The sequence below is a fragment of the Ursus arctos genome, unplaced genomic scaffold, assembly GCF_023065955.2.
Source record: "Ursus arctos isolate Adak ecotype North America unplaced genomic scaffold, UrsArc2.0 scaffold_34, whole genome shotgun sequence".
Taxonomy (NCBI): Eukaryota; Metazoa; Chordata; class Mammalia; order Carnivora; family Ursidae; genus Ursus; species Ursus arctos.
In genome coordinates this window covers 770828-842916 of record NW_026623030.1, presented here as the reverse complement: position 1 = coordinate 842916, position 72089 = coordinate 770828, and the positions used below count along the sequence as shown (strand labels likewise).

Genomic DNA, 72089 nt, shown 5'->3' with positions numbered 1-72089 from the left:
AAATCCCATTGGGTGCATGCCTTCATTGATTAGGACTCAAGGCCTGGAAATCCTCTTGGCTTTGATCTCAGGACTCTTGATTCTGCCCTACGACATACTTCCTTTTTTATGAAAGGCAGTACATGGTTATAGCTGAGTTGTTTGCTCAGCCTGCTTCCTGCTCATAGCAGGTAGAAGTCCAAAGTTCTCTTTTCATTTTTTAGTCTGTGGCCCTTTCGGTGCAAGCTAGAGACATTTCTTCAAGTTTATTCTCTTAAAAGCTTCAAGTATATTCTCTTAAAAGCTCTGTCATGCTAAAATGACACAGAGCTTTTTAATCTAACTGGTGTTCATGCCAAAGAAGTCCACTCCAAAGCCACAACCACACATCTCAGGATATGACCTAGTCCATCTTGGTTTTGTGCCGAGACAGCTGAGCGACGACACCCCTAAGCTTAGTAGAAGCCCTATTGTGTGATTGAGGTGACCTTTAGAGGACCTTGACCTGACTGGATGGTGCTCTGGCTCATCACCTTTCATCTTTCTGAGCCTCAGAGAATTTTATAGTCAAACTCCCATCTCTAGACCACAATTTCTTTAGTGCCCTGGGTATGCTCTTTGCTTGGTAGCCATTAATTTCAGCATCTTTTGCCATCTGAAGAGACCGGAAATTTTCAAAACCTGCAAGTTCTGGCTCTTGTTTTATTTAACAGTCCTACCCTTAACCTCCCCCCCCCTTCATATCGTACTATAAGCAACAATAAGAGGCAGCCAGGTGGTACTTCCAGCTCTCTGGCTGGAAATCTCCTCAGCTAGATGATTCAATTCGTTCGGTACGTTTTCTACTTTTCATACAACTGAAGGTGTTAGTGTTACCAAACTTTCTGCCACTACGTAACCCCTTTCTCAATTTTCCACTGGCATGTTCCTCACTTTTAAGCCCTACTGCAGTGTTCTCAAAGTTCAATTTTTGTGTTTGTTTTAATACTCAGTCTTGCACTAGCACTCTCCTCAGAGTCCTTCCAGCTTTTGCCCACCGCCCAGTTCCAAAGCCGTAGTTTAGATAGTTGTTATAGCAGCATTCCCCTTCCAGGTGCTAAAATCTGTATTAGTTATCTACGAGTGTGTAAAATATCAGGGCAAAGTTGCCAGTTTAAAACAATTTTCAGGAGTCCAAAATTTGGAAACTGCTTAGCTGAGTAGCTCTGTCTGGCTCAGCTTCTTTTCTGAGGTTGCAGTTAAGGTGTTGGCTGGAGCTCTGGCATCTGAAGGCTTAACTGGGGCTGGAGGATCAGTGCTACGGTCTGAATGTTTTTGTTCCCCCAAGTTCGTATTGAAATCCCAAGCCCCAAAAGTGATGGTATTAGTAGATGAGGCCTTTGGGAAGTGATTAGGTCATGAGGGTACAGCCCTCCTGAGTGGGATTACTGTTTTTATAAAAGATCCCACGGAGTTCTCTAGCCCTTTCCACCATGCGAAGATATAAGAAGCCTCACCTCACCTGACCATGTTGACGCCTTGCTCTTGGACTTCCAGCCTCTAGAACTGTGAGCAGCAAACTTCTCCTGTTTATCACCTACCCAGTCTGTGTATTTTGTTACAGCAACTTGAATGGACTAAGGCAATCAACCTCTAAACTTACCCGGCTATTAGCAGGAGGCCTCAGTTCCTTGTCATATGTTCTTGTGTCATGTCAGCTGGCTTCTAGAGAGTGAGTGCAAGAAGAGCAAGGAGAGCAAGGAGGAAGCTGCAACCCAGCTGGGAGATGAATAACATCACTTCTGTTGTGTACTATTGGTCACATAGACCAATCTTGATATAATATGGAAGTTGACCACATGTGGGCAGGAATACCTGGGGGTGGGGACTCCCTGGGGGCAATCTCGGGGCTACGTCAGGGAGAAGGGAACGTTAGAAATTTTTGTGACATTTCACGGGGAATGCAGCTAAAACCAAGGTAATTGTCATGGTGTTACCTTCCCACTCTGCAGTTTGCTGTTGTGGCTGACCCTGGCCAGCCCTGAGATGAGATTCTTTTAGGAGTAAGTACATTAGTTTAAATACTTTGAATATGTAATACATTCACATTCTTCAAACATCAAAAAATTTAACAATTCTCAGATTCTTTTTTAGCTCTCTAATTTATTTTTTCTCCTACTTTTTTAAGGTAACTGATTTATATTATACAGTTTTCCTCACCTTGCTTTTTTGCTTTTGAAAATATAACAACTTCACAATGTCTTATGGCATATAAATTGGCAAAATCATTACCTAAAATTATGAAAGGACTAATTAGAAACTTTTTTCTGAAGTCTTTTTCTTTCTTTCTTTCTTTCTTTCTTTCTTTCTTTCTTTCTTTCTTTCTTTCTTTCTTTTTCTTTCTTCCTTTCTTTCTTCCTTCCTTCCTTCCTTCCTTCCTTCCTTCCTTCCTTCCTTCCTTCCTTCCTTCCTTCCTTTCTTCCTTTCTTTCTTTCTTTCTTTCTTTCTTTCTTTCTTTCTTTCTTTCTTTCTTTCTTTCTTTCTTTCTTTCTTTCTGAGAGAGCGCACAAGCAAGGGGGAGAGGCAGGCAGAGGGAGAAGCAGGCTCCCTGCTGAGCAAGGAGACCGATGTGGGACTTGATCCCAGATCTGAGCGGAAGTTAGATGCTTAACTGACTGAGCCACACAAGCATCCCATGAAGTGTTTCTTTTTTTTTTTTTTTTAAGATTTTATTTATTTATTAGAAAGCGAGAGAGAACGTATGTGAGTAGGGGAGGAGCAGATGGAGAGGGACAAGCAGACTCCACACTGAGTACAGAGCCTGATGCAAGGCTTGATGAGGGTCTTGATGCGGGGCTTGATCTCAGGACGCTGAGATCATGACCTGAGCCAAAATCAAGAGTTGGATGCTCAACCCACTGAGCCACCCAGGTGCCCCTTTTTTTGAAGTGTTTCTAAATATTACTAAGAGCAATCTCTAAGGCACTAATGTGAAATTATTGTAAAGAAAAAAAAACTGGCTATTTCACAAAGAAGAAATAAAGCTACTTAATAAATAAATGTAAAATAATGGTAAACATAGAAATGGAAATTAAACAATGGTATCTTATTGATTAATGGTCTAGAAAGTATAATGTCTATTGCCAATGAGAATATGGTTATAGTGCCAATTGTTATAAATCATTCTGGAAGTTATTTTAAAATGTGAATAAAAAAGCACTAATGTCGTACTCTTTCATAGACAGCTTTTACAAATTCAGTAAAAATTCATGGAATAATGTGTATATATCAAAAATGTAGCATACAAGAAACTCCAAGATTTTAGTTTATACTTACAGGAAGTAGAAATAATTGCTCAAAAATTGAATGCTTTGGTACTTCTGTTTAATAGTTATATACACACACATATATACACATATTTATTAAAGACAGATTGCAGTAGTATGAAGTAAAACTGGCAGGATACAAAGTTTCGTATACATTGTGATTTTGACTATGGAGAAAATACTTGAAGGATAAAAGGCTAAAAGAGTAACTTTGATAGTAATCCAACTTCTGAACTATTTGGTCTTTATGGGGTAGGAACAAGTACTCCTTAAAAATATTTCCAGATTTTATGCAGTGAGCTTGCATTGTTTTGAAAATTTTACTCTTATAAAATGAGGGGCTTATTTTCTTTGCTCCAACTAGTTGTTGGAAATATATCTTACATTCTTGAGGGGGGGGCAGGGTGAGAGGGCAGGAATTGATCATAAACTCTTCAACTAGTACCGCTTCTATTGTGCCCTATGAGTTGACAAAATATTTGGGTTTTGTTTTTCCTATATCCACTTTCTCCCAAAACATTCACTGAATCATTTTAGTCCCCTTCCCTTGACTTTTGTCCCATATAAGTAACCAACATTTAGGTTTCCTGGTGAGCTAAAATATCTATTCATTTGATAGTTAAGTCAGATCGATACTATGTTGACTCAGGCTCAGCCAGGTGGCAGGTTCATGGCACTATTCTTCATCTGGGTCTTTTATTGTGCCAAGCACCAGGATACACCAGCATACAATAGTACTCAGCTTCTTCCTCGGGCTGGGACCCCAAGAAGCTGAGAGCAGCTTTGACCCCAGGAGGGAGCATGAGAACTGGGTGGGAGTCCATTAGTGTTTGTTGTGTTTGTCATAAATCGGTGTTGCGGGAGTTTGTCCAGACTTATGCTGGAATCAATGTGGATATTTACCATTAGTGACTATTCCAGTGCTGGGGTCACAGGTAAGAGTGACTGTGCCTCCTGGGGATGGCCAGAAGGGCTCTTAAGTCACCATAGCCTGAGGACTGGTCTCTGAAACTGAAAACAGACACAGGAATGAAGAACAGGAGCAGAGGGATCTGGACAATGAATGAGTAGAGGGAAGACAAGGAGAGTGACCCAGGCCATGATGCAGTCATCCCAAGGATCTACTGGCTTCTTAGATGATGCTGAGCTTTCTATTGGCTCTTTTATTCCCTTCTGAATACCCTGGGTGAAGGATATGTGTGTGGTACTTGTGCCTATCTTTCCCTTTGCTAGTCCCTCAACTGTGTCCTCAGCTCAAAAAGCAGTTCCCTTGCCAGGGAACAAGTTTACCTGATGAAGCAATCTTTTACGTGGGCCATTGAGTCCAGAACCCTTTCAATTTGGAGCTCTGAGTTTGTTTCAGACTGTGCTTGCTTCTGAGGGAATGCATAGTGCCATATGAAGGCTTCATGGGGGCTTCTTCAAGAGAATGTGAACAGTGAGGTGATGGGAAATAGGGAGAATGAAGGATCATCTGTTTATTCATTCAACTAACAAATATTGTTTTAATTCCTTTGATTTTTTTCCCCCCTACAACTTGTAGCTTGCCTTTCACCTTCTTCCTGTTATCTTTGGATGAGAGGAAGCTTTTACTTTTTTTTTTTTTTAAAGTAAGCTTTATATCCAACATGGGGCTTGAACTCATGACCCTGAGATCAAGAGTCGCATCTACCAACTGAGCCAGCCAGGTGCCCCACAAGGTTTACTTTTTATGAAGTCCAATTTATCATTTTTTCCCCTCATATCCTTGGTATCTTTGTGCCTTGCCCATGGCAAGCTTATAAAAATATTCTCTCTCTCTCTCTCTCTCTTTTTTTTCCCTCTAAATCTTTATTGTTTTTTCTTTCACATTTGGGTCCATAATCCGTATTGAATTAATTTTGTGTTTGATATGAGGTAGGGGGTCAAAGTTCCTTTTTTCCTTTTCTAATGCAAATATCCAGTTATTCTAGTAACATTTATTAAAAGCACTTTTTCCTTTGGCTTTCATTGGTAGCTTTGTTGAAAAATCAAGTAGTCACGCTTGTAACTTGTAACACTTCTAAATATGTTGGTTTATTTGTTTATTTCTCCAACTTTATTGAGGTATAATTGACAAATAAAATTATATGTATTTAAAGTGTACAGTGTGATGATTTGGTAATATGTATACATTGTGAAAAGATGTCCATGATTAAGTTCATTAATGCATCTATCACCTCACATAATTACCTTTTTTTGTGTACGTGGTAAGAACACTTTAAAAAAAATTTTTTTTTTTAGATTTTATTTATTTATTTGACAGAGAGACAGGGAACACAAGCAGGGGGGAGTGGAAGAGGAAGAAGCAGGTTCTGAATGGAGGAGCCTGACATGGGGCTCGATCCCAGGACTCTGGGATCACGCCCTGAGCCGAAGGCAGATGCTTAAGGACTGAGCCACCCAGGTGCCCCATGTGGTGAGAACACTTAAGATACATTGTCTTAGCAAATTTAAAGTATACAATACAGTATAAAGTGTTGGTTTATTTTTAAAACACCCATACCACACAGTCTTGATTACTATAACTTTGTAGAAAGTTTCAAGATTACTAGGGCTATTCTAGGTCCTTTAGATTTCCACGTAAGTTAAAAATCATTTAATCATTTCTGCCAACCCATTGCAATTTTGAGATTGGTTTGCATGTCTATTCCAACTTGGAGATATTTAATATCTTAAAAATATTGAGACAGTTTTTACTTCTTCCTTTCCAATTTTTATGTCTTTCTCACTTTTTTTTTTAACAAAATGAAATATCAGATTTAACTCAGGATTCACCTCAGTGAGGAACATTAGATGAGATTGGTCCCTTCCATAAAAATGTTTCACAGACTTTCGTTGGTAACATCTTAATGGCTTTTTAAGAACGAAGTTTCTAATAACATATATTTTACTTTTTATGTAATAAGTCATTAAAATATGACAGCACAAGTTGGCACTTTCTGGGAGAAGTTGCAAGTATTTCTGTTTGAACAGTAGACGTGTTAGGTCATCAGGCTTTGGCATGTACAAGCTCTGAAAATGAATACTATTTTCTACGTATCAATTAAAACTTCATGAACCATGAAGTTCAGGGAAACATAAAGGATCTAGAAAGCATGCTTGTCATGTTGTTCTTTGACATAGGGACTATCCCAGGGATTTTTCATGAGGTAAACACATTTCAGTGGTACTTTCATGTACTGTGAAAGCATAATTTTCATATTACTGAAAACATAGTTATTATATAAACAGTGAGCACATGCCTAATTTATGTATTCCGTTAATGAAGGAACAACCAGAATGCAAAGCTGATTCAATAAGGACATACAGAGTAACATACATACATACATACATTTATTTATTATTTTATTTTATTTATTTTCAGAGTTGTGTTTATATAGTCAGTGGGAAAATGTTGAAATAAGATAGCTAAAGTAGATCTGCTAAATTAAATACAAAGCTGGTTAGAAATCCTAAAACTATAACCCTTGGGATTATCTTTTGTATTTTACTTCTAATGTGTTTTCTATATGCTAATGTAAATGTACCAGTTATAAAATATCTGGGCCCTAATCAATCCTTAGACAAATAAAATTAAACAATTTTTTAAGGTCAGATGGGACCATTTAAAAAAATCTCTAGTGTGACATTCCAGAGTCATACAATTACCTTTTTGTTGCATTTCCAAATTTTGGATTATATTTTCTTGAAAAACAGAAATTAAAAAAACTTTCCATAAAAATTATTTTAAAATAATCATATAGTCACAGGAAGTTGCAAAAATAGTACATGGAGTCCCGAGTACCCTTCGTTCAGCTTCCCAAATTGGTGACATCTAACATACATGAAACAATATCAAAACCGGAACTTGAAGTTGGTATAGTACTGTTAACTAGACTACAGACCTTGTCTACTTTTCACCATATTTTACATGCATACATTTTTGTGTGTGTGGTATGTGTTTGTAAGTAGTTCTATACAATTTTATCTTAAGTTTACATTTGTGTAACCTTCACCACAGTCAAGATACAGAATTGTTCCAGCATGACAAAGGGATCACCTCATGCTACCCCTTTATATTTGCACACCTCTCCCATCTTTGTTCCCTGGCAACCCTAATGTGGTCTCTCCATCTCTGAAGTTTTGTCAAAAATCTTTTATCACGGAAGAAACACATGTTAATTGCTGACAGTGATGGAAATACACAAAGATTAGAAGAATGAAATAAACACTTGGAACCACTCATAGGCCCTGACTACTGTCATTTTTGATGAGGCCTTTTTAAGACTTGTATGTTAAGATATTTTGAGGATGGCACAAAAGAAATGTTTTTTTCCCAGGCCCAGGATTCACACACCTAGTCCTGGATTCTTTCTTCACCCTTATAGGCAGAGTTTCCTGCTAAAATAATTGATGGGCGTATCTTGAGGGGGAACCTTCCACTCAAGAATATATTCATGCCTGAGTTCAGTCATTGGATGAAAAGTCATCGGCTCCTGTACTGGAGACATTCTTCTAGGTACCAGGAAGAACATATCAGGGAGCAGAATGGTAACAGATCCTGTCATGAAAGGGTTTATAGTCTTGCAGCACAACCACTTCTGGACCATCTCTGAAATTAGAGGCTATGATTGTTTAGATTTTCCTGGGGTACGTCAGGATGATTACAGTCATGGAGGTGCTGATGTGATAGAGCCTTTGGAAACTAAAGGATTTAAGTATTCATTCCTCCATTCATTCAACTTCGTAAAATTTTTATTACAAACAGAAGATGACTTGAAAACAAATTCCACCCTCTTGAATTTAGAGTCTATTTGAGAAGAGACTGGGAAAAATACGTAGCTCAGAAAATACGTTATCATAACACATGAATAAGTGGGGTAAATCTGTCTGGAGAAGTCAAGGGACACTTTCCAGAGGAGGTAAAAATCTGAATGAAATTGGACCTTCAGAAAGACTAGCATGGAGACAGACATAATGGGGGTGCTGGACAGAGGAGTGGGGGTTGGTCAGATGGTGCATTCTGGATGAGAGATCATCCTACATAAAGTATTAGGGATAAGAAAGAAATGTGTTATCCAAATAATTCAAAGTAAGTTGACTTGGCTGGACTGAAGTGCGGGGCTGAGAATTTGGGTCACAGATGCTGGAAAGGTCTGAGAATATCTCAGTTAGGCTTTTGGACTTCATGTCTTAGATTGTGTATGTGACTTTTGAAGGGAGAGGTGTCAGGATCATACTTGTAGTTTAGGAAAACACTACATGAAATACAGGGGGTGGGTTTGGAAAGAAGGAAAGGAAAAGGAGAGTGAGGGAAGTTGAAAGAGACAAGTAGAAGAGAGCCCTCTCATGGGACTTAAAGTAAAAGATATTTTCAAGAAGGAAGATGTCAGTACATTTAACGGATAGTAAGGGGGAAAGTTAGATGAAAAGTAAAATGTACCATGAAGTTGTCGATTAGAAGCTCCTTCCTGGCATCATTAACCAGAGCACTTGAGGAGGTAACAGACAGGGAAGACCTTCTGCAGAGGTCTGAAAAGTGAATAGGTGTGTGTGTGTGTGTGTGTGTGTGTGTGTGTGTGTGTGTGTGTGTAGAATAGCAAAGCACAACCCCCACTCCTCCATGGAAAGACCTCAGAAGAGAGGAGCAAGCACCAATCCGTGGAAATGTTTCTTTTTTGTTTTGTTTTGTTTTAAAGGGAAGAGGGACTGGGTGGGGAATCGGGGCATAGAGACCTTGTTTACATCTAGAAAGCATCATCTTGGGGCAAAGGACTTAGAGGACCAGGCTTCTTTGCGAGAGCAAGAATTGGAAAATAGCTTTTGAGTTAAGCTCTTTTCTCTCCCCCCCCTCCTCCGCCTTGCTATCCTGGCTGGATTGCTGCTTGTACTTCACCACTGAGAGATAAGAAACAAAAAACCCAAAAACCCAGCTCAGGCCAAACGGATTTGCAGCCTAACAATGGGGCACCAGGGATCAGCAGCACAGCAGGCAGTGTTTCTGTATTTCTTCCTTCACTCATCCTCCTCTACGCCCTAAATTTACAAGGAAAAAAGACGAACAGATCGTAAAAAGCAATCTCAGGAGAGAAAGGGAGACAGGGCATGGGGTCTACAGTCACCCAAATGGGGCAAAACCAACAGAATAAGCCCTGGGCTCTGTTCCTGAGCAGATCACTCCTCCTTACTTAAATTGACAGAAGTAACACTTCAGTGCCTTCTCCTTACACCTTTCTAACCTAAATAGCTGATACCCCTGTAGAATGGTCACAAAAATGAAAAGACATATAGAAACATATACACTATAGAAAAAGAGGCATCAACTCAACATTTTAACGTGAGTTAGAACTAATGAGATAAAACATCAAGATTTTTTTTCAATTTTTTTTTTAAATTTTAAGTAGGCTCCACGCCCCACATGGGGCTTGAACTGAAGGCCCTGAGATAAGAGTTGCATCCTTTACGGACTGAGCCAGCTAGGTGCCCCTAGAACATCAAGATTTAGAATAAGTGTAATGTTCTTGAAGATAAAATAAGGAAAAATAATGGAAACAAAGGATTTGAGAGGATTTTCTGCACCAAAAGACTTAGAAGGGTCCTCCATGCCCTGCATAGCTTCCTCCCAACCTCTTCAAATTTTTGTACAATTATCATCTTAGTGTGGCCTATTGATCAGATTATTTAAAATTGTATCTTCATGTCATTCTTTATTCCCATTCTCTGCTTTATTTTTATCCACAGCACTTACCACTTTCTAACGTACTACACAATTTATCTTTCTGCCCTCTCTGAAAACATATTCTCCATGAGGTCATTGATCTGTGCCTAGAACGTGGCCTGACTCACAGCGGGTATTCATAAATACTTGTTGAACTAGATCAGCACGTGAAGAAGTGCAAGAGATGTAGGAATAAGGTATAAGGAATTAACTCATGGATTTATTGTCTAATAAAGTGAGGGCAGAAGGTAAAAAAGAAGGAAGATAGGCAGAGAGAGGAAGGGAAGAAGGAAGGGAGGGAAGAAAGGAAGAATAAAAGAACATATTCATACCAACCCGGACCTAAAATAATCAACAGTACCTGTGATGTGAGGATGCTGTGGGTTGGGCACTGGGAGTGGAACCAAAAAGAATTGAGAGTTTGCTAAAGCACTTAGTGTTTAGTTGTGGGTGAGCTGTCACTAGTGAGCCACAGACAACGGAAGGCTTTTTTGGAGTACTAGTATCTTCTTTCTCTTGTGGCTATTGGCAGACCTTGGTAGCTTCCCATATGGGCTTCTCCATGAGGTTGTGTTGGGCAGGGTGTCTTGCTTCCCACAGGACAAGTGACCCAAGAGAAAGCAAGAGAGAGCAGCCAAGACAGGCCACTAGCTTTTTATCAGTGTGAGCATCCCATCACTTCTGCATTCTACTTGTTAGAATCCAGTTTTATACAAATAGATTAAAGACAGGCTCAATGTATTGGCCCCTACGCTTTTTTCTTCTTCTTCAGTGCAGACTGTGGCCATTTCCCTGCCTGCACAAAATCAATTTTTTACACAACCAATTGCTTTAAATATAGACCAAATGAGCATGTATCTTGCCATGTGGAGCCTGTCTGCTTTGCATGCCCCATGAAACTGCACTCGACATCTGATAACCTTGATAAGAAAAATCCTTGCTCTATAAAAGACCCCAAACTGCTTTACAGCTGTCTGACCTGGAGGCTGTGCTGCTGAATGGCCTCCCCTAGACACATGAGCCTTTCTCTGATTCTCTTCCTACCTGGGAACCCTTTGCCTTCTTTTTCTGGGTGTTGGCCCTGTGCCACACTTTCTGGAAGGTTTATAGCTGTGAGGGATTTCCCTGTTCACCCGACCTTGCTAAGTGCCACCCAAACAAACCTCTCTGTGTGTTACTGTCCTCTTGTCACAGCACTTTTTTAAAAAATATTTTATTTATTTATTTGACAGAGAGAGAGACAGCGAGAGAGGGAACACAAGCAGGGGGAGTGGGAGAGGGAGAGGCAGGTTCCCTGCTGAGCAGGGAGACCGATGCAGGGCTCCATCCCAGGACCCTGGTATCACGACCTGAGCTGAAGGCAGACGCTTAACAGCTGACCACCCAGGCGCCCCTCTTGTCACAGCACTTTTTGCACTTTTCCTCCACCAACTTAAGATCCTTAGACTCACTAACCATGTTTCTTTGATGCTGAATAATTTGAGATTGTATTCAGAACTTTATGAATGTTATATTGCATTGATGTCAGATCCATTATAGTCCTCTAAGAAATTTTGATTTTTTAAAAGATTTTGTTTATTTATTTGTCCTATATATATAGAGAGAGAGCACAAGCAGGGGGAGAGGCAGTGTGAGGGAGAAGCAGGCTCCCCACTGAGCAGAGAGCCCAATGCGGGACTCCATCCCAGGACCCTGGGATCATGACCTGAGCCAAAGGCAGACACTTAACTGACTGAGCCACCCAGGTGTCCCAGTAATTCTGATTTTTTAGAACAGGCAAAATTTTGGTTGGGTTCACACTGAAGACCCTGTCTCTTGGATGGTAGGTAACTCAAATCTCAGTCAATCCTTTTGTCCTTATTTAGGCTTCTTGGGAAATACCTAACCACATGCCTTGTTCAGAAATGAGCTGGAGATTTAGGCAGAAATTATGCACAAATATCAGTTTCCCCCTCTGTGGCTCTCTTCTTTACAGCACTCCTCCCTTCCTTTCCAGTGGCTGTGGTTCCCCGAAGTCTGTCAATTGATTGCTTCTTCAACACAGACTGTGGGTTTACTTTAGGAGTTTTATCCATGCCAATTCATGCTAACTCCAGTCTAAAAGCCATAAAAATTGGGAACTCTGTTTTACCATACCCATTAAAAAATGTTAATTTCCATCCAGGACCTTCCTGCATTTTCTTCACTGTCTGGTATTCAGATACTTAGATTTGTTTGGTTGGTTGGTTTTGGTTTTTTTGAGATTTATTTATTCGAGAGAGGAGGGGGAAGGACAGAGGGAGAGGGAGTCTTAAGCAGACTCCGCAGCAAGTTCAGAGCCCGATGCTGGGCTCGATCTCGCAACGCCGAGATCATGACCTGAGCCGAAACCAAGAGTTGGATGCCTAACAGAATGCACCACCCAGGCGTCCCAAGATAATTGCTTTTTAACATTTTTTCCAGAAGGCGTAGTTGATATCTGCCTAAGGCTCTGTCCAGTAGGAGCTTATATAGATACAACAAAAGCAAAGCTAATGTATCTTTATTTTTTTAAAAAGATTTTATTTATTTATTTGACAGAGATAGAGACAGCCAGCGAGAGAGGGAACACAAGCAGAGGGAGTGGGAGAGGAAGAAGCAGGCTCCCAGCAGAGGAGCCTGATGTGGGGCTCGATCCCAGAACGCCAGGATCACGCCCTGAGCCGAAGGCAGACGCTTAACCGCTGTGCCACCCAGGCGCCCAAAGCTAATGTATCTTTAAAAAAAAAAAAAAAGCCTTCCAGAAGTCCTATAGAATAGTGAGATTGTTCTTCATTTGCTAGGACTTTGTTACGTGTCCACCAAGAGCTAGGGAGAGTGGGACATGCAGCCACAGTTCTGTGGGACAAAGAAGGTATGACTGAGCTCTTCTTACAAAGAGCTCCTTGAGTGTGTAAGTGCATCCCAAAGGCACCCTGTGTGCTCTGTAGGATACTCTGGGACCCTCTCAGAGCTTTCACTCAATAGCAAGTAACCAGCTCTTTCTCGCCATATGAAAAGTGACTTTTCAAATAAATCTCAGTGAATAGGAACGAAGGAAAGTGATGAGTCCCTTTGTCAGCCACACAAGGTGTTAGCCCAATGAGGATAGGGACCCTATCTATCTTGTCAATGCTGTATCTGGAGCCATGGACCTGAGCCTGGCACATAGTAGGTGTTCAATAAATTTAAATGTTCAGATGGGAGAGTGACAGGAGGTGAGTGAGGCAGGTCAGTGGACCAAGGAAGCAAGACAGAGCCCTAGACCCTCCCAGTGCGAGCTCCTAATGCCCAGTCTCCACGCACTGGGGCAGTGAGTAAGGTTAAGAACAAAAAGGTCCAAGCCGCAAGTGCAGATACCCCAGAATTCTGTTTCTCAAGTCACAGAGCTGGCAAACAGCCCCCAGTCTCTCTTATTTCCTCCCCAACCACTGGGGAGGGAGAGGATTCTGTAAATATATTCTGCTACCCCTGGTTGTGCTTCCTCACATGGGGCATGGAGTCAGCCATTCATCTTGAGGTGGAGCTGTTTGGAGGTGGGGAGGGCATGGTCCGTGACTCCCTAGTGACTCTGGGAGGACATAGCTGCTGGGCCCCTAAGCACAAACGGGCCCCTAAGCAGAGACAGGGCCACAGGAGTCTGGTTTCCCAGCTAAGAGTTCAACCATCAGACCCTCTTCCCAGGCTGCTCATATCCAAGTTTCTCTTCCTACTTGATTCCTCATAGATCAGCACCTAGGGCAGAGTGGTGAGTATTTGGGAAGATAAATTAACATGTTTGTGTGGTTCACTGTATTCACTGGGAAATGGGGGGGGGGGCAGGGAAGTAGAAGGAGAAGGTACTGGCTGAAGTGAACAAAAGAGAATAAGCACACCTAGGGCTCTTCAGAAGTAAGGGAATAGAGACACTAAAGGAGGAAGGAATGTCAATGTCCGCTTCCAAGTAGTAAAGATCTGGACAACGGCAGTTGCTTTCCTGCTATAAAGGCCTTGGCAATTAACTGCGGAGGGACAGGAGAGAAGGGCGGCAGGAAAGGGAGAGAGGGCCATGAACTTAGAAAGAGAAGTCTGAATCAGAGGTAGGGAAGAGTCTGCACTTCAAAACCAAGAGGGAGATTCAGCAGGAGCTCCAGAGTTCAGTTTTTTTAGTTTGTTTGTTTGCTTTTGTTTTTTGTTCTTGAAGAAAGAGGGGCCTCTGTTCTCTTGGCAGGATCCATGCAGGGAGGGCCAGGGTAGGGGGTGGGATAGCGCTTTTATAATGCAAACTCAGTTCTTTATGTCAGAGATTTCTCTTAGGTTCTTGTCTGCCAATGATTCTCTTTATTTATACTACTCATATAGATTTCCTATTATTAAAACATATATGTGGATTTGTGGGGCAGGAAGCTTTTAGAAATGTGGTCTCTGCCCTCCCTCCAGGCCCACTGAACCAGAATCCACATTTTACAGGATCCTCAGGTGAAGTTTGAGAGACACTGGTCTAATCCAGGCTCAAAGATAATGGCGTGGTCTTGGCTATGCATTGTCCCACATGTCTCAAACTATTCTGCTTCCAACAGACATGTGCAGTTACTAACTTCCTGTTTTCCTCTTTGGTGCATTGTATAGTCAGGAGTAATGACTTGAGGCTTCCCATTGACAATGGCAGGCGTCTCCCCCTGATCTCACAAAATCCACAGAAATGACCAGGAGTGTTTTATTAATAATAAGATTAATTATGTAACATCACTCCTTTATTTGGCTAGTAAAGATTTGGAATTACCTAAATCCTATAATATTGCATCAACACTCAAATCAAAATAATAATAAGCAGTCTTTCAAATCTTTATATGTATGTTTTAAAGATTTATTTATTTATTTTAGAGGGGGGAGGGGCAACGGGAGATGGAAGGAGAGAATCTCTAGCAGACTTCCTGCTGAGCGAGGAGCCTAACATGGGACTCCATCCCAGGACCCTGAGCTCATGACCTGAGCTGAAATCAAGAGTCAGATGCTCAATCTACTGACTGAGCCACCCAGGTGCCCCTGTATACTTTTTAATAAATGGGAAGTTACTACATTAATCTTATATGGCAGGAGCTGTATATAAAATGCAGAAATATGAGTGCAAGTTTTGATAACAATTGTGGAAACATTGAGAACAAAAATTAAAGAATACATTCAAATTCAGAAGTGTAGTTTACATTGATTGTAGTTATATTGGTATTAGTAAAGTTGTGGCATAAAGGACCTTTTTGGAAAACTTGGTAATTTTTAATATTTTTGATTTTATACATGAATGCTGCATTAAATGTAACCCAATTACATAAATGCTAGTATATACAGAGTGTTTCTTCTCTTTGCACCTAGCCAGGAAAGTACATCATGCAGGATGCTCCTTTTAGGAAGAAATGTGTTTGATCTCAGCCCTTAGATCTGACCCAGCTGTTACTATTCCTTTTGGGTTATGAAATAATTGGGTTTTGCTTTTCCTGAATCAGTTCCTTCTAAATCATTCATGTATTTCTTCTGCTTTAGGGCTAAGGTAGTTAGAAGAGTCAATCCAGACCCTTCCCTTCACCTTCAATACATGGTCCACATTTAGGCTGCTTGAGGGTTGGTGTGTCTGATCATGTGATCTCTTTATCACAAGGGCTGGGGCATGTTTTTGTCCTGGTTTCTCGTCTGAACCTACCACTGTGCCTAACACCATCATGTACCAGCCAGCAGTGGTACTCGGCCTCGTCCTCAGGCTGGGCCCCTGTGAGGGTCAGGGCAGCTTTGCCCCCAAGGAGGGAGCCTGAGAATCGGGCAGGGGTCCAGGAGAGTTTGCTGTTTGTGTTGAAAATCAATGTCCTGGGGGATTGGCCAGGCTTCTGCTGGAACCAGTATGGATAGTGAGCATTGGTGACTGTTCCAGTGCTGGAGGCACAGGTGAGAGTGACTGTCCCTCCTGGGGACACAGTCAGGGAGGGCTCCTGAGTCACCACAGCCTCAGAACTGGTTCCTGAAATGAAAAGAGACCCATGTTAGGAATGAAGAATTAAGGCAGAGGAATCCCTCCAAAGGCTGGCCTCTGAAATCTCCACGAACCTGGGCAGTGGGTGAGGAGGGGGAGGAGGAGGAGAGGAGTCCAGGCCATGATTTAGACTTTGGAAGGACCCCTTGCCCCAGAGCTGAGGCTAGACTCTCTGATGGCTCTTTATCTCCTACTGAGCTTCTGTGGGCAGGGGGTGTGTTTGAATGCTGCGTTATGCAAATCTGAGCCCTCTACCACCCTGTCCACTGCATAGGTCCTCAACCCTGACAGTAGCTACAGTGACGGGGTGGGGTGGGGTGGAGGGGGCAGGGGGCAGGCCAGGGGTGGCTGTGTGCCGTGGATTTACTCCTTGGGAGGTAACAGCTGCTCTGAGGTTTTACACAGGCCAGTGAACAACTGTTCAGGGTCCATTAAATTGGAACCACTTGAGTTCCTGCCAGTCCTCTGAGAAGATCCACAGTGTCCCCTGCTGGCGTCCTTGTGCTGAGGCTGTGTGGTCTCATTATTTAACAAATAACTATTGATTTACCTTTTTGACATTGCAACTGTATTTGCCAAGCCATTCTACATTCATTGCTTGTCTTTTCTTGGCTCATTCCTTCTCCAGTTGTTGAGATGCCATCCCAGTGTCAATTGTAGTGTTACCTAGTCTTAATTTCTTATCTGAGTCTTTTGAGTGATTAAAGGAATTGTTTCATGACCAGATGACTCTACTGAGGTCATGAATTTGAACCTTATATTGGATAAACAGCTGGTTTAAGTCAAATTTTGATAATTTACTTTAGAGAACTTTAAGAAAGAAAACCACCAAAGATTGAGGGTTAAAGCTTTTACCGTGAATTTGGACGAGACTAAAGTCAGCTGAATGAATGGTCAAGCAAGTCTGTAAGACTAAGCACACTACCCCGCCCTCCCCACTGTGGGTACCCACGTTGGGTGAATTTTCTTGGTTGGCAGTGCTCCATGCATAGTATCATGCACTGGTGCCAGGAGAAGTTAACATTGCCTATATGACTCCACTGACAGAAGACAACTGGAAGCTTTTGCTGAATCCTCCTGGCCCCAGCACATGTGCCTCCCCTTCGGCTGATTTTAATCTGCATCTTTTTGTTATAATAAGCCATATCTATGGATGCAACAGGTTTCAGTGAGTTATCTGGGTCCATCTAGGGAATTACCAAAACTGAGGTGGTCTCAGGAACTGTGGAGCTTGCAATTGGTGTCGGAATCAAGGGTGTTTTGGGACACCCTTGGATTTTTCAGGGTCTAGGCTCACAGCAGTTTGTTTTGTGACATCAGTGACATCATTCTGAGTCACCTGCCATAAGGCAAATCCAAATCTCTTAATTACCTTAATTAAAAAACACTTTGTTGCTAAGAAGTGTTAACCATCATGTGAGCTTTCAATGAGTCATCATCTTTTTGCTGGTGAGGGTCTTGCCTCAGTGTTGATGGCTGGTGACTGATAAGGGTGGTGGGTGCTAAGGGTTGGAGTGTGGCAATTTCTTAAAATAAGACAATAATGAAATTTGCCATGTCGATTGACTTTTTTTCCATGAATGATTTCTCTGTAGCACACGATGCTATTTACCATCTTTTTACCCTCAGTGGAGCTTCTTTCATAGTTGGAGTCAGTCCTCTCAAAGCCTGCTGCTGCTTTAGAAGTAAGTTTGTGTGATATTCTCCATCCTCTGTTGTCATCTCAACAAGCTTCACCTTGCATTTTTATATTATAGAGATGGCTTCTTTCCTTATAGCTGATGAACCAACCTCTGCTAGCTTCAAACTTTTATCCTGTAGCTCCCTTATGTCTCTCAGCCTTCACAGAATTGAAGAGAGTTGGGGTTGCTCCGGGTTAGGCTTTAGCTTAAGGGAATGTTGTGGCTGGTTCAATCTTCTGTCCAGACCACTCTCAGTTTCACCAGATCAGGGATAAGGCTGTATTGCTTTCTTATCATTTGTGTATCACTGGAATACCACTTTTAATTTTCTTCAAGGCTCCCCGCCCCCCTAACTTTGCTAACTGTTTGGCACAAGAGACTGAGTTTTCAGCCTCTCTTGGCTTTTGACATGTCTTCCTCATGAAGTTTAATCACTTCTAGTTTTTTATTTAAAGTGAGAAATGTGCAATTCTTAATTTCACTTGAGCATCATGAGGCCGTCGTAGGTTTATTAAGTGACCTAATTTTAATATGGTTCTGAATCAGGAAATGGGGAGGCCCGATGGGAGGGAGAGAGATGGAGGAATGGCTGGTTGGTGGAGCAATCAAAATGCATTTTTTAATTAAGTTTGCCATCTTGCATGGGCAGGGTTTGTGGTGCACCAGGACAGTTACAACAGCAGTATGAGGCATCACTGATCACACATCACCAGAACGAATTAATAGCAATGAACAAGTTTGACATATTCTGAGAATTAACACAATGTGACACAGAGACATGAAGTGAGCACATATTGGGAAAAATGGTGTTGAGACACTTGCAGAATGCAGGGTTGCCACAAAACTTCAGTTTGTAAAAATGTAATATTTGTGAAGTACAATAAAGCAAGGTGCAGTAAAATAAGATATGCCTGTACCACTACCCTTGATTAGCTGCAGATACGTTTCATAGGCGTTCCTGACCCTCCCATAAATAAGCTGCGTGTTTACTACCCACAAGGGCATGGATGGCACATGACATTCTCCCTGTCCATTAGGGCTCTCCACTCCACCTCCCCTCAGCTGGAGAGTAGATGGAGGTGCCATTCTCTGGCCTGAATTTTCTGAGCGATCAGACTCTGTCACAGTAATTTCCTGACTTTGAGATGGCAAGTTTGTCCACAAGGATTATGGGGAACTCTCCCAGGGCAACCAGATATGGAGGAGTGAAGGAGGCATGATTGTGATGTAGTTGCAACAAAGTAGACACTCCCTTGATGGACTCTAGAATTGACAAGTCCTCTCAGGGTCCTGAAGTGGGATGAGAGGCGTAGAACCTGGTAACTACGCATCATTCAGTCTTTGAATGCAAGTTGCACCTGGAAGAATTAGTGGGCTTGGATGAACCCATATCATAACCCATAACAAGGGTTAGTCTCATAGCATGATTCAGGGGAGACCTGTTGGCTGGTTAAACTCAGCTGCTGGAGAAGGCATGGTTCAGTCCTAGAGTGGGGCATTATGGCAGGGCACCACTACATCCATTACAGTCCACCTTGTGCCCAAGCTCAGATCCCCAAGCTTCATACAATGAGTCTTGGGAGCAATTCCTCCTGGCTGTGTTTTAGCTTCTTTTCCAGATGGAAACTTGAAAGAGATCATTTATTGGGATGAAATGCAGATCCTGCTGCTGAAGTTCGGCTCAAGAAGGTAACCAATGGTAATTGTTCTCTGTCTCCACCACCCATTCTAGATTTGCCTCAACTGTGATGAGCACCTGGGCAAGTTGAGGTGCCTTCCCAGGTGGGCTTACCCAGATTCTCATACTTGAGTGTGAACCCAGTCACCGTGTCTTTCTCGGAACTATATTGTTAGATCTATCCACTTACCACCCAAATTAGACAAAGAAGGCATATCAATGGATACCATTCATGTCAGCCAAAAAAATTTCTCTGCTCTATCCTTTTTTTTTTTTTTTAGATTTTATTTATTTGACACAGAGAGAGACAGCCAGGGAGAATGGGAACACAAGCAGGGGGAGTGGGAGGGGAAGAAGCAGGCTCCGAGCAGAGCGGGGAGCCCAGTGCGGGTCTCGATCCCAGGACCCTGCTGAAGGTAGATGTTTGACGACTGAGCCACCCAGGCACCCTCTACTCTATCCTGATGATCAGGCTCAACCGCTCCTGCCAATTTGGTGGTTTCTCTCTTGGTCTGTTGTTCTGTTGTCATAAAGGGTGTCAAGTGATTCAGTGGAGCTGAAACTAAAGTTTATTGGAACTCTTGCTGTGTCTTCTCATGTATGCACTCATGTACAGGAATCTTCACCTCCAACCCATACCCTCAGAGTTGTAGGAAATGAGCACACATATTCCCCAAATGGATCACCAGTTGTGATGAGTAGAGGGACTTCTTCTACATGTGCCCTGTGGTACCAGGAGCCATATAATTTTTTCAGTGCAGGGCATATCACCATTAATTAATTATGCCTTAGGGTGAATATGCATTCTCAAATATGGCTCCCCAAGCAGAAGGTGTGTCTTGGGTTGGTATCTCTGCTGCAATTTCAACTGACTTGGTATTTATATCTTCAAGTCTGTCATTGAATGTGGGATTGCTTGGGATCAGCATGTCACTCTCTGCAGATGAGGTTAACCCTTAAATTGCTGACAGCTTGAAGTTGACCATTGAGCCCTCACAATAGCAGGGGCAAAAAGCATTTCTTTGAAGGGGGATCTGAGTTACCTATGCTGACATACCTATGCTGACATAGGTACCAACTGGGGTGGGTGAGACACAATCACTGTAATACATTAATTGAGGCAAGAAACTAAAGGTTCAACTGATCCTTACTAAAACTCTTGACCAAAGGGCCTGTTTATTTCATGATTTCTACACAGCCCCTGAGAACCTAACCCTGTGTTCTTTTGGGATGCATTAGTAAAAACTGGCTCATAACTCATGAGATTTCTCCTTGACAGGCTACCAGATGTCAGAATTTCCCTTCTGTCAGATCAATTTGCAGAGAGGGCCTCCTTATATGCGTCCATTGTGTAAAATGATTTGATATCTCCACTCCATATTATTCTCCTGTGCAAAATTCCTTGATAGCACATTCTTTTATAATTTTAAACATTACTTTGCAAGTCTTTTACAAGATGTTTTTAGGGAAAGGAATAAAGATCAACCATAGGGGAAGGAAACTTGACTTAGAGAGAAATGACACTTGCCTCTCTAATGTATGTTCCCTGCAGACCCTTGCCCTGTGTTGGTCCAATCCCCAACCTCCCCATCATCTTGCCTAACCATCACACCTTTCAGGAAACACTGAGAATCCTTCAGTCTCTGTAGGGAACACACACAGAGGGCAGAGAGGCAAGTGCTAGTCTTCTTTTCTTTCCTAAAGTTCTTTTCTGCCTTCAAGACACAGGGAAGATCAGTTTTGTAAATTGGATTAAAATGCAGAGAAAGAAACTGCATTCCCTAGAGTATAAATCACCTTATACTTACATTAATATTATGCATTTATTACCATATTTTGGAATTAACCCTATTCTTTTTGTATTGTTTTCATTCTATTCTATTTTAGACTTTCCTACAAGTCACTGAGAAGAAAATATGATTATTTCCCTGGTTCCACTGAAGTGTCACCTTATATATTCTGCTGGTAAGTTTATCATTACACATAGAATCATAGCTGCATAATATGAAACTTTTCTCTTGGTAAATAAATGCTGGCTGACCCAAATCAGTTGGGTATGGTGTATGTGTGTGTGTGTGTGTGTGTGTGTGTGTGTGTGTGTGTGTGTGTATTTATTTTGCCACTTCAGTCAATAACCAGCCAACTGATGATATATATCTTTGTGTTGGGTTTTATGCATGGATTGTTATAAAAAAAAATAGTGGATTAAAAACAAGACATTTTGAAACCTACAGCAATGGATTTGACTGCTTCCTCTGTGACCATGGAGATCAAGCTCCCTGGACCCACAGTAGCTAGATGCAGCCCCTGTCAACAGAAGATGGGTGATATTGGGAGCAGAGGGTGAGATGGAGTCTGGTGGTTTGTGTCTCACTTTCCCACCTGCCTCTGTCACTGTGGTAATAGTTGCTGTACCACAGAGCACAGTAATACTGGGCCTCATCCTTTGTCTGGGCCCCAGTGATGGTGAGGGCAGCCTTCTGTCCCACAGGGAGCCAGAGAATTGGGCAGGTAACCTTGGGTTTAGGTTGCTGGTGCTACTTATCAGACCCTGGGGTACCTGGTAGGGCTTCTGTTGGACCCAGCTGACATAGTTACTGGTGGTGACGGCCCCAGTACTGGAACCACAGGTGACTGTGACTGTTCCTCAGGAATTGTGGACAGTGAAGTTTCCTGAGTCACCACAACCTGGGAAGTGGCTCCTGAAAACAGGGGAGAGACCAAAGGACTGGAGGAAGGACTAGGGCATGAAGTTGCAGTGCGGCCTTTCCCACCCCCAATTCCCCAAATCCCCCTAACCTATGCAGTGAGTTAGAAGTGTGAGCAGGAGAAGAAGCCAGACCATGGTGGAGATGCTCCAGTGCTGAGTTTCTCAACAGCCCTCAGCTGAGTCAGCCTGCAAAGCTCCCATGATAACTGCTACCACCTGTGGGGGTGGGGCTCTCATGCAGACGTGCTCCCCTCCCAGGAGTCCTCAGCAACAACATGGCCAGGTCACAGCTACTGAGCTGTTGCATGTCAGTGAGACTGTTGGCCTGGAAGACCCACGACCAGCCCTCCTCTCCCACATCTGCCTCCCAACCCCCAATTCGTGTCCTTTGTTGTTGGAAAGATGCACTCCTACAGGTGTTCCCTTTTTCTCCCCCTCTAATTCTCAGGTCTGCCCTTTGTAGTTCTCTGAGAAGGTGACTTTCAGTGCCTGGGGTCTCCATATAGGAACCCGGTGAAAGAATCTGGGGATGTGGTGGCTTAAATGTACCACTGCCTTTCTTTCTTCTTCAGTCCACTTCACACAGCAGCCATGCCTGATGAGTGGGAGAGCCAGGATTTTGGGTGCTGCCGGTGTCTCAGCTTAGGTCCCCCTTAAACCTAGCTACTCTTGTGTATATCTAGACACATAATGTGTCAACTGTCCCATAGAAGTCTCTTCCAGAGCTCAGGAACATTCCAGAAATTACGTTTGAATATTTTATAGTTTCCTATTGCTCCAGGTCTGTAATAGATGACATGGTAATGATCTTATTAGTGCTTGTCAAGTATTCCACCTGATGTTTTTATTATTCTCTTTTTCTCATGACAGATAGCTCTACTAACCCAGAGTCATATGGCTCCAATGGCTGAAGTGTTTGCCTCATACAGAGTGTGGAGAACACTCATTTGTCTCTGATTTTTTAAACCTAGTCTCTTTCTTGGTCACCTGAAAATGGGTCACAGCAATTTCTCCAATTGTGGAATATGTGCTTCCAGAACCAGAATAAGCCTAGTGAAGTGCTGTGATTCCTTTTTGAGGATGAAAATTGTGAGATGTAATACTTTATTTTATATTTTAGAAGTATCCAACAATGTTCTAGACTAGGGAATCCCTAGGAGACTGGTGGACTCACTGGTGTGATGGGCCCCTGATTCTTTATAGGATGGGTCCCCCATCCTCAGGAACTTTGAGGTCTTACCAAAGACTTTGATGTACTTCCACCTCTTTCTCGTCTTGTTCAAATAAATCAATGTCAGCAATCTAATGCATCATTGTGAGGATCTGTACAACATGTGAATGGTCCAGTTTCTTCTATGAAGAAGAGTAAAAAGAGCTTTGGGGGAACAATTTAAATGTACTATTGTCCACTCTATGTGAGTGTGAACAGCATCTGATACTCTGTATGCCAACTGATAGTTATGGAAAAGTGTGCATTCACCAGATCTATGACTCTCTACTATTTAACTGAAATAGTGTTAATTAATGTGCTCTAGAAACTATACCACATCAGGCAGAACAGCTTCGATTGGGATACTGCTCGTCTGAGGTTATAATTGTCCACCTTCATCTGGCAGGATCCATGTGCTTTGGTGGTTGTTGTTGGCAGTTTTTGTTTAGAAGCCAGATTGATGAATGGATTGCCGGCCTGTTGGGGACTGATACCAATGCATCATTAAGGGTAACCCTAATCTCTGCTATTTTCCCACAATAATAATATTTTGTAAATTTCTATCTTGAAGAATATGGAACAAGACATGGTTCCAGAGGCTTTCTGTTGCCTTCTCAGGTACCCATAGTCTTACTTCTTGGCCTACTTCACCAGGCCAATAAGTAAGTATGGAGATTCTCCTGGCAGTTAAGGGAGTATGTCCCCTGGGTGATTCTATGGACCCAATAGATCTGCTGTAAGCTGAACCTCTAGCAGATGGGATATCCAGTTATCCCCACTGTAATGGAGTGCGTGGTGATGCTCTTGGTTCATGAGTAGGAATGTCACTTGAACCATGTATTCAATAATACTCAAAATATCTGGATAGTTCCTCTTCTCCGAGGTATGGTCCATTAAATGACCCAGAGGTCACTTTGGAGCAGCAGTGGGGGAATCATTAGCAAGTCTGTTGACCAAGTGGTGACTTCCTCACAGAGTTTAAGGCCTAAATTTCAGTTAAAAGCTTCAAGGTGGGCACCTGGATGACTCAGTTGGTTAAGTGGCTGCCTTTGGCTCAGGTCATGATCCCAGGATCCTGGGATGGATCCCAGCATTGGGCTCACAGCTCAGCAGGGAGTCTGCTTCTCCCTCTCCCTCTGCCTGCCACTCCCCCTGCATGTGTGCTCTCTCTCTCTCTCTCATAAAAATAAATAAATAAATAAATAAATAAATAAATAAATAAATAAATAAACAAATAAGATCTTTAAAAAAAAAGCTTAGGGGCACCTGGATGGCTCAATTCATTAAGCATCTGCCTTCGGCTCAGGTCATGATCCTGGAGTCCTTGGATCAAGTCCCGAGTAGGGCTCCTTGCTCAGCGGGGACTCTGCATCTTCATCTCACCTCTCGTACTCTTTCTCTCTCTCAAATAAATTAATAAATAAATCTAAAAGTAAAATAAAATAAAATAAATGAAAAATTTAAAAAATCTTCAAGTCATGGAAAATGGCTTGAATCAATAATCTGGGCAATAAAACATATTATTTTATTGGGGTGGCTACACCTTGTCCCTTGTACATCCATTCTTTATCTTTCAGTTGCATAGACTGACAGCATCCTCAGTGGCTACTATCTGCCCTGTAACCTGGAACGCTGCATTCTCTGTGTTAGTCCTCTCTGACTGCTGCTCTTTGCCATAATTTTATCCACCCTCTTCTAATTAGAACATTTTTCTGCCCTCTAATTTTTAGCAAACATAAGATTCCTGTTGCTATCAGAGGGAACAACTCAGTAATGGATTCCTACTATGAGCCCTGGTCAAGCAAGGACTACATGAGTGAGCAACGAGGTCAATGGGAACAGAGGAACCAAGGATGCTGTTTATACTATGAGCACGTCTGTGAAAGGCTCAACATCCTCAAAACTAAAAACCCGTCAGGGAGCAGGTGAGTCGCAACTAGCAAACCTGTCCATGTATTCACTCTCATGATTCCAGAAGTGCCTGAGAAAATATTTTGCAATGCACGCAACATGTGCTGTGGACCAAGACCAGGTAGGGCATGCAGAGACAGGGTTGTCACAGACAGGTACCGATTACCAAAATATCTCAGAAGGTGAAAACTCTCAAAGCAGGATGAGGAGGGGAACAGTGAGTCAGCCAACGGGAGGTACATGGGTCCAGGGGAGATGAGCCATGAGGGTTTGTCTCACTACCCCTGCGGTCACACTGTGGGTAGGTGAAACTGCTCCCACTGCCATGGTGTGTTGAACATTTGGAGTCCTTATCATCTTCTTCCTGGATATTCTGGATGTTCAGGTACCAGACTAGGTCAGAGCTGGACCTGAGAAGCATGGATTATGGAGGGAAAGTCCTAGAAATGACATAGTGGAGGAAAGAGAGGAGGGAAGGGCAGGGGGGCTTCTGTCTGGACAGGAGGCATCTGTCCCTGGGATACATGGACTGGGGTTGTTCTGTAATCCACAGACTTCAGTTCTTTCTGTCAGTTTTCTCTTCAGCTCTTCCCTCTTAGGCCATTCTCCATGAATTAGAAATGCAGAATCTCAGGTCTTTCTCCAGACTCCAAGGAATCCAAACCCAAATTTTATAAGATTCCAGATGGTTCATATTGATGAGGTTGTGGGATATTCGTGAGGTTCAGTGGGGTGGAGTCCAGGGCCCACAACCAAGAAAGAATTCTTGAGATTCTTTTGGTGCAAAATGATGGTTTATTAAAGCACAGGGACAGGACCCGGGGGCAGAAAGAGCTGCTGCCACGGGTTGTGAGGGGTGGCTGATTATCTACTATGGGGTTGGTAAGGAGGTAAGGAAAAAGGGAGGTTTCAAGAAAATACTTTCATATGTTAAAGACGACTCACAGGATACCGGAGGCCTTGCTCTTGTCAAGTTAAAGTTGTTTACCCCTCTAGTAAGGCGTTAACATGAAGATAGTTGGGAACTTCCTGAATTCCTGGAAGTGTCTGTCTATGGCCTGCAGGTTATAAAGACATTTAATTGTATTTACATTCCCTTCTAGAAGCTCGGTTATTGATAGAAATGCTTTGTTCTTGTAAACTGCTAAGACATTGGTAAACTGAGGGAGACTCAAGTCTTGCAGGATTGTGGTGTCTATAGGTTAACTATTTCTTTTTCCTTTAGGGCAGCCAGGAGTGCCTGAGGAATGTCACCTACATCCCATGGTTGGGGGGTGTTGTGGGGTGTCAGTTTCTGCTTTGTCCTCAGCTTGCCTTCTGTTCCCTCGTCAATATGCATGTTAAAGTTTGAGACTGACTGATTTAACACATGTAGAAAGGCCACACTTTGTTTTTGGTGACTGACGGCTTTTCACGTTTCAGTCTGTTCAGTTTTCTAATAAGCCTCTCCAGGACATGAACTCTCTGTTTTACCATTTTGTGCATTTCATGTCCAGAGTAATGTACACAGGGTTTCCCACTGAAGATAGTAGGCATCTCCCTTTTCTCTCTATCTAGATGCATTCTAATACAAGAAGATAATCTTCACAACTTTAAAACGTCAGAGTCCTTAGCACTGGTAATCAATTGGAACCACCTCATGGCTGTTTATATTTTTAATGAAGTTTTTAAAGTACTATTAAGCAGGAATTGTATATTTATAGACTTTTAAACTCAGGATAAATTACTTGTAGTAACCTTCCATGACACTAGCCGTGCTCAAAACATGAGCAAAATTATGAAATGTCATAAAAACTATGATCACAATTGTGTAACAATTAAAAACCCGTTGGGAAGAAAGTGTTCAAATTCAGAAATATATTGACCATTTGATGTTTAGGTTCCTAGTGATGAGGGAACGGAAGGCAAGCTGAGGACAAAGCAGAAGCTGACACCCCGCAACCTCCCCCCTCCCATGTATGCAACATTCCTCGGCACTCCTGGCTGCCCTAAAACGAAGGAAAGGAAAAAAAACAAATGATTAACTGACAGAGATCACAATCCTGGGAGGCCTGGGTCTCCCTCAGTTTACACATGTCCTAGTGATTTACAAGGAAGAAGCTTTCTTATCAATAGACTAACTTCCAGAGACCCATAATTCAGTTTCCTGAAGCCCTAACATTACCATCCCCTCCATAAAATTGAGGGAAGCTGAGGCAGAAAGAAATGCAAATAAAACGGAATTTCTTTCTGGACCTGCAGTCCATTAATAAGGGCACGTGATAGGAGGAAAGTAACATTCTCCAGGGAAGCTCCCAACTGTCTTACTATTAACACTTGCTAGAGGGGTCAACAACCTTAACTTGACAATAGCAAGGCCTCTGGTATCCTGTGAGTCTTTAACATGAAAGTATTTTCTCAACCTCCCTTTTTTTCCTCACCTCCCCCAACCCCATGGTATATAACAACCACCTCTCACAACCCGGGGCAGCAGCTCTTTCTGCCCACGGGTCCTGTCCCCGTGCCTTAATAAACGATTTTGCACCAAAGACGCCTCAAGAATTCTTTCTTGGTCGTCGTCTCCGGACTCGACCCCACTGAACCTCACGTATATTCTACGAACTCGTCACTAGGGCTGCCATTAACAAAGTATACAAACTGAGTGGCTTAAGTGAAAAGTTACAGTCTCACAGGTCTGGAGGCTAAAAGCCCCAGATCCATGGGGTGGGGCCATGTTCCCTCTGAAACCTGTAGGGGAATCTTGCCCTGCCTCCCCCTGACTACTAGTGGTTGGAGTGCAATTTTTGGCATTCCCTGGGTGCAGCTGCAAACTGCACACTCTGCCTCCAGCTTCCCACCGGGCCCTCCTTGTCTCCATGTGGCTGTCCTGTTATAAGCACAACACTCATACTGGACTAGGAGGCCACCTTCCTCCAGTATCGCCTCATCTTAACGCATTACATCTCTGACAACCCTATTTTCCGATCAGGACACATTGTTAGGCCCTGAGGGCTACAACTTCAACATATGTTCTTTGGGAAGATGCAATTTATCCCAGAGTATTAAGGAAGAGGAATCCTTCCAAAAATGTGTATAATTTTTAATATTTAAAAGAAGTATAGAATATACTTACATTGCATTAAAATGCAACCTAATAAAATAAACTTTGTTATTTTTTAAAACTATTGGGGGGGTATTTATTTAAGTAATCTCTGTGGGGCTTAAACTCAGACCATAAAATCAAGGGTCCCACCCTCTTCTGACTGAGCCAGCCAAGCGCACCGTGAAACTTTAGAAATACACTAAATGAGGGTTTCCTCTGTTCTTACCTGACAAGGAATATTGAAGATGTTCCTTTTTTCTGGAGGAAATGTGTTTTACCTCAAATTTTAGTTCTGATCCAGGGACATGTGGATCCTTGTCTAATACAAAGTAACTGAAATCTGCTTTTTGTGGACCACTTCCTCCCAAGACTTTCGTATATTTACTCCACTTTAGGACTCAAACAGGGATGGGAAGCAATTCAGACACTTTGTATCTCTGTCTCTCTAAGGATGGTCAACATTTAGGCTGCTCTGCCCGTGAGAGCTCAGGTGTCTGGCCATGCATGCCAACCTCACGTGATCTTATTTGTACCCACACACTGTGAAGCAAAAGTTTATGTCTTCCTTCCTCATCTGGGTCTCTCACTGTGCCTCCCATCGCCGTATTGTAGGAAGCAGTGGTACTCGGCCTCGTCCTCAGGCTGGGCCCCTGTGAGGGTCAGGACAGCTTTGCCCCCAAGGAGGGAGCCTGAGAATCGGGCAGGGGTCCAGGAGGGTTTGCTGTTTGTGTTGAAAATCAATGTCTTGGGGGATTGGCCAGGCTTCTGCTGGAACCAACATGGATAGTGAGCATTGCTGACCGCTCCATAGCTGGAGGCACAGGTGAGACTGACTGTCCCTCCTGGGGACACGGTCAGTGAGGGCTCCTGAGTCACCACAGCCTCAGAACTGGTCCCTGAAATGAAAATAGATGCATGTTAAGAATGTAGAATAAAGGCAGAGGGACCCTTCCAAAGGTTGGCCTCTGAAATCTCCTTGAACCTGGGCACTGGGTGAGGAGGGGGAGGAGGAGGAGAAGAGTCCAGCTCATGGTGTGGACTTCCCAAAGGTCCCCTGGCCTTACAGCTGGTGCTGGTCTCTGGGATGTGTCTTTTATGTCCTCCTGAGCTCCAGGATAAAGGGTGTGTTTCATGGTACATTATGCAAATAGGAGCCCACAAGGCCATTTGATTCTGGGTCCTAGGCCCAGCTTGTAGCTAAAATCCGAAGAGGAGGGCTGGGGCAGTTAAGAACTCTGAGTGTGTCCCCTGGGAGGAAGCAGCTGCTGGTAACTCTCACTCAGGCCGTGAGCACATGTGCAGGGCCCAGTCGGGTGGAACCATTTCAGTTGGTTTCAGGGCTCGCCAGCTCTGAGCAGGTGCACAGCGCCCCCTAGTGACGTCCTCAGGAGAGTAGTCACGGTTCGTGGGAATGACGCAGGCATGCAGCCCATTTGTGCTTTCAAGAAACACACAATAAACAGGTGTTACCTACTCCTGAGTCTCTCCAGAGAGTTTTCTTTTTCAATTTTATCTGTTGTATTTTTAAGGTCTATAATTTCCACTTGGTGTGTTTGGATGACTTCTATTTCAATTGCATATCTCTGTCTTTCCATGTGCTCCAGGAGTGTTTGTAGCTGCTTATCAGATGGATTTTCTGACTGTCGCCTGAAAATCTCTCTCCCATAATTTCAGCATGTGAGTGATGTCAGTGTTGGTGGCAGTCGATTCTCCTTTCTCGTTCAAGGTTTGATTTTCCTGGTTCCTGACCAGACAAGTGATCATTTTTACTGGATCCTGGATATTTTTGGATATTGTACCATGTAATGCTGGTACCCAATTACCTTCCTTCAACCGTCAGGTGATCCTCCCCTTAAGGAGCAGCGGGAGGTCAGGGGTTGTATGTCAGTTTCCCAGGGGAGTGGACCACTCACTCCCAGAGCTCTGCTGTAAGAGTGTCACCTCCTGTGCCCGACGAGGGGGTGGGGGTGTCGTGGGACAAGCTCTGAGCTGGGCTCTGCTGACCCTGGGAGGGATGCCCAGGCCTGAATGGAGGTGCAGAGGATGGATGCTCAGCAAGTCCAGGGCTCTGTGCCCTCCCTGACACCAGGGAGGGGAGGGCTCAACTGCAGGCCAGCTCCCCTGCCTCCCAGCCCCTTATTCAGTGTGTTAATGCCAGGTGGGGGTCCAGGGTCCACTTTTCACTGGCCCCATAGTCACCACCAGGGGTACAGGAGTGCAGACCAGCTCTGCCATATAGCACCCCGTTCAGTATCCCTGCTGAGGGAGGGGCTTCAGCTGAGCTTCCCAGGACTTGCCAGAATGCTAAGTAGCCCACTGGCCCCGCCTTGCCCAGGCTTGGTGATGCTCCTGTGGGACGGAGGCTCAGCTCTCCACTGAGATCACTGCCACTACACAAGGTGGGCAATGGGACACTGCCCTTTTCTGCCAGGAGGGGAGGGACACGAGGTGTCTGCTCAGCACTGCTGAGAGCCCTGCATGAGGGCGCAGTTTGGGGCTTCATTAGTGTGTGCAGGCAGGTGATGGGCAGGTTTGTCAAAAATATTTTGTCTGCTCAGGCCAACTTATATCCAGATCCCCTGACCATGGGGGTTGGCCTTTATAGAGTTTTGGTGGATTTTATTATTTTTTCCCCCCATTCTGGCCCTCTGGGTGATTCTTGGTTGGAGACTCCTGCCGCGTCTTGTCTTACATGTGGGGGAGGTAATAGAAGAAAAGAAACCCAGGGAACTCACTGCTGTGTTTTCCTCAACAGTTGAGGTTTGTAGAATGTCTTCCCTCCACCTTCTGGAGTCTTCCCATATTTGTTTGTATTTCATCCGGAAATGTTTAGTTGGAAATGAGAGGACCTGGTTGATTGGGAGCATTCCTCTTGTTCGGAACTGGGGATCCTTGTGGTGTCTGCTCTGAATGGTTTCCTCCAGTGCGAGGAAGGTGGAGATCCAGCTTAGCTGCTGCTGTGGAAGTGATTTATCCTGGTCCCCAAGCTATAGAAATAACAGATAGGTAATTTGAACATTATTTTTACATTATTCTTCACAGAATAATAAAAACAAAATGCATTACATGAGCAAGCGTTGGGTGTGAAAAGTTTTACAGGCAGTGCTGGGACCCAGTACAGCATAAATGTTGGGCTTTGATCTCCTAAACATGGAAGAGAAAACAGGATATATTTTTATTCTTTTTTTCCCCACGTGTTTGTGTGTTGAACTTTTTATTCTGTAATAATTTTACATTGACAGAAAAAATGCAAAGATAGTACAAAGATCTCTTATATTCTGATTATTCTTTTTTTTAAAAAGATTTATTTATTTATTTGACATAGAGACAGCCAGCAAGAGAGGGAACACAAGCAGTGGGAGTGGGAGAGGAAGAAGCAGGCTCCCAGCAGAACAGCCTGATGTGGGGCTTGATCCCAGAACGCTGGGATCACGTCCTGAGCTGAAGGCAGACGCTTAACGACTGCGCCACCCAGGCGCCCCTACCCTGATTATTCTAACGATAACATCGTGCATGACCATGGCATATTTATGAAAACAAGAACTGAACAGTGGTCCAATGATATTAAGGAAATTGCAGACTTTATCCAGATTTCACAAGTTTTTGCCACTACTGTCATTCTTTGTTCCGGGATCCAGTCCAAGTAACCACACTGCATTTATTCTTCATGACATACTGAAATCCTCCAATGTGTAAGGTTTTCAATCTTTCTTTGTTTTTCTTGACTTGGGGAGTTTTGCCTAACCGCCCATCCCCAACATCACAACTGAAGGCTCAGGTACCCAGCAAGGCTTCCAGGCCGGCTCTGTGCCTGAATTTCTTCTTTGACTTGGATCCTCACACAGCATCTCACATTCTAGTGCTTTGTCCCTGGACTCAGTGAGCCTCTGCCAGCCCTGAGGACAGGAGCCTGGGAGGGAAGAGAGGGTCTCTGCTCTGACCCCTGAAATGGAAGAGGCCATGCTGTGGAGGACTCTCCCCCTGCTGGGATGGTCCTCAGACTCTGACCAAGAGACCTAAAAAAGTTGGGTTGCTGTTTAAAGAGGAAAAAACAAAACAAAACAAAAACACCAGCTCAACAGGCTCTGATTATTACAACATGGACCACCAGGCAAAATTTTTGTATCATCATGGGGTTTGTGTTGTCTTTTGTTTTTCTTTCTCCAGAGTTCACAAAAGTTGTATAGGAAACTGGGAGGAAGGACATTGTGATGCAGAAGCTACTTCCAAGTACAGTCAGTATGAATTCAGGGTATTTTAAATTGTAAGAGAGTCAGCATCCATGGTCCCGAGCAGGCTCCGGTGTTTGTCCCAGTTCCGCATCTGTGTGTGTCACTGTGACCAGCACCACTGTGCCAGAATGCACAGTAATAATCGGTCTCCTTCTCAAGCTGCAGCCCAAAGATGAGCAGGACCCCTGCATTGGCCGACACATCTTTGGACCCAGAGAAGCAGCTGGGAACCCGGAACCCTGGTATTTATCTGAGTCTGAGTAGAACCTCAGCAGATACTGGGGAGGGCTCCCTGGCTGCTGCCGGAACCAGTATACACTGAAGCCACTGCTCAGGGTGCAGGTGAGTCTGACGGATGATCCCAGAGATACAGAGAGGGAGGACGGCTGGGTCAGCACAGGCTGGGACAGGGAACCTGCAAACACAGACACTATGGATAATGGGGCAGAGGCCAGGGCAAAGCTTCTCAGGATCTAAGCCACAGGGCCAGATACCAACTGGAGGGCTTCCCTGTGTCCCTGAGGTCTGTCCCAATCTGTGCAGTGAGAGAACAAGGAGGACAGGAGTCCAGGCCACAGTGACACACACCCTGGTCCCCACAGTTGGCTGGGCTGACCCAGACCTCCTTTTCTCCTCCACCCTCTTCCACAGGAGGGGCTGTCCCTGCAAATGGGCTCCATCCAGTGACTTCCCAGCCTCTCCCTGATCCCTGGTGCTGGAGCTCAGCTCACACCACACACTGGGGAGGATGGAGGTGGCTTCAGCCCTGGGGAGAGCCCTGGGAGGAAGCACCTGCTGAGACCACACACAGGTCCCTGCTCAGGGGACTCTGCCAGGGCTGAGAGGACACAGCTGCTGCATCCACATCAGGGAGCACAGGATGTGGCCTCCAAGCCCAGGCTCCTTTGCTTGAATGGTCCTCACTACACAGCTGTGTAAGGACCACAGGGCAGTCCCACAGCATCCCCTGCTGGTCACAGTACACACTCACGGAGGCCCTAAGGCCTGAGAGCCCAGCTGGTTTCTGCAGCTCACCAGGTCTGGATCGATATTCACATCAGTGGTCTGATTCATACAAAGTGTGTCCCATAGTGCTGCCCATGAATACTGTTGCATGTTGCACTCTTGGGAGGAGTCCTGGGTTATGGGAGATGCAAACATTTACCTAAATTAAAACTTCAGTTTCTGGCAACCCAGAGAAGATCACTGCTCCCATCATCTTTCTCCATTGGTCTGGGATTTAAAATATGTATGTTTTCAGCCTTGTAATACACCTGTGCACTAATGAATCATTGAACACTACATCAAAAACTAATGATCCAGTGGCTAACTGAACATAAAAAAACCCCACAAACCCCAAAAAACTCCTGTGCACTAAAGCAAGGGATTCCAACTCTCTTATAAATTGAGTTTTATTTTAATTATCTACTTTTCACCTAATTTCATCCTCTTACTAATTTACAAAGTAAAGGAAAAAGAATGAATTGATCAAGTAAAATATCATTTTTTATTTTATAGATCGTGCAGTTGGTGTCTTGTCTAAACATGTTTATACAAACTCTAGATCCGAAGATTCTCTCCTGTTTTCTTCTATATATATATATATATATATATAGCTTTATATTCTACGGTTATGTCAATGACTGTTTAGTAAATTTTTTCATAAAGTGAGAATTTTAGGTGAGAGATTCGTTTCCCCCTATGGATAGCCAGTAGTTCTATGGCCATTTCTCCAGGAGGCAATCCTCCCTCCTCTGAAAGACTTTTGCAACTTTGTCAAAAGTACTTGTCCATACTTTCTTGGGTCCATTTCTGGGTTTTCTGTTTTGTTCCATTGACCAGTGTGTCTACCCTCCATCCATACCACTCTATCTTGTTGTAATAGGGGTTGAATTAGACTTTATACAATCTGGGAAGAGTTGATGTCTTTACTATTGAGTCTTCTCATCCATGAACAGAACCCGTCTCTCTATTTTTAAAATCCACTTCGATTATATGTACCAGCATTTCAGCATCCATGGCTCTACATGTTTTATTAAATATGCACCTAAAGATTGCATTGTTGAGTGGTTTTAATGGTATAATTCATTTTAGTTTTCACATGTTTATTGCCAGTGTATACACATCTAAATGATCTTCCTAGGGGCGTCTGGGTGGCTCAGTTGGTTATGCATCTGCCTTCCGCTCAGGTCATGATCCCAGGGTCCTGGGACTGAGCCCTGCATGGGGCTCCCTGCTCAGCGGGGAGTCTGCTTCTCCCTCTGCTTCTGCTGCAGCTCCCCCTGCTTGGGCTCTCTCTCTCTCTCTCTCTGACAAATAAATAAATAAATAAAAATAAATAAATAAATAAATAAATAAATAAAATCTTAAAAAAAAAAAAAGAAAAGCAATCACAACTCAATCAATCCAGGAAAAGCTCTTTACCACCCCTCACCCTCAACAACTGCACACCTGTCTCAGGAACAGGCTATTAATAAAGCTACCTCTTTACCTAAGAAACCTATCTGCATAACAGGGCAACCTTTGTTTTCTAAACATCTCCTTTCACCTTCCTGCTGAGGGTCCTCCTCTCCTTTGTATACCCTGACCCCTGCCCTCCTTAGCTCAGGTTGCCAGATAAGCCTCACGTTGCCCGACTATCTTTGGGAAGTTTGTGTCTGTGTGTATTCCCCATCATTATGAAATTAAATTTGATTTTTTTTCTGTTAATCTGTCCCATGTCATTTTGATTCTTGGTCCAGCTAGAAGGATCTTTGATGACAGAGAAAATACTTCCTCCGTGGCAGTTGGTGTAGTGGGCAGGACACGTCAACTGCTGGACACATTTCACCTTGTATGCTACAGCGGAGATCCTGGAACATCTGACGTACAGCCAGTAGAAGGTAAGTCTTCCTACCATGTCGGCTTCCTGGAATCTCTGTCTGTGGAGTCTGATGGAGCGGGAGTGGTGAGAGGATTTTTCCTTTTCTTAATTTAGATTTCCAGGAGGAGGGGCGCCTGGGTGGCTCAGTCATTAAGCATCTGCCTTTCGGCTCAGGGCGTGATCCTGACGTTCTGGGATCGAGCCCCACATCAGGCTCCTCCGCTGGGAGCCTGCTTCTTCCTCTCCCACTCCCCCTGCTGTGTTCCCTCTCTCGCTGGCTGTCTCTCTCTCTGTCAAATAAATAAATAAAATCTTAAAAAAAAAAAGATTTCCAGGAGGAAATATTGTGGAATTAGTTCCTTGGGCTTAGTGACAGTTTGGTTGAATTTGCTAGATAACTCTTTGGTTATTGATCCATCTCCTCCCAGAGTTGGTCTTTGTTTTCCTTTGCCTGTGTCTTATGTCATGTGTCCTAAAAAGGCATTTCATGATGCACTGGATGTAATACACAAGTAATGAATCATGGATCTTTACATAAAAAACTTGGGATATACTGTTAAATTGTGTACTCAGATAAAAGGCTTTCATCGATGTACGCTATTCAGACTTTTCAAAAGCATAAATCTTGTTTTTAAAATTTTTTAGTTAAATTCAATTAATTAACATGTAATGTATTATTGGTTCAGAGGTACACGCCCGTGATTCACCAGTCTTATATGATACCCAGTGCTCATTACAACACATGCCGTCCTTAATGTCCATCACCCAGTTATCCCATCCCTCCACCGCTCTCCCCTCTAGCCACCCTGAGTTTGTTTCCTATGATTAAGAATCTCTTATGGTTTGTCTCCCTCTCTGTTTTCATCTTGTTTTATTTTTTTGCTTTCTTCCCCTATGATCTTCTGTTTTGTTTCTTAAATTTCACATATCAGTGTGATCATATGATAAAATTCTTTCTCTGATTGACTTATTTTGCTTAGCATAATGCCCTCTAGTTCCATCCACATCATTGCAAATGGCAAGACTTCATATTTTTGATGGCTGAGCTATACATTATATATACAAACCACAACTTTATCCGTTCATCGGTCGATGGACATCTGGGCTCTTTCCATAGTTTGGCTATTGTGGACATTGCTGCTCTAAACATTGGGGTGCAGACACCCCTTTGGATCATTACATTTGTATCTTGGGGGTAAATATCCAGTAGTGCAATTGCTGGGTCGTAGGGTAGCTCTATTTTCAACTTTTTGAGGAACCTCCTTACTGTTTTCCAGAATGGCTGCACTAGCTTGCATTCCCACCAAAGAGTATAAGAGCATTACCCTTTTTCTGCATCCTTGCCAACATCTGTCATTTCCTGACTTGTTAATTTTAGCCATTCTGCCTGGTGTGAGGTGGTATCTCATTGTGGTTTTGATTTGTATTTGTATTTGTATTGATTTGTATTTCCCTGATGCTGAGTGATGTTTCATGTGTCTATTGGCCATTTGTATGTCTTCTTTGGAGAAATGTCTGTTCATGTCTTCTGTCCACTTCTTGATTGGATTATTTGTTTTTGGGGTGTAGAGTTTGATAAGTTCTTTATAGATCTTGGTTACTAGCCCTTTATCTGATATGCCATTTGCAAATATCTTTTCTCATTCTTTTGGTTGTCTTTTAGTTTGTCAATGTTTCCTTTGCTGTGCAAAAGCTTTTTGTCTTGATGAAGTCCAAAAGTTCATTTTGCCTTTATTTCCCTTGCCTTTGAAGATGTGTCTAGCAAGAAGTTGCTGCGGCTGAGGTCTGAGAGGTTGCTGCCTATGTTCTCCTCTAGGATTTTGATGGATTCCTGCCTCACATCGAGGTCTTTCATCCATTTGGAGTTTATCTTTGTGTATGGTGTGAGAGAGTGGTCAAGTTTCATTGTTTTGCACGTAGCTGTCCAATTTACCCAGCTCCATTTATTGAAGAGACTGTCTTTTTTCCACCGGATGTTTTCTCCTGCTTTGTCAAAGATTAGTTGCCCAAAGAGCTGAGGGTCCATTTCTGGGTTCTCTATTCTGTTCCATTGGTCTATGTGTCTGTTTTTGTGCCAGTACCATGCTGTTTTTGTGATCACAGCTTTGTAGTACAGCTCGAAATCCAGCATTGTGATGCCCCCAGCTTTGTTTTTCCTTTTCAACAGTTCCTTGGAGATTCGGGGCCTTTTCTGGTTCCACACAAATTTAAGGACTATTTGTTCCAGTTCCTTGAAAAATGTCATCGGTATTTTGATCGGGATACCATTGAAAGTGTAGATTGCTCTGGGTAGCATGGACATTTTAACTAGGTTAATTCTTCCGATCCACGAGCATGGAATATTGTTCCATCTTTTTGTGTCTTCCTCAATGTCTTTCAAGAGTGATTTATAGTTTCTAGAATATAGGTCCTTTACGTCTCTGGTGAAGTTAATTCCAAGGTAACGTATGGTTTTTGGTGCTTTTGTAAATGGGATGGATTCCCTAATTTCTCTTTCTTCAGTCTCATTATTCATGTATAGAAATGCAACTGATTTCTGAGCATTGATTTTGTGTCCCGCCACATTACTGAATTGCTCTATAACTTCTAATAGTTTGGGAGTGGCTTCTTTTGGGTTTTCCATATAGAGTATCATGTCATCTGCGAAGAGAGACAGTTTGACTTCTTCTTTGCTGATTTGGATACCTTTGATCCCTTTTTGTTGTCTGATTGCTGTTGCAAGGACTTCTAGTACTATGTTGAATAATAATGGTGGGAGTGGGCATCCTTGTCGTGTTCCTGATCTTAAGGGAAAGGCTTCCAGCTTTTCCCCATTGAAAATAATATTTGCTGTAGGCTTTTCATAGATAGCTTTCATGATCTTGAGAAATGTACCATCTATTCCTACACTCTGAAGGGTTTTAATCAGGAAAGGATGCTGTATTTTGTCAAATGCTTTTTCTGCAGCTATTGAGAGAATCTCATGATTTTTGAATTATTCTTTCTGGATAACATCTAAGACACTGATAGATTTGCGCATGTTGTACCACCCTTGCATCCCAGGAATGAATCCCACTTGGTCATGATGGATAATCCTTTTAATGTACAGTTGGATTCTATTAGCCAGGATCTTGTTGAGGATTTTGGCGTCCATATTTATTAGGGAAATCGGTCTGTAATTCTCCTTCTTTGTTGGGTTCTTTGCCTGGTTTGGGGACAAGGTAATATTGGCCTCATAGAATGAGTTTGGTAGCTTTCCTTCTGTTTCTATTTTTTGAAATAGCTTTAGGATAGAATGTTTGGTAGAATTCCCCAGGAAAACCATCCGGGCCTGGAGTTTTATTTTTTGGAGGATTGTTTATCACTGACTCAATCTCTTCATAATTAATTGACCTGTTTAAAAAATCAGTTTCTTCCTGTTTCAGTCTTGGTAGTTTATGGGTTTCCAGGAAGGCCTCCATCTCTTCCAGATTGCTTAATTTATTGACATAAAGCTGTTGATAAAAGTTTCTAATAATCCTTCCAATTTCATTGGTGTTGGTTGTGACCTCTCCTTTTTCATTCATAATTTTATTAATTTGGGTCCTTTCTCTATTCTTTTGGATAAGTCTTGCCAGAGGTCTGTCAATTTTATTAATTCTCTCAAAGAACCAGCTTCTAGTTCTGTTCATCTGTTCTAATGTACTCCTGGTTTCTAATTCATTACTTGCTGCTAATCTTGGTCAACTGCTTCCTCGTGAGTGTATTAGGCCTGTCCCTCTGTTGCTGTTCCAGCTTCTTGAGGTGAGAATATAGAAACTGCGTTTTAGATTTTTCTATTCTTTTGAGTGAGGCTTGGATGGCTATGTATTTCTCCCTTAGTACTGCCTTTGCAGTATCCCATAGGTTTTGGACCATTGTGTTTTCATTCTCGTTGGTCTCCATAAATTGTTTAAGTTGATTTTTGATTTCCTGTTTTATCGAATCATTCATGAGCAGGATGGTTCTTAGTCTCCAAGTGTTTGAGTTTCTTCCAAATTTTTCCTTGTGGTTGAGTTCCAATTTCAAAGCATTGTGGTCTGAGAATATGCAGGGGATGATTTCAGTCTTTTGGTATCGGTTGAGACCTGTGTTGTGTCCCAGAACATGGTCTATTCTTGAGAATGTTCCATGGGCATTAGAATAGAATGAGTATTCTTTGGTTCTGGGGTGTAGTGTTCTATATCTATGAGGTCCAACTTGTCGAGTATGGCATTCAAAGCCCTTGTTTCTTTGTTGATTTTCTGCATGGGTGTTCTATTTATTTCTGATAGTAGAGTGTTGAGGTCCCCTACTATTAATGTATTTTTATCTATATGTCTCTTTATTCTGGTTAAGAGTTGGCTTGTGTATCTTGCTGCTCCCCTGTTGGGGGCATATATATTTATAATTGTCATATCCACTTGTTGGATACATCCTTTAAGAATAATATAGTGCCCTTCTGTGTCTCTAACTATAGTCTTTAGTTTAAAATCCAATCTGTCTGATATGAGAATTGCTACCCCAGATTTCTTTTGAGGTCCATTGGCGTGAAAGATGGTATTCCATCCCTTTACTTTCAGTCTGGATGTATCTTAAGTTCAAATATTAGTCTCTTGTAGACAGCTAATGTATGGGTCATGTCTTTTAATCCAATCTGCAGCCCTGAGGCATTTATGGGAGCATTTAGGCCATTTACATTGAGACTGATTATTGAGAGTTATGATTTTAATGATGCCATATTGCCAGTAAAGTCTTTGTTTCTATCATACAGAGTAGATTTTAAACTAAAGACTGTAGTTACACTATATTATTCTTAAAGGATGTATCCAACAATTGGATATGACAATTATAAATATCTATGCCTCCAACAGGAAGCAGCTAGATACATAAGCCACTCTTAAGCAGAATAAAGAGACATATAGATAAAAATATGTTAATAATAGGGGACCTCAACACTCCACTATCAGCAATAGACAGATCACCTAAGCAGAAAATCAACAAAGATATAAGAGCTTTGAATGACATTCTGAAACAGATGGACTTTATAGATGTATACAGAACCCTACACCCCAAAACACCAGAATACTCATTCTTCTCTAATGCACATGGAACTTTCTCCAGAATAGACCATATCCTGGGTCACAAAACAGGTCTCAACCAATACCAAAAGACTGAGGCTATTCTCTGCATATCCCCAACCACAATGCTTTGAAACTGGAACTCAATCACAAGGAAAAATTTGGAAGAAACTCAAACACTTGGAATCTAAGAACCATCCTGCTCAAGAATGATTGGGTAAACCATGAAATTAAAAATCAGTTTAAATAATTTTTGGAGACTAACGAGAATGGAAACACATGGGTCCAAAACCTATGAGAAACTGAAAAGGTGGTCCTAAGGGGAAATTACATAGCCATCCAAGACTCACTCAAAAGAATAGAAAAATCTAAAATGCAGTTTTTGCATAATCACCTCAAGAAGCTGGAGCTGGAACAAAAGAACAGGCCTAACCCATACACAAGAAAGCAGTTGATCAAGATTAGAGCTGACATCAATTAATTAGAAACCAGGAGCACAGTAGAGCAGATCAACAGAACTAGAAGTTGGTTCCTTGAAAGAATAAATAAGATCGATAAGCCACTGGCAAGACTTATTCAGAAGAATAGAGAAAGCACCCGAATTAATAAAATTATAAATGAAAGGGGAGAGATGACAACCAACACCAATGAAATAGGAAGGATCATTAGAAACTTTTATCAACAGCTTTATGCCAATAAATTAAACAACCTGGAAGAAATGGATGCCTTCCTGGAAACCAATAAACTACCAACACTAAAATAGGAAGAAAGTGATTATTTAAAGAGACTGATTAATTATGAAGAGATTGAAGCAGTGAGCAAAAACCTCCCCAAAAACAGAGTCCAGGGCATAACAGTTTCCTCGGGGAATTCTACCAAACATTCAAAGAAGAAATAATGCCTATTTTCTTGAAGCTGTTTCAAAAAATAGAAACAGAAAACTACCAAACTCATTCTTGAGGGCAGTTTTACCTTGATCCCCAAACCAGGCAAAGTCCCCATCAAAGAGGAGAATAACAGACCGATATCCTTGATGAATATGGACGCCAAAATTCTCAACAAGATCCTAGCTAATAGGATCCAACAGTACATTAAAAGGATTATCCATCATGACCAAGTGGGATTCATCCTGGGATGCAAGGGTGGTTCAACATTCACAAATCGATCAGTGTGATGGATCATATCAACAGGAAGAGACAAGAACCATATGAGCCTCTCAACTGATGCAGAAAAAGCTTTTGACAAAATACAGCATCCTTTCCTGATTAAAACCCTTCAGAGTAGAGGAATAGAGGGTACATTCCTCAATTTCATAAAAACCATCTATGAGAAGCCTATGGTGAATATCATTCTCAAAGGGGAAAAGCTAAAAGCCTTTCCCTTAAGATCAGGAACATGACAAGGATGCCCACTCTCGCCATTATTATTCAACATAGTACTAGAAGTCCTTGCACCAGCAATCAGACAACAAAAAGGGATAAAAGGTATCCAAATTGGCAAAGAGGAAGTCAAAATGTGTTTCTTTGCAGATGACATGATACTCTATATGGAAAACCCAAAAGAATCCACTCCCAAACTACTAGAAGTTATACAGCAATTCAGTAATGTTGCGGGATATAAAATCGATGCTGACAAAAGAGTTGCATTTCTATACACGAACAATGAGACTGAAGAAAGAGAAATTAGGGAATCCATCCCATTTACAATAGCACCAAATATCATATATTATCTTGGAATTTACTTAACCAGAGATGTAAAGGATCTATATTCTAGAAACTACAAATCACTCTTGAAAGACATTGAAGGAGACACAAAAAGATAGAAAAATATTCCATGCTCATGGATTGCAAGAATAAACATAGTTAAATGTCTATGCTACCCAGAGCAATCTGCACTTTCAATGCCATCTTGAACAAAATACCAATGACATTTTTCAAAGAGCTGGAACAAACAGCCCTTAAATTTGTGTTGAACCAGAAAAGGCCCCGAATCACCAAGGAATTGTTGAAAAGGAAAAACAAAGCTGGGGGCATCACATTGCCAGATTTCAAGCTATGCTACAAAGCTGTGATCACCAAGACAGTATGGTACTGGCATAAAAGCAGACACATAGACCAACGGAACAGAATAGAGAACCCAGAAATGGACCCTTAGCTCTTTGGGCAACTAATCTTTGACAAAGCAGGAAAAAACATCCAGTGGAAAAAAGACAGTCTCGTCAACAAATGGTGCTGGGAAAATTGGACAAGTATATGTAAATGAATGAAACTTGACCACTCTCTCACACCATACACAAAGATCAACTCCAAATGGATGAAAGACCTCGATGTGAGGCAGGAATCCATCAAAATTCTAGAGGAGAACATAGGCTGCAACCTCTTTGACATTGTCCAGAGCAACTTTTTTCATGACACATCTCCAAACGCAAGAGAAACAGAAGAAAAATGAACTTGTGGGACTTCATCAAGATAACAAGCTTCTGCACAGCCAAGGAAACAGTCAAAAAAACTAAGAGGCAGCCCACTGAATGGGAGAAAATATTTGCAAATGATGCTACAGGTGAAAGACTGGTATCCAAGATCTACAAAGAACTTCTCAAACTCAATATGTGAGAAACAAATAAACAAATCATAAAATGGGCAGAAGATATGAACAGACACTTTTCCAATGATGACATACAAATGGCTAACAGACACATGATAAAATGTTCAAAATCATTAGCCATCAGGGAAATTCAAATCAAAACCACACTAAGATACCACCTTACGCCAGTTAGAATGACAAAAATTGACAAGGCAAGAAACAACAATTGCTGGAGAGGATGTGGAGAAAGGGGATCCCTCCTACATTGTTGTTGGGAATGCAAGTTGGTACAGCCACTCTGGAAAACAGTGTGGAGGTCCCTTAGAAAGTTAAAAATTGAGCTACCCTATGACCCAGCCATTGCACTACTGGGTATTTACCCCAAAGATAGAGATGTAGTGAAGAGAAGGACCATACGCACCCCAATGTTCATAGCAGCATTGTCCACAGTAGCTAAATAGTGGAAGGAACCGAGATGTCCTTTAACAGACGACTGGATTAAGAAGTTGTGGTCCATATATACAATGGAATATTACTCAGCTATCAGAAAGAATGAATTCTCAACATTTTCTGCAACATGGTCGGCACTGGAGGAGAGGATGCCAAGTGAAATAAGTCAACCCGAGAAAGACAATTATCATATGATTTCTCTCATCTATGGAACATAAGAACTAGGATGATCGGTAGGGGAAGAAAGGGATAAAGAAAGGGGGGTAATCAGAAGGGGGAATGAAGTATGAGAGACTATGGACTCTGAGAAACAAGCTGAGGTCTTCAGAGGGGAGAGGGATGGGGGAATGGGATAGACTGGTGATGGGTAATAAGGAGGGCACGTATTGCATGGTGCACTGGGTGTTATCCACGACTAATGAATCATTGAACTTTACATCAGAAAGCAGGGATGTACTGTATGGTGACTAACATAATATAATAAAAAACATTAAAATAATAAATAAATAAATAAAACAAATTCCTCATGAAAAGACATCTAAAGTAAAAGCAGTCAAATATATTTGCAATTTGGTACCATATTCTTTTCCACACTTATATGTACTGCCTCAGCCAGGGCCTTCAGTAATGGGGTGCAGGACAATATTTTTCCACAAGATGAGGAACAGGAAAATGTGACCTTTAACTTCATTATTAGTCATCTCATTCTGCAAATAATATACAATGCAATTATACAAGGAAAATCACTGGTTGGATCTTAGCATAGATGGGAATAGACAGGTAGTCATTCCAAAAGATGCAAATGCACAATTCAGCAATAGATGCTCCAGGGCTGGTGCCATCCAGATACAAGATATCTCCCCAACATGGACAAACAACAGGCATTCCTACTGATGGCTAATGAGAGGATGGCATAGCTCCGGAAACTTCTACAAATAGGTAAATGAATCCTCAGAAGTCAGGAGTGAGATGAGCACACTGGACCTGGAACTCCCAGTCCATGAACTTCAGAGCAAAGACATTCTGTGCCCCGACCTGATGGGGGATGTCCTTTCTGTGCGTTTTTGGACACATTGTCTAGAAAGGGTCTGACTTTGAGGACAGAGGGAAGGAGGATCTTCAACTCTCAGGTGGTGCCCTGGATGGACCTGGCCCCATGAGGGCAGCAGCAGGAGCAGCAGAAGCAGAAGCCACAGGCCAAGCTCCTTCTCCCAGCAGATGAGAAAGGGGTTCTGCTCCCAATAATCACAGGTCTGGGGTTCTGTGTGAGTCCTGAGAATGTTGTCACAGGAGGGAATGTGAGGAACAGCCCCATCCTCAGACCACAGCCCAGTGATGATCGGGAAGCCAGAGTTGCCAGACATGGAGCCAGAGAATGGGTCAGGACCCCCACAGGGTCTAACCATTATAATAGGTGAGGATTTGCGGGTTCATTCATGGGAGCTGTTGGTACCAGGACACATACTGTACACCCGTGATGTGTCATGTCTCACACAAGCCTGGATTCTGCATGCCTGTCTCACTCTTGACCTGTCATGAACTCATACCCCAGGGCAGCCTATCCCTGGCACCCAGGAATGTCTGCTTAATTGGAGAAAATCATGTAATGTGTTCGTGTCAAAGACAGGCTTTGGAAGCTGAATTTCAGAGAATGGGGACAGATTTTGTAGACAAAATTCCCTAGAGTGTGTCTCAGACTCCAGCTTACTCCAAGCAAAGGAAGGAACCAGCTGACAGCCAAGGAGTAGGGGATGCACAGGAAACCCCATTACTGAGGGGACAGCAGGTTTTTGTCTCACTTCCCCATAGGCCCTGAGTACTGTGTGACTACCGTCACTGAGATCATAGATCTGGCAGTAATAATCAGCCTCATCCTCAGCCTGGAGCCCAGTGATGGTCAGGGAGGCTGAGCTTTCTGACTTGGAACCAGAGAACCGATCTGAGACCCCAGAGTTTCTGTTTTCATCATTATAGATGAGAAGTCTGGGTCCCTTTCCTGGGAACTGTTGGTACCAGTTCACATCTGGTTGATATTCCTCTCCATCATAATCCATGTTGGTGGGGATTCCAGTGCAGGAGATGGTGACACTCTGGCCAAGGGCCCCGGACACGGAGGGCGGCTGAGTAAGCACAGACTGGGCCCAGGATCCTGAAAGTGGGAGAGACACAGAGAGGGTGATGCTGGGATCTGGAGACAAGAGGAGGAAGCAGAAGCCCGTATGTCCTCCCAGGGTCCCTTCCCCTGCCCCCACGTCCAGTCACCTGTGCAGTGAGCAAGGAGGGCGAGAAGGAGAGGGCACCAGGCCATGGTGAGGACCATCATCGATCCTGCCTTCTGTGGCTTACAGCTGAGCAGAGCCTCCCCTAATCTCTCCTTCCCTTTTCATCCTCTGAGAGAGGGAGGGTTTGTCTATGCAAATGAGACCTCCAGCTTTCTGACACCTCACTGGACCTGGGTTGGGTTCCTCTCGCTGAGGCTATCAGGGGGATAGGCAGGGGAAGTTCTCTGTGGGCCCAGGGGGTGGGGATGTTATAGCTCTGAGCCCTGAGCAGAGGGCACAGCAGTGTCAGGTGGAAGGTTCCAGCTCTGATCACCCCTGACACCTCAGAAACTGGCCCTGATGGCCCCCTGGTGTCAGATCCAGATATACATTTGTGTGAAATGGTGACCAGAGCCCATCAGGCATGACTCCTCCTCCCCACTGCTCTGATCACTGTCCCCTGTGTTAGAACCCTGTCAGTTGTGTCCTTGTGTGGCTTCCCATCTCATCAATAGACTTTATGCTGTACTCAGACTCCTCAGGGTGTGTCTTTTGACAGCTCTGTTATCTGTTCTTGGGTCAGGACTGAGATGTTGTCACTACACAAACTCCTCTAGATTGGATCCAGTCCAGAACAGTGCCAGGACCCCAGGGACACATGGTCCCTTCTGTGCAAGATGCTGTGTCTTTTCTCTTGTGTGAGTTCTCTCTGGTTTCTGAGCTCTCCTTCCTCTAAGGTTCCCACAGCACTGAGGAGACAGAGAACAATTCTCTCTGGGTTGTGAGTAGAAGACCTCATGTGCATTCCTGCAGGGTTACACACTGAAAATCTTTGTCACCTGTCACTGTTTCCATCTGCTTTTTTTTTTTTAAGATTTTATTTATTTGAGAGAGAGAGAGAGCGAGCCAGCAAGAGAGGGAATACAAGCAGGGGGAGTGGGAGAGGAAGAAGCAGGTTCCTAGCAGAGCAGGGAGCCTGAAGTGGGGCTTGATCCCAGGACTCTGGGATCACGCCCTGAGCCGAAGGCAGACGCTTAACGACCGATCCACCCAGCCACCCCTGTTTCCACCTGCTTGAAACAACAGTTCCCCCCACACTGTGGGTAGTGATTCCTTCCTAGGCTCTGTTGTCCCAGCACAGAAACAGAAGTCTGCAGGAGCCCTGCCACGTGCAGCTGTGTGTGGCCTTGTCCTCAGAGCACAAGGGGCAAATGCTGGAAGTTCCAGGAGGGAAGGAGTGACAACTGCAGATGCTCTGACAGGGACATGGTGACAAGGCTTATGTATCAGTTACACCTTAGCCTACAGTGTACTTAAAATGGATGCATGTTGTTTAAACAAATTTCAACTCAGTAAGATTGATTTTAAGTCAATGGCAATGTCAATTTGAAAATGCAAGTGTAATCACTCAAATACTTTTCCAGATCTGTTCTTGTTGCAAGCAGAATATGTGTAGAAGTTGTGGTTAAAAAGATGGATGGAGAAACAATGGAGAATAATGCCTTCCATACTTAGCTGTGCAGGTTTTTATGAACTTCTATCTGAATTACTTGATTTATTATTATTATAATTTTTTTTCACGAGTTTTGTATCATGGGCCTAGACCTGCAGATAGAAAACATGATATACTTCCTAGTGGTCCCCACAACGGGCTTGTTCCTATGAACCTCAGAGCTATCACACTGATGGAATGACTAAATATAGACAGACTTTCCAGGATGGAGTCATTTCAGGCATACTTGCCTCAGGTGGGCACAGCTGTAGTCCCTATGCCTTGTATCTAGCATGTTCAGGATACAGCAATTGCTCATTCAGCCACCCATAACTAGAGAGGTGGTTTTTTTTTTTTTTAATTATTCAATGCCAACTGAATTTAGAAGATTCTGTCAAAAGTCCCACATCTGAGTGGTGGAGAGGCAGAGATAAGAGAGACTGTGTCTGAGGTCATAACCCTGTGGCCCTCAGTTAGGACAGAATTTTCAGCAGAGGTCCATCCTAGCAGGACCAGTCACAGTGGTGAATGAAGGAGTGACAGCCCAGCCTTGTGAACACAGGGAGGTTTTGTTCTTCTTCCCCATGAGCCTTGAGCTCCATGGGAGCAGCTCCTCAGTCCCTAGTTTCTTCTCTGGAAAGTATGGGACTGAATGGGTGTGTTATCCTCCTCCTGGTCTTGCTTCTACTTCATCCCAAATCCACCCCATCTCTGGAAACATTTTCTGCCCTCCTCAGTGAAATCTCTTCTTGTCTCTTTGGTCACTGCTCCAGCACTGAGTCCACTGGGAATCTCAGAGCCCATGTCAAGGTGAAGGGACAGGGTCACCTCTGACTCAGTCCTGGACCCCTTACCATGTATCATGGGACAGGAGACCAGGGCTGGGGTAGCCCACAACAAGGGGCACCCCAGGTTGTGATGTTACCCTCCTTTGCTCTCGGAAACCATTATATGAAGTAGCATTGATGTAACTGCTGGAGTTTTGAGGGGAAGGTAATCATATCACCACTAATAGTGAGATTCATTCCAATATCAGAAAAAAAATAAAATAAGGAAATACATGCCTCCTAGTCTAAAGTAGGAATGACACTGCCTGAAAACGTTTGCGTGAACAACCTGAGCATTATAAAATACCCTTTTTGTGCACTCACTATGGAGCAGAAAGAACTAGAAGGATATCTGGGGAAGTGGAGGTAGATTTGGGAGGAACACACAATTTCTGGAGTAATAGGTCAGAGGGACAGCACAAAATTGGAGGTCAACCCATGATACCATTTAAATGTGATTCAATGCTCATTTCTGAATCTCTAGTAAATTGTTTAATGAAATTTGCATGGTCATATTTTTTCTTTCTCATCATTGGTATTCAGAGCCTTAACTCAGACATAAAGATTCATATGAAATTCAATTCTTTCTATTAAACAAAGCTATTACTGAGAATGGAGTGAAAATTTATAACTACGTGTATCAAATTTTGAGACAAAGATGAGGACCTAAAATTTAAGAGACAACAAAGAGTTAAAAAGGATAATTACAATTTCTGAGGATGTAAATATCAGTTCTCATCAGTCTCCACAAATGCTGAAGTGGATGAGAGGTAATGCACTAGTGTGAATCCAGATATTGCTGATAAAGGAAGGAAGCTGCATGTATTGTGTATTTCACCAGGAATAAGCAGGAACACCATAGTTTTCAGAAGGATCCCTGACCACTAGAGGGAACTCTGAGACAACCCTGCTGATTGTCCCAGTCAGTCTCATGGGTCTGCGTTATTGAATTACTGTCCCTGAGGACTGTCTAGTTTCCCACTGTCCCTGAGGACTGTCTAGTTTCCCACCACTGGCTCCCACTAGGTGGTAAGTGGGAGCCAGTGGTGAGTGGGAGAAGTGGGAAACTAGATGAGGGAGAAGAACCAGGACACCAGGAGCCCCTCACAATGCAGAAGGACAGACATTAGCTCTCCAAGTGTCCCTTAGCGATGCTACTTGAGGCAGCCAAGACTTTTCCTAGGGCTGTGCTTTTAATCCCTGAAGGATATGCCCATACACTCCTCCAGCCCTGGGCTAGGATATCAGTGAGTCCCAAGGCAATGTGTGCAGTGACTCCACCTTTTTCTCCCAAACTTTGTCAGGGACTCAGAGCTGAGGGCTCAGGGGCTCTCTATCTGGGGCAGCTGAGGTTGCTGAAACCTCACATCTAATGTTGCTGAAACATTCACTTACACAGTCTTCCAGAGAGGTTGCAAATGGCCCTGCCTGTATTTTCTCTGATGGTAAGAGTGAACGTTTCCCATGTGTTATGGGTTCTAATGGCTAATATTTTCAGGACATTTTGCTTTTGTGTGTGCTACTGAAATTATCTTGTAATATTCAAGTCTGTTACTTTTTCATTGTTTCCTGGAGCAACAAAATGAAATTAGTTTACATGACATATTTCAATATTTTCCTTTCAAACAAATATTCAGACTCTGTGGATGGCAGAATCCAAACTACCTGCCCAGGGAGAGGGGTTAGAAGTTGACAGAAGGATAAAGATGACTGGCTACTTGTGTCCAGCTGATGGGACCAAAAGACAGTTGAACTGTGCCCACAAAATCTTTTCTCTTGTGTCTCTATGGAACTTCTTATCTAATGATTGAGAACTGTGAAGGGCAGAGAAATCCTGGCCCTGCTGAAGCGCCCAGACTCTGCTTGCTTGGACAAATGTTTGGAAATGCGACCTTCCCATTCCCTGGTGCGGCTGATCTTATGGCCATATGCCCTCATAGGTCGTTTCTTCATGCAAATCTGGTCCCTGTGTGTGACTGTCCATCTATCTCTGCTTGGACCTAGGCCAGGACAACAACTCATGATGATGGAGGATGAAACTTGAGGTAGGGGTGTGAGTCAGAGCTGAGTGATCATGTGGCTTCTGGGGTCCCCAGGTACAGAAATTCTCACTTCACTGAGACACTGCTTGGTCAGTAATGCAACACTCAGGAGAGTATTTTCCAAAGCACTGTCCCTTCTGGACCAGCTCAGCAGTGCCCCCTGGTGAGTTGAGCCTGCCTGACATCACCCAGCTCTTCTGGACCATGCAGATTTCAGCTGGATTTTTCTGATGTGACTGCCCAGGGGCATACAATGAGTAGGTCTCCTACACCACGATTAATTTTTTCCAGGTCACTAACAAACTTCAGAAAGCTAAACACAGAATGTATTGCACAGTGATTACGTTACTAGATATTCATGATAACCTGGCATTTGGATTTTCTTCAGCCAATGAACAGCTTGAACCAAATTTAAGGCTTTAATCTTCCCCTGAGTTCCGCCATGTTCATACACAGAATTGATCGTACTTGGGTTCCTTTTATAGGGTGTCTCACTGTGATTTGCCCTTGTTGGTATAAGGGTCTCCTGTTAGGTTATGCCAGTGCTTATTGTATAGGACTTGACCTTTGATATCTATACTGGTCATGAGACTGTAACATTGTCAGGAAAAGTGTCTTTTGCTCTTTCTTACCTCTCTTGGTTTCCATTTGTCTTTGCTAGCCTGGAAATTCCTTATTTTCTTTTGCTGCTCTGATATGCTTAACGTATTTCTAGTGGGGTTTTGTAATAGTTCTTAGTAAGACAATTGGTATAAAAAATCATTACTAAAAGTGGAACCTCCTTGGATTTAGAGATCCTCCATCCAGTTTTTTTTAAAGATTTTATTTATTTATTTGACAGAGAAAGAGACAGACAGCGAGAGAGGGACCACAAGAAGGGGGAGAAGGAGAGGAAGAAGCAGGCTCCCAGCAGAGGAGCCTGATGCGGGGCTTGATCCCAGAATGCTGGGATCATGCCCTGAGCCAAAGGCAGATGCTTAACGACTGAGCCACCCAGGCACTCCATCCATCCATTTCTGTACTGCAGGACCCCCGTGACCTGTTACCCAGCAGCATGAGGCCTCATCAAGTTTGTTGAGAGCAACATGGATCATCACTTAGAAAACTAGAACCTTCTAGAAATTCTCTTATAGTGACAAGTTTATCTGATAATGGGGTTTGGGCTTACAGGATCTAGACTTGCAGTAACAGATTTATTTAACATCATCCGAACTAAGGAACCTGAGAGAGAAAAGTATGTGAACTCTGGGATTAAAATGGGGGAAGTGAGCATGTCTGAGGGCCCTGCCCTCAAAGGGGAAGGGTCATCTCCTGCTTTGGGGTATTTCCATGATCCCCAGGACACCACTGGAGGAGAGAGAGAAACACAGACTTGCTAGTTTCAGAGTCAGGAAATGATCAGCTAATCTGGGGACAGAATCAGGGGACATGTAAGGGTCTTGGCAGAGGGGACAAACAAAGACTTTACTGGCAACATGGCATCATTAAAATTCTATCTCTCAGATCTTAGTGTCAATGTAAATGGTTTAAACGCTCCTATAAATGCCACAGGGTTGCAGATTGGATAAAAAGAAATACCCATCCATTTGCTGTCTACAAGAGACTCATTTCGAACGCAAAGATGCATTCAGACTGAGAGTAAGGGGATGGAGTGCCATCTTTCATGCAAACAGACCTCAAAAGAAAGCTGGGGTAGCAATTCTCATATCAGACAGATTGGATTTTAAACTAGAGACTATAGTTAGAGACGCAGAAGGGCACTATATTATTCTTAAGGGAAGTATTCAACAAGTGAATATGACAATTATAAATATATATGCCCCCAACAGGGGAGCAGCAATATACACAAGCCAACTCTTAACCAGAATAAAGAGACATATAGATAAAAATACATTAATAGGAGGGGACCTCAATACTCCACTCTCAGAAATAGACAGAACACCCTGGCAAAAACTAAGCAAAGAATCAAGGGCTTTGAATGCCATACTCGACGAGTTGGACCTCATAGATATATATAGAACACTACAGCCCAGGACCAAAGAATACTCATTCTATCTAATGCCCATGGAACATTCTCAAGAATAGACCATGTTCTGGGACACAAACCAGGTCTCAACCGATACCAAAAGATTGAAATTATCCCCTGCATATTCTCAGACCACAACGCTCTGAAATTGGAACTCAACCACAAGGAAAACTTTGGAAGAAACACAAACACTTGGAGACGAAGAACTATACTGCTCAGGAATGACTCGATAAACCAGGAAATCAAAAATCAACTTAAACAATTTATGGAGACCAACGAGAATGAAAATACAACAGTCCAAAACCTATGGGATACTGCAAAGGCAGTCCTAAGGGGGAAATACATAGCCATCCAAGACTCACTCAAAAGAATGGAAAAATCTAAAATGCAGTTTTTATATTCTCACCTCAAGAAGCTGGAACAGAAACAGAGGGACAGGCCTAATACACTCACGAGGAAGCAGTTGACCAAGATAAGAACAGAAATCAATGAATTAGAAACCAGAAGTACAGTAGAGCAAATCAACAGGACTAGAAGCTTGTTCTTTGAGAGAATCAATAAAATTGACAGACCACTGGCAAGGCTTATCCAAGAGAAAAGAGAAAGGACCCAAATTATTAAAATTATGAATAAAAAAAGAGAGGTCATGACCAACACCATCGAAATTGGAAGGATTATTAGAAACTATGATCAACAGCTATATGCCAATAAACTAAGCAATCTGGAAGAGATGGAGGCCTTCTTGGAAACCTATAAACTACCAAGACTGAAATAGGAAGAAATTGATTTCTTAAACAGGCCAATTAATTATGAAGAGATTGAGTCAGTGATAAAAAACCTTCCAAATAACAAAACTCCAGGCCCGGACGGTTTTCCTGGGGAATTCTACCAAACATTCAAAGAAGAAATAATACCTATTCTCCTAAAGCTATTTCAAAAAATAGAAACAGAGGAAAGCTACCCAACTCATTCTATGAGGCCAATATTATCTTGATCCCCAAACCAGGCAAAGACCCCCTCAAAAAGAAGAATTACAGACCGATTTCCCTAATGAATATGGACGCCAAAATCTTCAACAAGATCCTTGCTAATAGAATCCAACAGTACATTAAAAGGATTATCCATCATGACCAAGTGGGATTCATACTTGGGATGCAAGCGTGGTTCAACATTCACAAATCGATCAGCGTGATACATCATATCAACAAGAAAAGACTCAGGAACCATAAGATCCTCTCAATTGATGCAGAAAAAGCATTTGAGAAAGTACAGCATCCTTTCCTGATTAAAACCCTTCAGAGTGTAGGAATAGAGGGTACATTTCTCAATCTCATAAAAGCCATCTATGAAAAGCCTACTGCAAATATTATTCTCAATGGGGAAAAGCTGGAAGCCTTTCCCTTAAGATCAGGAACACGACAAGGATGCCCACTCTCGCCACTATTATTCAACATAGTACTAGAAGTCCTTGCAACAGCAATCAGACGACAAAAAGCGATCAAAGGTATCCAAATCGGCAGAGAAGAAGTCAAAATGTCTCTCTTCGCAGATGACATGATACTCTATATGGAAAACCCAAAAGAATCCACTCCCATACTATTAGAAGTTATAGAACAATTCAGTAATGTGGCAGGATACAAAATCAATACTCAGAAATCAGTTGCATTTCTATACACGAATAACGAGACCGAAGAAAGAGAAATTAGGTAATCCATCCCATTTACAATAGCACCAAAAACCATACATTACCTTGGAATTAACTTAACCAGAGACGTAAAGAACCTATATTCTAGAAACTTAAAATCACTCTTGAAAGACATTGAGGAGGACATAAAAAGATGGAAAAACATTCCATGCTCATGGATCGGAAGAATTAACATAGTTAAAATGTCCATGCTACCCAGAGCAATCTACACTTTCAATGTTATCCCGATCAAAATACCAAGGACATTTTTCAAAGAACTGGAACAAACAGTCCTTAAATTTGTATGGAACCAGAAAAGGCCCCGAATCTCCAAGGAACTGCTGAAAAGGAAAAAACAAAGCTGGGGGCCTCACAATGCCGGATTTCAAGCTGTACTACAAAGCTGTGATCACAAAGACAGCATGGTACTGGCACAAATACAGACACATAGACCAATGGAACAGAATAGAGAACCGGGCAATGGACCCTCAGCTCTTTGGGCAACTAATATTTGATAAAGCAGGAAAAAACATCCGGTGGAAGAAAGACAGTCTCTTCAATAAATGGTGCTGGGAAAATTGGACAGCTACATGCAAAAGAATGAAACTTGACCACTCTCTCACACCATATACAAAAATAAACTCCAAGTGGATGAAAGACCTTGATGTGAGACAGGAATCCATCAAAATTCTAGAGGAAAACATAGGCAGCAACCTCTACGACTTCAGCCAAAGCAACCTTTTTCATGACACATCCCCAAAGGCAAGAGAAACAAAAGATAAAATGAACTTATGGGACTTCATCAAGATAAAAAGCTTCTGCACAGCCAAGGAAACAGTCAAAAAAACTAAGAGGCAGCCCACGGAATGGGAGAATATGTTTGCAAAGGACACTACAGATAAAGGACTGGTATCCAAGATCTACAAAGAACTTCTCAAGCTCAATATACGAGAAACAAATAAACAAATCAAAAAATGGGCAGATGATATGAACAGACACTTTTCCAATGAAGACATACAAATGGCTAACAGACACATGAAAAAATGTTCAAAATCATTAGCCATCAGGGAAATTCAAATCAAAACCACACTGAGATACCACCTTATGCCAGTTAGAATGACAAAAATAGACAAGGCAAGAAACAACAATTGTTGGAGAGGATGTGGAGAAAGGGGATCCCTCCTACATTGTTGGTGGGAATGCAGGTTGGTACAGCCACTCTGGAAAACAGTGTGGAGGTCCCTTAAAAAGTTAAAAATTGAGCTACCCTACGATCCAGCCATTGCACTACTGGGTATTTACCCCAAAGATATAGACGTAGTGAAGAGAAGGGCCATATGCACCCCAATGTTCATAGCAGCATTATCCACAGTAGCTAAATTGTGGAAGGAACCGAGATGCCCTTCAACAGATGACTGGATTAAGAAACTGTGGTCCATATATACAATGGAATATTACTCAGCTATCGGAAAGAACGAGTCCTCAACATTTGCTGCAACATGGACGGCACTGGAGGAGATTATGCTAAGTGAAATAAGTCAAGCAGAGAACGACAATTATCATATGATTTCCCTCATCTATGGAACATAACTAGGAAGATCGGTAGGGGAAGAGAGGGATAAAGAAAGGGGGGGTAATCAGAAGGGGGAATGAAGCGTGAGAGACTATGGACTCTGAGAAACAAACTGAGGGCTTCAGAGGGGAGGGGGGTGGGGGAATGGGATAGACCGGTGATGGGTAGTAAGGAGGGCACATATTGCATGGTGCACTGGGTGTTATACGCAGCTAATGAATCATCGAACCTTGCATCAGAAAGCAGGGATGTACTGTATGGTGACTAACATAATGTAATAAAAGAACATTAAAAAATAAAAAAATAAAAAACAAAACAAAACAAACAAATAAACAGTTGAAATACTAAAAAAAAAAAAAATTCTTTATTCCCAGTCTCAGGGGAAAGCTTTGAATGTAATTGTTATCAATGATTTTTCAATTGATCTCTTTTGTAAATTCTTTTTATCTCATTAGAATTTTTTTTCAATTCCTAGTTCCCATGAGATTTATGAGGAATAGGTTTTGTAGTCTATAAAATACTTTTTCTTTATTTTTAAGATGATCATATAATGTTTTCCCCTCTTTTGTGTTACTATGATGAATTATATTGAATGATTTTTTATTATGTTCAATTACTCGACGAGTAATACATCATTACTTTTTGATGTAGTGTTCGATGATTCATTGGTTGCGTATAACACCCAGTGAATGATTTTTGATATTATTAAAAATAAACTTATTTTAGAAGTTTTAGGTTTTTAAATGAAGGTTGTGAAGATAACATAAAAAAAAAAGGAAGGTCTGTCTATGCAAATTGGGACCACCCAGCGACTACCCAGCTCCACCCTGAACCCTGGTGCTAGAGCTTAGTTTATGCCTCAGATGGTGGATGGGCATTAGCTTCATCCCCTGAGGAGAACCCTGGGGGGAAGCACCTGCTGAGACCACACATAGGCACCCTGAGTTGAGGGCACCAGCCAAACAGACTGGTTCTTGCTCTACAGGCCTTGGCTCACAGCTGTGGCTTGGACACCTGCCCATACCGCCTCCTGCTGGCTTGGCCCTGGTGCATGTTACATGGTGTGTGAAAGGCAATGTTAGCATCCTGCCTGGGAGAAGGGCAAGGGCCTCTCAGACCATTGTCAATTCAATGGCACCCTCCTCACAAATAGGAGGGATCCCTCATCCCACGGCCCCTCACTAGGCTGTACCACTTCACCAGCATACACGTCTCGGTTCCTTACTTTGGCCTTCTCAGGTGCTAACCCTTATCCTCCCTCATGCTTTTACATTAATGAAGGGTGGGATCATGGGACTTGGCCCCTAAGGGAGGACATGCCTTGCTGTCAGCACAGCAGAAGGCCCCCTCAGGTTCTAGATGCCACTCTGTGTATGATCCTGCTGCCCTAGTCTCCACCTGCCCCTTCAGTTCCCCCAGGTCACCTCCAGGGGCTCCTCCTGCCACCCTTCCTCACTCCAGTCATCCAGGCATAGGACACCTGCAATTTCCCCATTTATTTAATGACCAGTGTTCCAGTGTTAAACCCTGCTCTCCCTGGAGCTGTCAGATCTATGTGCCTCCATCTCTCCCACTCCTACTTCTTCTGCAAATTCCAAATCAGACTCCACTCACACTGATAAGGTGTCTTGGGTTCTACTTCCCACTCGGAGCCCCAGCCTCATAAAGGCACCTGTCCCCATGGCGGCAGCTGGTCCATCCTTTTTCCCCTCCCACAGCTCCTCTTTAGGGGCTGGAACTAGGAGCACACATTCAGCTGACATATGATGTGGACAGATTTACTTTTAGTTGGAAAAGATTTATAGTTTTTTCTGGATGAAAATAAAGTTGTTCAAAGTCAAGTCCAAAGAAATTTCCAGTCTTGGGGAGCAGAGAACCATTGCTTCTCAAGACATCCCCACATCACCCCTTGCTGGATGCAGGAGCACAATCTCTCTGGGACCTGTGATCCACAGTAATGCTCTGGTCCTGGAGCCATGACCCACTGGTTACCAGGGATCACCCTAGTTGAGGGCCTAAAGGAAGACATCTGAGGAACCACAAGGAATATTCCAGGTTTAACTGAATTAGCAGGACTGCACCTTCTAATTCTGATCCCCAGCAGATATCATCAGGGTTGGCTTTAGCCTTTGTGAGTTTGGGTGCATGTCTGTCTTCATTTGGGTTGTCCCCAATCTCAAAGTGAGGTTGACAGTGCAGTTCCAGTGTCCCCAGTGAGTACTTCTCCAAAGTACAGAGTGACCTTCTGTACCACTGCCAGTTTCAGTGGGAGCCCAGGATTCAGATCCCTCAGAAAGTACTCTTTGAATAGGAGTTTGTATTTGCTTCAGCCTTTGTTTCCCTGGTGAAGGAAGAGGTCCCTGGGAGAGAGCGTACAGCTTATCAATGTGTCAGACCCCTAGCAAGGCCCTATTCCCAGCACACCTATTATGTGTTCCCCAAACCCAAGTCTTTGTTGGAAAGGGCAGAACTGATGGTCCCCCTTCACATGCCACATCACAGATTCCTGCTGATAACCTGTTCTGTGAGGCCAGAACTCCTCCCCAGGATGCTCACCTTTCCCAGAATGGCATTTTCTGCCCACTAGAGCATTTTCTAATTCAGGAAATATTTAGGGGAAATGAAAACTCACATTTTGGAAGAATGGGTTTTCATGTTTGTCATATAACTATGTGTATTGATTTAAGAACTTCATGTATCATTACTGTTGGTAAGATAGATGCTGGCACCAGGCACACCTGAGTTTAAATGTCTCAATTTCTAATTCATTAACAGAGAGAATGTGTGTGTGTGTGTGTGTGTGTGTGTGTGTGTGTGTGTGTGTGTATGAGATTAGTACTCAGCACTCTGGGATAGAGTTTGTCCTCCCTGTGGATTAACTCTCACATGGGTAGTATGTTTAAGTTATGGCTGCTCACAGCTTGAAAAACAATCTATACAGCACTTAACAAATATTCAAATGTTACTTATTAGGGAAAGATACAAAACCACAATGTGGTACTACTTTACTCCCGTCAGATGACCATAGTCAAAAAGACATACAATTACAATTGGTGGCTGAAAAGTGGGGCAAATGGTCTCTCATTACAGCCTTGATAAATATGTCACCTTGCAGCCATTTTGGGAAACAATCTGACAGTGGTTCAAAAGATATGTCACCAATTACCATATGATCCAGTAGTTCTAAATATTTTTACACCCAAGAAAAATGAACACATATGCACACATAGAAACGAGTACAAGGATGTTTATGGCAGCAGTATGGTTAATTGGTAAAAGATGCAAATAACCCAAATATCCATGAGCTGATGGATGGATAGACAATCTGTGGAATGCTTAACATGGGAAATATGACATGGATGAGCTTCTGAATCATTATGTGAAAAAATCAAATTTAATAAGTTATTCACACAAGGCTTCATGTTACTTAATTTCGTTATGTAAAATACATGTACAGTAGATAAATCAGTAGGGACTGCAAGCAGATCAGTGGTTACTAGTCACTGGGTGGAGACAGGATGAGGGTGACTGTTAATGTCTGGGGGTGGTAGGGTTCCCTGATCCCTGAAATGACTCAGAGCATCCATGGTCCCAAAAATCCATACTAAGGAGGGGTGATCTTCCTCACTTGGCAACATGTGCAGACACAACACCAGAATATCCTGTGGTGTCCCCACCTCTCAGGCTTTGTTGGGGAAATTACAGGGATGGGCTCAGCAAGGCCCCAACTCTGCGCCCTCTCATGAGCCTCAGGAGAAGCAGAAGAGGAAGGGCAGGGACAGCGGGATGGATGTCGGGCTGTGGTCAGGGCAAGTGGCCCCTCCTGTGATACTCTAATATTAATAAATTAAGTGAGCAAGAGGCCTAGAAGGGAGGCATGATGGGGGGAGGGTCAGCAGTCACTCTGGGGGGAGATGTGGCCAGAACAGAATCCATGTTCATGGATGGGCCATGGAGACCCAAGGGGAATGAGGCCATTCGGCGAGGCACAGATGGAGTCCAGGAGAGCTCTGGGCAGGCCACTCTGACAGACTTTGTGGTCACCACAGCCTCCCTTCCTCACATCTAAGTGATATTTGAAACCAGAGCAACGTACTGACAGCATATTAGGGGATGGAAATGAGGAAGAGGGAAGGTGACCCTGATGACCCATTTACAAATATCCTCACCCCTTACCTGTTCAGAGAGAAGGGTGAGGAGGGAAGGACCACAGGCTAGGGCTGGAGGAGCCCCAGGATTGTTTTCCCCACACCCAAATGTGGGGACAAACTCATCTACGATTCTACGTACTCCTTCAGTGCCATTGGGAGAAGGATCTTCTTTATCTGAGTGTCCCCAAAACCTGAGTGTCCACAGCTTCATTGGCATCCTGGTGGAAGCCTCAGATCACCTTGGGATGAAGAAGAGACTTGGCTCCTACAGAACCTACCTCGGTGGGGAAGGACCCTGATGCCAGGTATCCCAGTGCACATGGGGAGGTCACACACACAGTCACCTCTAACAATGAAGAAGCAGGATTATTTAGGCAGTGAGCACTCATGTGAGAGCAGACTCATTAACAACTCACTGAACCAGAAGTCCAGGCTTTGTTGAGGCACAGAGATCTGTTCATGTCTATCTCTGCAGACACAAGCTCCACAGTTGTGGGGTCTCCAGGTGTCAGGGAGGACAGGACAGGGGTGAGCACACAACCCCTTCCTTCCTGCCCCCACACCCCACTGTGCTCCACAGTCCTTTGTGTCCTCAGGTGTCCACCTGGGGTCACCAGAGGATAGTGGTGACTTTAAGGGGGAAAATGTCTAAAGCATGCAACTCAGGGACCAGAGGAAAATGTTTCTGGGGTGAAGGTACTGTCTGGAGAGTCCTTAGGAAACACAGATTTGGGGCAGAAGAAAAAGGATGACATATTTTGAAATGTGCAACCGATCTTGTCTCTGTGGATGCGTTCAGAATCATTGTGGGTGCAGCATCATTTAATTCTCAAGGAGGAAAAAGAATCTATAGATTCCATGTGCAAATACCTAAAGTTTGGGTAAAATATATTTTTTAGAAAAAACAATATAAGAAGTTTATTTATTTATTCATTTTTAAATATTTTTTTTATCTTATGTTTGTCACCATACAGTATATCCTTAGTTTTTGATGTAGTGTTCCATGATTTGTTGTTTGCGTATAACACCCAGTGCTCCATGCAATAAGTGCCCTCCGTAATACCCATCACCAACCTATCCCATTTCCCACCCCCCTCCCCTCTGAAGCCCTCAGTTTGTATCTCAGGGTCCATAGTCACTCATACTTCATTTCCCCTTCTGATTACCTCCCTTTCTTTATCCCTTTCTTCTCCTACTGATCTTCCTACTTCTTATGTTCCATAAATGAGTGAAACCATATGATAATTGTCTTTCTCTGCTTGAGTTATTTCACTGAGCATTATCTTCTCCAGTGCCGTCCATGTTGCAGCAAATGTTGAGAAATCGTTCTTTTTGATGGCTGAGTAATATTCCATTGTATATACTGAATGGGAAAATATATTTGCAAATGACACTACAGATAAAAGACTGGTATCCAAGATCTACAAAGAACTTCTCAAACTCAATACATGAGAAGCAAATAAACAAATCATAAAATGGGCAGAAGATATGAACAGACACTTTACCAATGAAGACATACAAATGGCTAACAGACACATGAAAAAATGTTCAAAATCATTAGCCATCAGGGAAATTCAAATCAAAACCACACTAAGATGCCACCTTATGCCAGTTAGAATGGCAAAAATTGACAAGGCAGAAACTATTGTTGGAGAGGATGTGGAGAAAGGGGAACCCTCCTACATTGTTGGTGGGAATGCAATTAGTACAGTCACTTAGGAAAACAGTGTGGAGGTCCCTTCAAAAGTTCAAAATTGAGCTATCCTATGATCGGTATTTACCCCAAAGATACAGACATAGTGAAGAGAAGGGCCATATGCACCCCAATGTTTATAGCAACACTGTCCACAGTAGCTAAATCGTGGAAGGTGCCAAGATGCCCTTCAACAGATGACTGGATTAAGAAGATGTGGTCCATATATACAATAGACTATTACTCAGCTATCAGAAAGAACGATTTCTCAACATATCAACAACAAAAGAGTCAAGAATCATATGACCCTCTCAATAGATGCATTTGACAAAATACAGCATCCTTTCCTGATTAAAATCCTTCAAAGTGTACGGATAGAGGGTACATTCCTCAATCTCATAAAAACCATCTATGAGAAGCCTACAGCAAATATCATTCACAATGGGGAAAAGCTGAAAGCCTTTCCCTTAAGGTCAGGAACAAGACAAGGATGCCCACCCTTGCCATAATTGTTCAACATAGTACCAGAAGTCTTTGCAACAGCAATCAGACAACAAAAAGGGATAAAAGGTATCCAAATCTGCAAAGAAGTCAAACTGTCTCTCCTCGCAGATGACATGATACTCTATATGGAAGACCCAAAAGAATCCACCCCCAAACTACTAAAAGTTTTAGAGCAATTCAGTAATGTGATGGGATACAAAATCAATGCTCAGAAGTGAGTTGCATTTCTATACACGAACAATGAGACTGAAGAAAGAGAAAATAGGGAATCCTTTCCATTTACAATAGCATGAAAAATTGATGTGGTTTTGATTTGAATTTCCCTAATGGCTAATGATTTTGAAAGTTATTCTGATGTTCCTCCCTCTGTAGGTGAGGATTCTCTTACTCCTGGCTGCTTTCAAGGTTTTATCCTTCGATCTAAGATTTGCATATTGTATTATTATGTGTCCTGGAGTTGGTCTGTTCTCATTGATCTTGGGAGGGGGTCCTCTCTGTCTTTTGGACGTGAATGTTTGTTTGCTTCACCAGATGAGGGAAGTTCTCAGCTACAACTTGTTCAAATACCTTTTCTAGACCTCTCTCTCTTTCTCCACCCCCTCGGGGATGCTGATGATTCTGACATTGGAACGTTCATTGAGTCAGTAATCTTCCATAATCTACATTCTTGACATAGGAATTTTTGAGCCATGTTCCTATTTTTTCCTTCTTTTCTATCATCCCATCTTCCAACTCACTAATTCATTATGCTGCCTCATTTACCCTGGCTATCAGAGCATCCAGTTCATACTTCATCTGATTCACAGCATTTTTAATTTCTGCGAGATTCACTCTCATTAGAGATTCTATATTCTTGTTAATATTTTTTTCAAGCCTACACATCATCTTGACCATTGTTACTCTGAACTCCACTTCTGACAATTTGGTTATATCCATATCCATTAGTTCGGTGGCACAGGCCACAGTCTCTGTTTTTTGTTTTTTTTTTTTTGCTTTGTTGGGGGTTCCTCCTCTTGTCATTCTGATACGGAGAGGTTGCGGGGATGCACAGAGCACATTTTATTGACCAGGACACAAGCAGTGTGCACTTGTTTTCAGGAAACATAGGGATGTGGGCTTTTTGTTTTTTCAGCCTGTCTTCTGGGGGAGGGGCCTGCTGCGCTGATACTCAGGCAACCCTGTTTGGGTATAGTTTCCAGGTCCCCTGCGGGGCAGGGGGTGATGAGCACAATGTGTACTGGTATTTCTGGTCTTTTGTTCTCTGGCAGCTTTCCCTGGCAATTTTCTGTGACTCTTCTGAAAGAGCAGCAGTGGCCGTATCCTGGCCTTTGTCTCAGAACAGAGAGATCGCAGTCCACTCTCCACTTTGCTCTCCTGGCCACTTTAACTCTGTTTCTGTTGGTGCTGCTAAAAACCCTGCAGCATCCCAGATTGTGGGCCCCACAGCAACTCTCCCAGTCCTCGCTTCTAGGGTTGGCATGTCTCTGTCCTTTGTGCTTCTAACACCACCAGCCTCTCCCGGTTCCCATGTGCACTCCCAATCTCCCTGTTTCAGTGTGGTTCACGTGTGCTCCAGAGCTCCAGTTTTCAGTCTGGATGTGCGTGTGCTCTTGAGCTCCTGGTTTCAGTCTAGTTCGAGTGTGCGCTCTGGACCCTTGGTTTTCAGTCAGGTCACATGCGAGCTCCCATTCTCCTGGTTTCAGTCTGCTTTTTCAGGGGCTACTGGTCTGCAAGTCTGGCCCACTACTCAGTGCAGGTGGCTACTGCTTCCTGGTGCCCAAGCATGGCGGGTCCCTCCCCCTTCCGTTTATGTTCCAATATCTGTGTGCAGATTCAGGGCTCCCCGCTTCATACCTCAATACTCAGCGCTGGAGATGTTTGTTTGTAGAGATACAGATGTATCTTATTAACTCTCAGGCTGATTTCATGGGTGTTCAGGATGATCTGGTAGATACCCAGCTCAATTCAGGGGACCAGCTGATAAAAGGTCCCCTACTCCTCTGCCATCTTTTTTCTCCCCGAGAAATGGTTTTTGTCACCAGGTATGACACTGGGAGGTGACTGATTGGACCCTGGTCTTTGGGAGGGGGAGGGATGGTACAGAGTATCAGGTGGGTAGATGGCAACTCCCAAGGAGACAGGGATGACTGGAGTGACACAGGTGAGGTCAGGTGGGAGAGCAGGTAGAGGGCTGGTCATGGCTCTGTTGTCCCTGTGTAATGTTGAGACCATGGTGTGTCATCTGGAGAGGTGTGGAAAAACTCACAGACAACAAGGGGTGGCAGGACACCTTCCTTCCGCCATAGAAAGGATGCAGGTGTTACAGTATCTGCCTATGTGAGAGCTTAGTCTGCATGATTCATTCATCCATTCATTCATTCACTCACTCACTCACTCACCCTTTTTTTTAAAGATTTTATTTATTTATTTGACAGACAGAGCGATAGCCAGCAAGAGAAGGAACACAAGCAGGGGGAGTGGGAGAGGAAGAAGCAGGCTCCCAGCAGAGGAGCCTGATGTGGGGCTCGATCCCAGAATGGTGGGATCACGCCCTGGGCTGAAGGCAGATGCTTTATGACTGAGCCACTCAGGCGCCCTTCACTCATTCTTTAAACAGATATATATGGAATATCCACATGATTTAGACACTGGGGAAAAATGGAGTTCGGAGAAAAATGGAGTTCAGGGACAGGGCTCAGTCGCTGGAGCATGACAGGCTTGGCAAATGAGCAAGATTTAGATGGTCCCATGGGTACAGAGTTTGAGGACTGAATTATGTCCCCTGAGGTGCTGACTGCTAGGAGGGGTGTGTCTCCACAGAACCTTCTTTCCAAGATATGCAGCTTGGTGCAGAGGTAGTTGTCTCTGTGCCTGCAGGGACCTACAAGGGGACAAAGAATCTAATGTGCTCAGATACCGCAGCTCTGGCTTATTTGGGCTCCAGGTGTAGGAGGAGGCAGAGGTGGGAGGGCACGGCCCCTGTCCTGAGAATGGCATAAAGCAGGAAAGGCCAGTGGTGGTGGCTCTGGAAGTGTAGCCCTCAGCATCTGGCCAGGAGAACCTTCAGGTGAGTGACAGCCTCACTGCTCCTGGGGTGGCTCCAGCCAAATATGAGCTCAGGAGTTACTGAGTTAGGCCTTTCCTGGGTGAAGCAGGCTTCTCTAATGCCCCGCCCTCAACTGCCAGGCCCCAAGAACTTCCTCATCCCTGCTGACATGTGCAGACCTGTGGTTCCAGACCTTCTTACCTGATCCTTCTTTCCCTGTCTGCTTTTGTAGGTCAGACCCATGACTGCAGTCTCTCCCTCCCAATTCAACTCCTTTCCCAGTGATCTATAAACAGAAACCCCTGGGACAATCTTGTTTTTGTCTAATCCCTTCCTGTCATCTGATTTCACAGCTACCATGCTTGGATATCTGAGGCCTCTCCCTGTGTGACCATGAGAGGGGTGCATGAAAAGGACAGTAATCCAGGCCGTGAGGACACAGCTGTCTGAGGGCCAAGCTGATGCGGGGTCACCAGGCCTCTTTTGTCTTCTCCAGTGGCCTGAAAGGGGACAGCTTCTCCAATGAACTTTTTCCTGAGCATGAGCTGAAGTTTGATCTTGGTACTTAGACAGACTAGAGTCTGAGGGCGAGTCTCAGAATTTGTCTTCTAGAAGGGGCCAGGAAGGAAGCAGCTGCTGGGGAACATTCATAGACCTGCGAGCAGGAGACTCTGCCTAACCAGAAACGACAAAACTGCTGAGTCCTCACCAGCACCTGCAGGCATGAATTACCCAGCTCTGGAAAGTTTGTGGGGGTACTTAGTTGGGACTCTCACTGTGCAGTGTTGGGGAAGGTCCTCAGCAACCCCTACTGCCACTGGCCAAACTTCAGCACTGGGGGAAATGATGTTGGGGTCAAGGTTGACAACCTGCTCACTGCCAGTCCATAAACACCCCTGTGCCTGCTGTGACCCAAGTTCCTTATATAAATTGATTATATGATTTCTCAGACAGAAAATACTTTCCAAAAGGAATAAATAATTTTTAAACTCTGCCACATTGTTAATATTAGCTTTCAAGAATCTTTTAAATTACACCATTAAAACGATCAACTCTGTCATAGGTAATTAAGTGAAGTCTCAAATCAGAAGAGGTGAAAAATGTGGGACATGGGTATTGGAAGACAATTAACTTTTTCACATGCATTCACACAAGAACTGTTCCAAAGGCTGCTTCTTCATGATCTTCACTGCACACTGACTAGAAGCATCTGGCACATGGAACAGAACAGCAGATGGGCTATGGATCCAACTCATGTCTGTCTAGGTGAAGAAATGTCCAATATTAACTTGGTCTCCCATTATTGAGATACTGAATGAGGACATGTCAGTTAATGCCATTTGAATAGGAAGCCTTTCACAGAGAGCAGTGGGGTCTCTGAGTCTCGCTATTGATTAATATATTTAGAAGCTGATCCCCCTCCCCATCATCGTATGTGGGGATGCAGAGAGAAATAAGAGCCTTGGAAGGTCACACTGGAGAGATGGACACACCCTGGGAGAGTTGGGTTGGGGCACATGGTCAGGAACCACTGGACAGGAGAATGGGACCAGGGAGCCTCCATTCCCATGGTGGTGTTGACTATTCCCCCCTCACCTTCTCTCCCACCTCTAAGGCTGAGCCATTTTGAGCCCCAGAGGAGGTGCTGGTTGCACTTCCTCATAGACTTGGTCACTGTGGAATGCTACTCTCCATATACAGCATACAGTGACAGTCCACCTCCTCCTCCAGCTGGGCCCCTGTGATGGTGTGGGTGGCTCTGTTCCCAGAGATGGATTCAGAGAAGTGATCAGGGACCCCAGAACTGCATGTATTATGTATTTCTTCAGGAATAAGCAGGGTTGCCATAGTTTTCAGAAGGATCCCTGATGGCTAGAGGGATCCCTGAGACAAGGTTTCTTATTGTTGCAGATGTTTACATGGGTCTGCATTATTGAATTACTCTGCCTGAGGACTGTCTAAGTGGCAAGTGGGAGCTAGTGGTGAGTGGGAGAAGTGGGAAGCTGGATGAGGGACCAGAACCAGGGCACCAGGAGCCCCCACAATGCAGAAGGTCAAACAGTAGCTATCCAAGTGTCCTCTAGCGATGATACTTGAGGCAGCCATGAGCTTTCCTAGGGCTGGGCTTTTAATCTCTGAAGGGCATGCCAATTCATTCCTCCAGCCCGGGGCTAGGATATCAGTGAGTTCCAAGACAATGTGTGCAGTGACTCCACCTTTTTCTCCCAGACTTTATCAGGGACTCAGAGCTGAGAGCTCAGGGCCTCTCACCCTAACTGGGGAAGATGATGTACTCTGCATATTACTTACCTCACATCTAATGTCCGTGAAGCATTCATTCACACCAAACCCCCAGAGACTCTGCACATGTGCCAATCGACATCTTCCCTGATTGTAACGTTCAATCATTCTAAGTGTATCATGGGCTGTACCCACTAATATTTTCAGGACACTTTGCTTTTATGCCCACTAATGATATTGTCTTGTAATATTTAATTGTTAATTTTTCATTGTTTGTTGGAACAGCAAATGATATTGGGATACACAATGCATTTATATATATTTGATTTTAATTCAAGTTAGTTAACATACAGTGAACTATTTCATGGGTAGAATTTAGTGAATCATCAGTTGCATATAGCACCCTGTGCTCATTACATCAAGTGCCCTCATTAATACCCTTCATCCAATTAAGCCATCACCCCTCCCACCTACCCTCTAGCAACCCTGTTTGTTCTTTATAGAGTCTCTTATGGTTTGTCTCCCTCTCTGTTTTTAAATTATATTATTTTTCCTTTCCTTCATCTATGTTCCTTGGTATTATTATTTTTAAAGATTTTATTTAAGTATTTGACAGAGATAGAGACAGCCAGCGAGAGAGGGAACACAAGCAGGGGGAGTGGGAGAGGAAGAAGCAGGCTCATAGCAGAGGAGCCTGATGTGGGGCTCGATCCCATAATGCCAGGATCACGCCCTGAGCCGAAGGCAGACGCTTAACTGCTATGCCACCCAGGCGTTCCTCGGTATTATTTTTTAATTCCACATGTGAGTGAAAATCATATGGCATTTGTCTTCTCTGATGGACTTATTCTGCTTAGAATAATACACTCTAGTTCCGTCCACCTGGTTGTAAATGGCAAGATTTCATTTGTTTGATGGCTGAATAATATTCCATTGTGTTTATATACCACATCTTCTTTATCCATTCATCTGTTGATGGACATCTGGGCTATTTCTGTATTTTGGCTATTACGGACATTGCTGCTCTAAACACTGGTGTACATGTGCCCATTCAACAGCATTTTTTTATCCTTTGAGTAAACACCTACTAATGGCATTGCTGGGTTGTGGGGTAGTTCTATTTTTAACATTTTGAGGAAACTCCATCTGTTTTCCAGAGTGGCTGCACCAGTTTGTATTCCCAAGAACAGTGTAAGGGGTTACCCTTTCTCCTCATCCTCACCAACATCTATTATTCCTGAGTTGTTAATTTTAGCCATTCTGACCTTAGAAATGTGGTGTGTCATTGCGGTTTTGATTTGTATTTCCCTGTTGAAGAGAGATGTTGAGCATTTTCTCATGTGCCTGTTATCCATGTGTATGTCTTTGGAGAAATGTCTGTTCATGTCTTTTGCCCATTTCTTTTTTTATTTTTTTTTATGTTAGTCACCATACAGTACAGCCCTAGTTTTCAGTGTAAAGTTCCATGATTCATTACTTGCTTATGACACCCAGTGCACCATGCAATACATGCCCTCCTTAATACCCATCACCAGCCTATCCCATTCCCCCACCTCCTCCCCTCTGAAGCCCTCAGTTTGTTTCCCAGAGTCCATAGTCTCTCATGGTTCATTCTCCCTTCTGTTTACCCCTCCTTTCTTCTTCCCATTTCTTGATGGAATTTTTTAATTTTGGGGGTGTTGAGTTTGATAAGTTCTTTTTTTAAAAGATTATTAGTTTATTTATTTGAGAGAGAGAGAGAGAGAGATTAAGAGAACTAATTGGAGGAGGGGCAGAAGGAGAAGCAGACTCCCTGCAGAGCAGGGAGCCTGAAGTGGGACTCAATCCCAGGACCTTGGGATCATGACCTGTGTGGATGCTTAACTGACTGAACCACCCAGGCTCTGAAGTTTGATAGGTTCTCATAGATTTTGAAAACTAGCCCTTAATCTGATATGTCATTTGCAAATATCTTCTACCATTCTGTCGGTTACCTTTTAGTTTTCTTGACTGTTTCCTTTGCTGTGCAAATGCTTTTTATCCTGATGAAGGCCCAATAGTTCAGTTTTGCTTTTGTTTCCCTTGCCTCTGGAGGGAGACATGTCTAGCAAGAAGTTGCGGCAGCCAAGGTCAAAGAGGATGCTGCCTCTGTTCTCCTCTAGGCTTTTGATGGATTTCTGTCTCAGATTTAAGTCTTTCATCCATTTTGAATTTATTTTTGTGTATGCTGTAAGAAAGTGGTTCAGTTTCATTCTTTTGCATGTGACTGTCTTTTTTTTTCCCATTGAAAATTCTTTGCCACGTTGTTGAAGATTAGTTGTCCATAGAGTTGAGCGTCCATTTCTGGGCTCTCTGTTCTGTTCCATTGATCAATGTGTCTGTTTTTGTGCCAGTACCATACTGTCCTGATGATTGTTGCTTCTTAATACAGCTTGAAGTCCAGAATTGTGATGCCTCCAGCTTTGGTTTTCTTTTTCAACACTACTTTGGTATTCAGGGTCGTTTCTGGTTCCATAAAATTTTTTTTTTAATTTTGGGGGGATATCTTAATACTTTTATTTGGCAAAGAGAAGCCTAAGAATTTATTTTTATTTTCATTTATTTATTTTTAATTATGTTCAGTTGGCCAACATATAGTACATCATTAGTATTTGATGTAGTGTTCAACGATTCATAGTTGTGTATAACACCCAGTGCTCATCACAACACATACCCTCGTTAGTACCCATCACCCAGATACCCTGTTCCCCCACCCCCTCCCTTCCATAACCCTCAGTTTGTTTCCCAGTGTCTAGAGTCTCTCATGGCTTATCTCCCTCTCTTATTTCGTCCCCTTCAGTTTTCCCTCCCTTCCCCTATGGTCCTCCATGCTATTCCTTATGTTCCATACATGAGTGAAACCAAATAATAATTATCTTTCTTTGCTTGACTTATTTCACTTAGCATAATCTCCTCTAGATCCATCCATGTTGATGCAAATGGTAGGTATTCATCTTTTCTGTCCATACAAATTTTAGAATTGTTTGTTCAAGCTCTGTGAAAAATGCTTGTGAATTTTGATAGGTGTTGCATTAAACGTGTAGATTGCTTTGGGTTGTATAGACATTTTAACAATGTTTGTTCTTCCAATCCATGAGCATGGAACATTTTTCCATTTCTTTATGTCTTCAGCAATTTCTTTCATAAGTGTCCTAAAGCTTTTAGAGTACAGATCTTTTACATCTTTGGTTAGGTTTATCCCAAGGTATCTTATGATTTTTGGTGCAACTGTGCATGGGGTCAATTAATGGATTTCTCGTTCTTCTGCTTCATTGTTGGTGTATATACACACAACAGTGTTCTGTGCATTGATTTCATATTCTGCAACTTTGCTGAACTTCTGTATCAGTTCTAGCAATTTTCAGATGGAGCCTTTTGGGTATTCTCCGTAGAGTAACATATTGTCTGTGAAGAGTGAAAGTGTGAGGTCTTCTTTGTTGATTTAGATGCTTTTATTTCATTTTATTACCTGATTGCTGATGCTAGGACTTCTAGAACTATGTTGAAAAACAGTGGTGAGAGTGGACATCCCAGTTGTGTTTCTGACCTTAGGGGAAAAGCTCTCAGTTTTTCCCCACTTAGGATGATATTAGCTGTGGGTCTTTCATATATGGCCTTTATGATGTATTCCTTCTATCCCTCCTTGTTGAGGGTTTTTATCAAGAAAGGATGCTGTATTTTGTCAAATGTTTTTTCTGCATATGTTGAAAGGATCGTATGGTTCTTACCCTTTCTTTTATTAATGTGGTGTATTATGTTGGTTGATTTCCAGATGTTGAATTACCCTTGCATCCCAGGAATAAATCACACTTGGTCATGGTGAATAATCCTTTTAATGTATTGTTGGATCCAATTAGCTAGTATTTTGTAGTTCATCAGGGATATTGGTCTGTAATTCTTTTAAGGGGGGGTCTTTGTCTGGTTTGGGGATCAGGTTAGTGCTGGACTCATAGAATGAGTTTGGAAGTTTTCCTTCCATTTCTGTTTTTTAGAACAGTTTCAGAAGAATAGCTATTAAGTCTTCTTTAAATGTTTGGTAGAGATCCCCTGAGAAGCCATCCAGCCCTGGACTCCTGTTTGTTGGGAGATTTTTGATCACTGCTTCAATTTCTTTGCTGGTTATGGGTTTGTTCAGATTTTCTATTTCTTTCTGTTTCAATTTTGGTAGTTTATGTTTCTAGGAATGCATCCTTTTATTCCAGATTGCCTATTTTGTTGGCATATAATTGCTCATAATATCTCTTATAATTGTTTGTATTTTTTTTTGGTGTTGGTTGTGATCTCTCCCTTTTCATTCATGATTTTATTTGTTTGGGTCCTTTCTCTTTTCTTTTTGATAAGTCTGGCTAGGGGTTTATCAATCTTGTTAATTCTTTCAAAGAATCAGCTCCTGGTTTCATTGATATGTCCTACTGTTTTGTTTTTTTTTTTAATTTCTATACCATTGATCTCTGCTCCAATCTTTATTAGTTCCCTTCTTCTGCTGGATTTAATTCTTATTTGCTGTTATTTTCCCAGCTCCTTTAAGTGGAGGATTAGGCTGTGTATTTGAGACTTTTCTTTCTTCATGAGGACGTCCTGTCTTGCTATATACTTCACTCTTAGGATCACCTTTGCTGCATTCCAATGGTTTTGAACAGTCATGTGTTCATTTTCATTTGCTTCCATGTATTTTTTTTAAATTCTTTAATTTCCTGGTTGACCCATTCCTTCTTTAGTAGGATGTTCTTTAACAGCCATATATTTGGGGGCGCCTGGGTAGCGCAGTCGTTAAAGCTTCTGTCTTCGGCTCAGGGCGTGATCCCGGCATTCCGGGATCGAGTCCCACATCGGGCTCCTCCGCTGGGAGCCTGCTTCTTCCTCTCTCACTCCCCTGCTGTGTTCCCTCTCTCACTGGCTGTCTCTCTGTCACATAAATAAATAAAATCTTTAAAAAAAAATCCATATATTTGCACTAATTCCAATTTTTTTTCTTGTGGTTGACTTCAAGTTTCATAGTGTTGTGGTCTGAAAATATCCTTGGTATGATCTCAATCTTTTTCTAGCAGCTGAGTTTTGATTTGTGATGCAGGATGT

At 42.9% G+C, this 72089-nt stretch overlaps 1 long non-coding RNA gene and 2 gene segments (V, D, J or C); 1 reads left to right on the top strand and 2 right to left on the bottom strand.

Moving 5' to 3' along the window:
* Window positions 1-15608: 15608 nt before the first annotated feature.
* Window positions 15609-16148, bottom strand: LOC125283008 (immunoglobulin lambda variable 7-46-like). The segment is given in 2 exon segments: window positions 15609-15985; window positions 16072-16148. Coding segments are annotated over 2 exon segments (426 nt in total).
* A 3273-nt stretch (window positions 16149-19421) lies between these two features.
* On the top strand, window positions 19422-29950 carry LOC125281885 (uncharacterized). Its single transcript, XR_007188990.2, has 4 exons — window positions 19422-19461; window positions 21245-21322; window positions 25008-25202; window positions 29875-29950. It is a non-coding gene; the product is annotated as an uncharacterized LOC125281885 (long non-coding RNA).
* Window positions 29951-44063: 14113 nt separating this feature from the next.
* LOC125281884 (immunoglobulin lambda variable 1-40-like) lies at window positions 44064-45819 on the bottom strand. The segment is given in 3 exon segments: window positions 44064-44162; window positions 45255-45604; window positions 45718-45819. Coding segments are annotated over 3 exon segments (510 nt in total).
* Between the last annotated feature and the right edge of the window lie 26270 nt (window positions 45820-72089).